The following is a 69050-nucleotide window of genomic DNA, read 5'->3' as shown; positions in this document are numbered from 1 at the left end:
AAATCATGCTGCCTTTTCTGCCGAAACGTGAACCCAACTTCTCACTGTGGGGACCTGTGCCCACACGCGGAGCTGAGAGCGTGCCAGGCACTGGGCAAGTGGACGAAGGCACTGGGAATGGGCACTGCCGGGTCTGGTCCGGCTGTCAGGCACTTTCCCATGGCCCTTAGAAACAGCAAACATCACTTTTTGGTAATGCCGACAAAGCCTTGCGCTCAAAGGGCGCCGGAGCCCATCGCTGCTGCAGAGGCCGAGGCTGCGCGACCGTCACGGCGGGTCACATGCGCCACTGACGCGCTGCCACTGCTGTGCGTGAATCAGCTCTGTTCGTTGTCGCTGACTCTGGGGGCCGCACCCAGTCCCTCTGCTTCATCTTCTTGCTTATCATGTGGCTCTGGCTGCGGATTCGGGCCGCCTGCCTGTCCCCTCGCAGCGACTCCCTCCCTGCCGGCCTGGGTCCCAGCGGACTGGAGCTCTCCGGGCTGCGGGGCTGGGCGCGGTCCCCACCGCTGCGACTGTGTCGCGGCCAGGAGAGAGTCCCGTGGCCAGATCATTGCCCAGCAGGCTGAGAGCGGCGCGCAGGAGCCGGGACGGGCGAGCAGCCTTCCCCGAGGCTCAGCGACGGCAACGACACAGGTGACAACACGGGGCGCTCAGACGAGGGCTGCGTTGCACCTGGAGTTTGTCCCGGCCAGGAAGGCGACATGGCCGCAATGCATTTTATAATCACAACGCAGTCACCTGGCCCGGCCTTGGGGTGCACTGGTCTATGGATTTTAACCCATGTTTACATTGGTGTGGGCACCGCCACAGCCATCAGACGGGACAGTCTAGGCACCCTGAGATCACCTTTTCTCCTGTGGCTTTGCCGTCACCTTCTCCCCTTCTCCATAGCTCCCAGCACCCCGTGGTGTGTCCCGCGGTACCATGCGATAACCGTGTGCTTTCCAGAGTGCCATAAAGATGGAATTCTTGGCTTCCTACACTCTGCACAGTGTCCCTGAGATTCAACCCAGGGGTTCCATGAGCCACTGGCTCCTTCTTCTGACTGGGTCATGTCCCGTTGTGCCAACACCCCGATTTGTTTGTCCCTGCATGCACGGAGGGGCATTCGGGAGGTTTGGTTTTTTGTTTGTTTTTGGCATGGGCAGGCTCTAAGCATCAAACCCGGCTTTTCCTGCACAGTAGGTGAGAATTCTGCCATTGAACCATTAGTGCACTGCCCCGGTTTAGTTTTTTATGATTCTGCGAACAGTCACATGCAGGTTGTGGTGTGAACATAAGTTGTCATCTCTCTGGGGCATGCTTTCTCGGCGTTGCACTGTTGACATTTTGTACCAGATTTTTTTTGTAGGGTGGCGACTCTCCTTCCAGCTGTGGGATGCGGATCCAGCTTCAAGCCGCTGGATGCCAGTGGGACATCCCCAAGCTATGACCATCAGAAATGTCTCCAGGTTGTCCCTGGGTGACAAAATCCATCCTCTGGCTGGGGTAAGCACCCAGGTCAAGTGGTGGCCATAGGGTTCACGTCTCGAGGACCTCAAGAGAGGCAGTGTCTGGCACCCTTGGTAAGCCTTGATGGTGTCGGTATTTATTATTTTTGCTGTTCCAGTTGTTATGTCAGGATTTCTTACGGTAATGCTAATTCAGCTTCCCTCGTGGCAACCAATGTTGAACATCTTCCCGTGTGTTTATTTGCCATCTGCATATCCTCTTCAGAGAAGTGTCTGCTGAAATATTTTGCCCAATTTTTAATTGGAGAGTTGTTTCCTTGATCTTGACTTTTAAGAATACTTTATAAATTCTGCAAATAAGTTATGTCTTGGATAAGTGATTTGGAAGTAGTTTTCCTAGTCTGTAGCAAGATTTTTCATTCAAGAACTTGCTAAGCATACCATTAGTTCTGAAGGTTTTTTCTTTTTTGTAGATTCTTATGGTTTTATATGTAAATCTTCGTGTTGTCTGAAATAAGGATGCTTTTATGTTTTCCTTTCCGATTTGCAGGCCTTTATTTTCTTTTTTCTGGCCTCACTGCACTGGCTAGGACTTCCAGTATGATGTTGAATAAGAGTGCCTTGTTTCCAATCTTAGATGGAAAATATTCCGTCAGCTCTAAGTACAGTATTAGCTGTGGGGCTTGTTTGTTGTTGTCAAGTTAAGAAAGTTTCTTTCTAATCCCAGTTCCCTAAGAGGTTTTTTTTCATAACTGGACATTGAGTATTATCAAATGCTTTTTCTGCTTCAGTTGATATGATTGTGATTTTTCTTTTTTAAGTTGTTACTATGGTGAATGACATGATTGACTTTTTAAATATTGAACCAACCTTGCATTCCAAAGATAAAGCCCACTTGAGCATGTTTTATGTATTGGTCTATAGTTGTCGCTTTTCATACTGTCTTTGTCTAGTTTTGGCATCAGGATAATTCTGGCCTCATAAAATGAATTAGGAAAATATTCCCTCCTCTTCTATTTTTTGGAGGATATTATGCAGAATTAGTGTTACTTCTTTAGATACTGGGTAGAATTTGCCAGTGAAACTATTTAAACCTGGAGATTTCCTTTTCTCAAGGTTTTTAATTATGAATTCAATTTGTTTAGTAATTATAGGACTATTCAGGTTACGTGTTTCATCTCGTGTGATTCTTGGTAGCTTCTAGTAACCAGGACCTGCTTCATTTCATCTGAATTGTCAGATTGCTGTGTGTAAAGTTGTCCATAGTGTTCCCTCATCATCCTGGAGTTTCTGTGGTGTCTATAGTGTTAGTCCTACCTTTGTTCCTGATTTTGGTCATTTGTGTCTTTCTATTTTTGTCTTTATAATTCTTTCTGGAACTTTTGTCAATTTTATGGATCTTTTTGAAGAACCAGCTTTGTTTTCCACTGATTTTTTTCTCTGTTATATTTTATTTTCTCTGTTATGCTCTTTATTGTATCCCCCTCCTGCTTTGGGTTTTGCTCTCCTTTGTCAATTTTTTTAAGGTAAAAGCTTAAATTATTGATTTTAGACTTTCCTTCTTTGCCGATTTTTTTTTTTTGGTAGATTCCTTGGGATTTTCTACACAGACATGGTGTCATCTCTAAATAAGGACAGTTTTATCTTTTCCTTTCTGTTCAGAATGCCCATCATTTCCACACCTTCCCTTAGTCCTGTGCTGAGAGAGCAGTGACACACCATCACCTGGAACCTGTCATTAGGGGAAGAGCATTCAGTCTTTCTCCGCTAAGTATGATGTTGGCTACAGGATTTTGTAAATGCATGCTGTCAACTAGAGGAAGTTCCTCTTTCTTCCTACATGTCTGAGAGCTGTTGTAATGGGTGTTGAATTTTGTTAAATGCTTTTTTTTTTTTTGCATCATTTGATATGAGCACATAGGTTTTTTTTCTCTTTGTCTTGTTAATATGGTGGGTTAAGTTGGTTGATTTTTGAAAATTGAACCAGCCTTGTATCCTTGGAGTAAACCACATTTGATGCATCATTATTTTTATATATCAATAGATTCTATTTTCTAACATTTTGTTAAATTTATTTTTGTATACTGTATGGTGGGGGTCTCATTTCATTCTTTTTCCGTGTGATTATCCCATTATCACGGCACCATTTGTTGAATTTTTTTGGGGGGTGGTTAGTGCACAGGCTGGAAAGCGAACCTGGGCTCCCACATGGCAGGCGAGAATTCTACCACTGACCCACTCATGCACCTCGTTAAATATTTTTGTGTCTACAATCATATGTGATCTTGTTCTGTATTTTTTCTTTTTGTTCTTTGTCTGATTTTGGCATCCAGTCATATTTACTTCATAAAATGAAGCAGGAAGTATTCCCTCCTCTTCTATTTTCTGGAAAGATTGTGTTGAATTTTGTTGATTTTTTTCTAAACATTTAGTAGAATTCTCCAGTGAAAGCACCTGGGTCTGGAGATTTCTTCTCTGATTTTTAAAAAATTCTGCATTCAATTTCCTTAAAAGTTACAAGAATATTCAATTAGATAATTATCTATTTCATAATGAATAAGTTGTGGTGGTTTGTGATTTTGAGAAATTAGTCCATTTCATCTAATTTATATGTTTAGGAATTTTCTTAGTATTCTTTTGATGTCTGCAAGGTCTACAGTGATACTTCTCATTTTATTCTTGATATTGGTAATCTGTAGCTTCTCTTTGTTAGTCTTTCTAGAGGTTTATCAATTTATTGATCTTTTCAGATATTCAGTTCCTAGCTTTACTGATTTTCTCTTTTTTCCCCTTTTTTTCAACTTCAATGATTTCTGCTTTTTCTTACCTTTATTAGTTTCTTTCTTCTTTCAGCACATGAAAATTTTTGCATCATTTCATTGAGGAATTCATGGTTTCCGATGAGAAATACACAGTCATTCAAATCCTTGGTTTCCTATAGTAATGCATTTTTTTCCCTGATTGCTTTCAAAAATTTTTTTTTGTCTTTGAAAGTTTTCAGAAGTATGATGATGTGTCTTGGCATGGACTTATTTGCATTTATCCTTTTGGAGATTCACCAGGCTCCTGAAATCTAAACCTTTGGGTGTTGTGTTGTTGTTATCAGATTTGGGGAGATTTCAGCCACTATTTTTTCTAGCGCTTTTCCAGCATTGCCTTTCTTGTCCTTTCAGAAACGTGCAGGTTAGAGGTCTTGTGATAGCCTCACAGGTACTTGAAAAACCTGTTCTTTCTTTTTTTCAGATTATTTTATTTTTGTTGTTCAGATAGGGTAAGTTCTACTATTCTATCCTCTAGTTCGCAGGTTCTTTCTTCTGTCTTTTCTGTCCTGCTCTCAAGACCACTTGTTTTGTTTATTGTATTTTTCATTTCCAAAATTTCCATTTGATTCTCTCTTATATCTTCTATTTCTTTGCTGAAAGTTACTATTCTACCATCTGTTGCAAGAGAATTTGGGATTGCTTTTTGGAGAAATTTTATAAAAGCTGATTTAAGATTTTTGTCAGATAATTCCAACACCTGCCTCATTTCACTGCTGGAATCTGTTGATTGTTTTTTCCTATGCAAGTCACATTTCCCTGATTCTCCTTATGCTGGACATTCTGGGCTTACTGAGCATTGTTACGAGTCTCTGGGCATTGCTTAAATCCGTGGAGGGTGTGGATGTTTCTCATTTTATTCTTGATATTGGTAATCTGTAGCTTCTCTTTGTTAGTCTTTCTACAGGTTTATCAATTTATTGATCTTTTCAGATATTCAGTGCCTAGCTTTACTGATTTACAGTGCCTAGTTTTAGCAGGCAGTCTACTTGGTTATATTTACACTGCGAGTTCCAGCTCTCCTTCTGCTTACTGAGATTTTGCCAAACCTTTGCAGTGCTGTTGGATCTGTCCCTGGTGTGAACCATTCAGTGGCCAGGCTGGCCCCTGAGTTGTCATGCGTCTGCTAGCTCAGTTCTCAAAGCCTTTTCTATGCTGAATCGGGCCAGATCCATGCATGCACCCCTGGAGCTGACCCCAGAAGCATATCATCTCGCCTACGGGTTTCCCTCCCCATGCCCTTCCCTCTCTACGACCTACCTGGTACCTTCTGGTTCCCGGAGCTCTATTTTCCACCCCTCAGCCAGAACTCTGGGGTTTAGTTGCCCGGCTCTGTTCACATGCCGCCAGGGAGAAGCAGCATGAGTAGGAGAGGGAAAATGATGGACTCACAATGAATTATGGTGGGCTTCCCCATCCACTCGCCACTGTTTGTTTTTCACGGTCCCAGTGTAGCCGTCCCATGGAGTCGGTGCAGGTGTCACGGCTGCACTCAGTGGCACAGTCACGGAGAAGCTGTTTGTTCATCTTATTTAGACCCATGAAACATAGCCTGTATTTGTAGAGTACAGAAAATATAGAAAAGTGTGGACGGGGCTACAAAATTAAATATTAGATACCGTGGAGATGTAATTCCAACCCTGTTTGTATAATTAGACTTTCTTGAGGTCAGTTTCTCCACGTGTAGGTGGGCATGTGAGGGCCCCACAGGACCGCATTCGAGTTCGTTTATTCCCTAGAAGGACTCCCGGGATGCAGGGAAGCTGTTACACTCATAGTTAAGCTTATTACGGAAAAGGACACGTATTAGAATCAGCAAAAGGAAAAGGGGATGAGAAGGAAGTTCAGGAGAACCAGGGACTTCCCTCTGTCCTTTTCCACAGTGGCGACATGTACAGCACCTGTTTCCCCAGCAGCGACGTGTGACAACGTAGGTGACATGTCAACCAGGGAAGCACACCCAGGCCTCAGTGTCCAGGGCTTTGGTTGGGAGCCAGCCTTGCAGTCCTGCCCTGCCTGGGTGACTGACGGCAGCTACTCAAGTCCCAGGTCCCCAGAGGCAAAGCTGAGCCAGCGTGGCCCAAGGCACCAGGGATGTAAAGCAGGTGCTCACCCCTAAATCCTGTCATAGCATAAGTGGCCTCCCATGGCTCAGGGTCTCCAGCATACAAAGACCCTCTGGTCAGGCAGAATCCTCCGAGAGCCTGGACAGGTCCAGGGAGTGGACCGTGGGCCAGCCCTGAGACCTTGGGGATGTGCAGAGTTTGAGCTGTCAAGACCTGATGGGCAGCCCTTCCCCACACAGAACTGCAACCTACACCCTTGGGGATTATTGTGAGGATTAAACGAAGTGGATGTAAAGTACCTCTCAGCGTCTGGCACACGGCGGATGTCTAATAAATATTGGGTTGTATGATTCTAAGGGCAGAGATTTTAAAGGCAAGTGGCCTCGAGAGTAAGACAAACAGAAAATATCATTCTATGTAGTAGATTTTGGGGGGAGGAGGTGTGATTTGTCCCACGCTTAAAGAACCCAGATGAGAGTACAGGGGACTTCCTGATGGACCCCAGGAACGGACATAGTGACCCATGAGGAGATGGTAGGGAGGGCCTGGTCTGAAGATAAATTTACAAAATGGTACCATTTAATGATGTAGAGATGGCCAAATCCTAGCCCAACATGGGTCTGAACAAAGAATTTGATGAAAATTTGAAAGCACTTTTAGCTACATTCAGACAGGTGCACGGTTTAGTAGACGGCAAAAAGAAAGCAGAGCTACCTCTCTCCTAGGAGACTAAGGAACAAGAACATTCCTTCTCTATCCAGGAGGCTATTCCCTCAGTTGGGAAGGATCTTAGTTAAGAGATTTGAAACCAAGGAGGACAAAAGAAATGTCGGAAAGTTATAAATTAGCCAATGTCAAGATTTTTTTAAAAAGTGAAAAAGTAGACTTGAGAAACTATGGAATTTGACATTCGTGTAAATTCAAGTTAAAATTCTGAGAAAAAATTTTCAAGGTAGTTTCTGAGCAATTAGGAAAGGAAGAAATGGTAGCCAGGAAGAAGCCAACATGAGTTTACAAGGGATAAGCCTTGCTGAACTAATCTTATTTCCTTTCTTAATCCCCATTGTGCTGGTTTGAAAGGATGTATGCTGCCTATGAAAAGCCATGTTTTAATCAAAATCCCATTTCATAAAGGTAGAATAATCCCTATTCAATACTGCATGTTTGAAACTGTAATCAGATCATCTCCCTGGATGATGTGATTTAGTCAAGAGTGGTTGTTCAGCTGGATTAGGTGACGACATGTCTCCACCCATTTGGGTGGGTCTTGATTGGTTTATTGGAGTCCTATGAGAGAGGAATCATTTTGGAGAATGGGAGATTCAGAGAGAGCAGAACGACACAGCCATGAGAAGCAGAGAGTCCACCAACCAGCAACCTTTGCAGATGAAGAAGGAAAATGCCTCCCGGGGAGATTCATGAAACAGGAAGCCAGGAGAAGAAGCTAGCAGATGACGTCGTGTTTGCCATGTGCCCTTCCAGATGAGAGAGAAACCCCGAACTTCATCGGCCTTCTTGAACCAAGGTATCTTTCCCTGGTTGCCTGTGACTGGACATTTCTATAGACTTGTAATTGGGACATTTTCTCAGCCTTAGAACTTTAAACTAGCAACTCATTAAATTCCTCTTTTTAAAAGCCATCCTGTCACTGGTATGTTGCATTCTGGCAGCTAGCAAACTAGAACACCCATGCTAGAAGAGAAAATTTGGGGAGAATCGGAGACACGATATAACTTGATTTTGGCCAACACTTTGCCAGCTTCTCAGGATATTCTTATGGACGAGCTAGTGGAATGCAAGTTAGATGTGCTCCATTAAACAGGTTCTCAGGCGCTTGAATTGAAAGATGCACCATCATAACCTCTCATATCTACGTTATGAAGACCTGGACAAGACTCGACAAGCTTATAAATGACACGAAGGGATAGCAAGCACACTGGGTGGCTGAATCGAGATTTATGGAGGCCTTTTGGGGTTCAGAAATAGGTCAAACCAACGACATTTTTTAAACGAACCAATGTAAAATCATCCGTTTAGAGATGTGTGTGTCCACATCAGGTGGTGAAAACAGGCATAGTTAGGAGTGTCACATCATCACACACGTGTGCCTGATATTCCTTCCCTCTTGTTTTCAACAACTGTCACACGATTGCGCTAGGAAGCAAAGCCCACCTCAGGTTGCAGGCAAAAGCGTGGCGTCTGTGAGTGGCAGGGCGCCGACGCTGCGGGAACCAGCCAGCACTTGGAACCCGGGGGCCCGGAGAAGAGGGTTGGCGTCTGGGATTGGCCACCAGGGCTGGAAACCCGTGTGAGACGACGGCGACAGTCTGCCAAGGTTGGCTGTGCTGGGAAAGGAAGGCTAGGTGGGGATGTGAGAAAGATCTTTGACATTTTTGGAGGACTGTTAACAGTCTGGAAGCTTTTGCAGACTCCTGCTCTGTTCCTTGGGCGGCAGAAGTTGTAAGGTTAATAACGATGTGCTGTAGGAAACTGGGTTTCGGCCAGCCGCTCCCACCTTCAGAGACGAGCAGGACAAGACCACTTTCCTCACAGAGTTAAAAACCCATGAAGTCCTAATCCACGTGGAGAAGTGACTCTGCGTCCAGTGGCTCCTCCAACAACGAAATCTGCTGGAGAGCTGGGAGACTCGGAACACGCAGCTCCCATCTCCAGAGCAACACTTGGTCCTGCTGGAGGAGCTGCGACCGGGCTGGGGGCACAGGGCCGGGCTGGGGGCACAGGGCCAGGCTGGGGGCACAGGATTGGGCTGGGGGCACAGGGCCGGGCTGGGGGCACAGGACTGGGCTGGGGGCACAGGGCCGGGCTGGGGGCACAGGGCCAGCCAGGAGGGCTGCCAGCACGGCCCGGACAGCGACTGAGCAGGAAGCAGCGTCCCCAGCCAAGGCCGCGGGAAGGCTGATGAGGAGCTGGAGAAGAGCGGACGGGGCCAGGAAGCAGGTGTGAGGTGGCTGAAGCCAGTTGTCCAGGGAGAAGCTGGGGGCTGAGGCGGGCAGCCAGGGGCTTGTAGATCAGGAGCTCTGCAGGTCAAGTGGGTGTCGGAAGGAATGGACTAGAGGCGGACAGCTTTCTGCCGGGGCTGTCAGAGACGGGACCTGTGCTGGAAGCTTCCATGTGGTCCTCGTGCGCTCCTGTCCTCAGGAAGCTGACCCCAGGGGCTGCGCCAGTGGACCCTCTTGCCCTCTGGCTCCCCTGCAGTTCAGCTGGAGACTGGGGTGAGGGGGGAAAGAGGTTGGGACAGTCCCACCCCCTGGCCCCGCTGGGGTCATCTTGGGCCTTGTGTGTTCCATATAAGGGGCAGCTTCTCTCCGCAGGGGCTCTGTCTACACAGCTCTCTCTTTCGGGTCCAGTAACCACTCTCTCTCTTCCTCCCACTGAGCCTTGAGGTGGAAATAACTCCAGGGTTGCCTGCCCCAGGCACTGCGCTGTCTCTCGTGGTTCCCCTGTGGCTTGCTTGCACCTAAAAAGAGAAATCTTTTTTGAAGCCCCTTGAATTGCCCTGACTTGAACGTGTCCTCGGTTTCTCAGCTGGGCCCTGGCTGGAGTGAGAAGAGTTGCTGGACGATTTCTTGGACGGCCTCCGCTCCCCCACCCAGGCTTTGTTATCACTGGCCCACGCTTTGTGTGCCCGGGAGGGAGGAAGAGAACTCTGCACCCAGGAGTCCACGGCGAATATTTCCTTAGTAAAGATGAAGTTCCCCTCAGGCCTTGTGACTCAGCTTAGCCACACAATCTGCATAATTTATTATTTTTAGATGACCTTTATGCTTTCAGGATGTATTTTTCAGTTACTCTCGCCACGCCTGTGAACTCGGCGACCGTTTTACCTCCATGCACGAAAGAGGTAACTCGTGCTGGCCAGGCAACTTCTGCCCCAAGCCTTGGCGGGCTCATAGACAAGCCGTAATCCATCCTCTCACGGACAATCTACTGGGACCCGCTGACCCTTCCTGGGAAGGCTGGGCAGCGGAGCTCTGCAGAATGATGCTATTTCAGGAGGGAGACTCGGGATCCTGCAGTGCCTGCCCAAGGGTGGCCACCTGAGTTCTGAGTCTAAAATCCACAGGAGACAGGTCGCCTTCGAGCGCAGCGATGAGAGGGTTTGTTGTCGCTGGGCTTGGCTTTGTGTCTGTCTCCTTTCCACAGAGTCGTTGCCTCCCGGCGACACGCAGTGACGAGCTTCTGAACGAAACGAGGTGACTGGTTTCTAATAATGTGGGGGGTGGAGGAGAGATGAAACAGGCTCCGCCTTGGGGTGGGGACCGTTGGGTCTGGGAGATGCAGATGTGGACGAAAATCGTACTATTCTCTCTCCTTTTGTATAATTTTGGATTTTTTCCTATTAAAAGTTAAACAAATAAATAATCAAATAAAAAACGAGTTCTTGACACAGAAAAAGTCCTTTATCTTTGCTCTGATGTAACTGATGTCCTCGGGGAGCCCTGTGTGTAGTTTCAGAAACTTAGCAGGGAAAATGTATTGAAATGAAATGTGAGGCAGAATGTGATGTTTTAGAGAGTTGAGTGAAGCCATGCTCAGTGGAAAACACAGAGGTGGCAATATGCTGATTGTGCGTTTAGAACATTATTTTCATGACTTGAGGGGCACAGAAAGTACTAGATTTAGGTTCAAAATGTGATGATGTGTGGAATCTGCTTTGAACTGAGGGGCACGGACGAGTCAAGATTGGCCGTGAAGGAACATTTGTTGAATTGGGGGAAATGGACACATGGGAGTTTGTTATGCTTTTCTTCCTACTTTTATACGTTCTTAACATTTTCCATGGAAGGATTTAAAAAAATAAGGCATACTGCATGCTTGAACCATGACCGTTCACGTTACAAAGTGTTGACTTCTGGGATGCTATGAAATGCAGTCCGTTCCTGTCACCTCTCTGCTCCCTCATCTGCTCTCTCTGTCCCTCCTTGTCCACCCCTAGTTTTGTCTGCTGTACGGGATGCAGCTGGTGTTCCAGGAGCGAGCATGGTATTTACAGCATCGGGACCTCAGCCCCCCGCCACGCACAGGTCCGCAGCCAGGGGAGGCCCCCAGGGGACCCCCCTGGGCACAGCTCTCGCCCTCTGCTGTCTTAGGAAGCAGCCCCGCCCACCTGTCATCACTTCCCACCCCAGCCCACGACGCCGCTAGGACGGCACGCGCGTGCTGTTCATTGCCTACCGGTCATGTCACACCTGAGAGTGCAAGTGGCAAGGAGATGAGTGCCACGCGTGCGAGTTCTGGCACAGATCTTTCTCCAAAAAGGGAGGGGAGGATCAAAGACATTTTCATTGTGTTGGCAGAAGAAAAAAATTTGTTATTATTTTTTCTGGTTGCCAAAGCCTATGAACTCATTCTTCATATTAAAAAATAAGGGGGTGGTTGTGATGGTGGCTCAGCGGCAGAGTTCTCACCTGCCATGCCAGAGACTTGGGTTTGAATCCCGCATCCTGCCATGCAAAAGAAAGAAGAGAAAAAAAAGGCACGTGGCATTTTTGCGTCAGTGGCAGCGGTGGGAATTCAGTGTGATAGCTACAGGACACCTGAGGAGAAGAGGGGCCAGTGAATTGTCACTAAAGTGCTACTCTAAAGAAGAAAGAGAGAAAAATCATCGATAAAATGCATCTTGTGAATACCTCTTCTCCACCATCAGGTGTATGACTCTGTCCACAGTCAAGGGAGCTCATTATATTTAAGGACACAAAACTAGCTTTTAAAACAGCAATAACCCAAGGGATAGGAGGTTTTCCAGTGAACACACCAGTGGGAATAAGTTCAGAGTTCACAGGTCAGATGTCATTTAGGGGTGAGTAAGGCCATTATTATGCTAGGTCTTGAAGAAAATTAAGGCAATGTGGAGGCAGTGGCTCAGCTGGGGAGCAGGGGCAGGCAACTGAGCTTTGAGACAAGGTTGATGGAGTGAGAAAATCCTATAAATGAAGGTCCTAGGACAGACATGCTAAGAAACAGTGGCAAGACAAGTTTAGAAGTTGCAGGTGGTGAAAAAAAAAAAAAGAAGAAAGTCTGGAGAGGTCAGGAGAAATGGACTATGGTGCACCCTGGAGAACTCTGAAGAATCTTTTTCCTTTTCAGTAGAACAGAGATTAAGGAGAGCTGTGTATGTAGGGATGTTTCCGTTATCTCTTGCTATATAACAAATGGCCCCAAAACTTTGGGGTTTGAAACAGTAGCCATGCAGTATTTCTCCTATGGGCAGTGCAGGCAGGGCCCGGCCAGCCGTTCTCGCCGCGTGGCATCTGCTGGGGCTGAGCGTCCAGCGGAGAGTCCCTGCTATGGCAGCTCAGCTTGGGCTTCCTCTCAGCATGGCGGTCTCGGGGTGGCCAGATGCTTTACGGGTGGCCTGGCTTGCACAGGGCAGCCTGGCAGATGCGTCTTCTTGACGGCTAGTCCCAGAACTAACAGAGTACCATTTCTGCTGAATTCTGGTGGCCAAAGGACGTGACAAGGCCAGCAGAGATTCAGGACCAGGCACACTTGACCTCTCCAGGTGAGGAGCAGTATGTGCTTATAAGGAAGGAAGGAATCGAAGGCAGCCGTCTTTGGAGACCAGCTTCCACAGAGAGGGTGCCCACTTCAGGGGAGATATAGAAAAGAAAGGAAAAGGAAAAAGCTACATAAGAGAAGATTTTAAATCCATGTGGTGAGGTATTTCAATGGTAGAAAGTTGGATAAATAATGCATCGGTGAAATGTTGAGGAAAAGAAACCAACTTTCCTGGAGCACATTGAAGTGCTTTTGTATTCTTACAGTGCAACACGCTTCCTACCTCTCCCTGTACTGGAAACTTGAGGCAGAGAGCAGGCAGCCCCCTGGGAAAGGCATGGCAGTGGGGCCAGCTCTCGGTCACTCGGGACTCTACGGCACCCCAAGGCCTTCTTGGACAGCTGTCTGAGCTGGCGCCATGGGCACTCTCGGCTCTGCTGGGGTTGCCAGAGAAGCTTGTGGATCTCAAGGCTTCGGAGAAACTCTGAGCAGCTTTTCTTCACTCAACTGTCAGGGACCCTTGGTCAGTTGGGTGCTAAATGGGAGAGGGACTGGAAATCGGAATTACTGGAATAGACCTGGCCTTGGTACATTCACGTTGTATCTCTTCAAGTTTACTAATTCTGTCTTTAGGTGTATCTACTGTGCTGGTGAACCCAACACAATGAATTTTTAATTCCACTTATTGGCACTTTAATTTTTATTTTTCTTGTTTTCATTTTTTTAATCACCCCCTATCATTTTTAAGTTTCTGGTTCCCCACAGATCTATGCAAATTTGTCTTTTACTTCTTTGGGTATAGAAGCATTATTGTTTTATAGTCTGTAGCTAATAGTTCCAATGTCTTAGGTCTTTACAAGTCTGTCTCTTTTAATCTGTTCCTTCTGCTATGTGTCTAGTTATCTTTTATTGAGTGTTGGCCATTGTTGAAAATGATTCATAAGATTTATGCAAAGTCTAAATTGAAGGTTCCTTCTCCCTGCCAGACACCTGAAGTTACTCTCAGTTTGAGACCAACCTTAGACCAAGCTCAAAGCTTAAAGTTTGCTGGAAAACCCAGACAATTCAGAGAAAGTCAGTAATTGCTTTCCCCACCCCCTGAGGGTACAGTCCTTTGACATCTTCCCAAGGGGAGGGTCTCCTGTTAGACTCTGCCTCGTGCTGGCCCTGGTCTCGGTCATTCTAACCCTCCAACACACCCTAACCCTAACCTCAATGAAAGTTCAGACTTGTAATTGCAAAAAGCCTTCAGGGAAAAGATAATTTCCTTACTATTTTATTTCTCTACGTCCCCCTTTTCCCTTAAGCTTTGGGTTTATTGTTTTGTCAGATCATTGATGCTATGAACTCTTCCTCATATTTTCTCCGAATATTTTAGCTATTTTCAGCAGAACGGCTGGTCCAAAAAAAATTCTAGCCCCCTGTTACTGGAAATGGAAAGTCCCTTAATGCTATCCCACTTGCCCCGTAACAACCCTGTGAATTGCTTTCGTTCTCCTGCACGCAGGTGAGGAGACTGAGGTCCCAGGTGGCACAGGAACGCAATGTGTATAGACCATATGTCTTTGACTCAGAACATTTTCATTTATTCTATGTGGGTGAAAAGCATCATCAGGTAGTAAAAACAAGCACACCCAGTGTCAATTCTCGGCTTCTGATACCCTTTTCCAATTCAAGGAACTGGGGTCCTGGGAGAAGGGGCTGATTCCAGGGTTGAGACAGAGCATGTGGTGGTGCCAGAAAGTGAGAAAGGCTGAAAGCAACCACACCCCAGTGGTGGGATGTGCTAGAGGGCTATGTGCCGGCTGAAGCTCTCCCAGCAGCCACAAAATAAATAACACAAGGGTGGATTATAGCCCAAAGTATAAAGTAAACAAACATGAATCCACACTTCCAAATAAATGATTTGGAAATCATTTTAACAAATAGCTGATTAAACAAACAAATAAATGGGAGGAAAGAGACAAGCTTTCCTTATGGGAGAGTTCCAAACAGTATAGGAAAAACGCCTGCCAGAATATCCCAACAGTTAACAGCTGCGTATCTCAATTAAAACCAACTTTATTTTGCTTTAAATAAAAAGCCAGCATCTTAAAGTAGTGTATCTGCATGCACACGAATACTTGACTTTGAACGTCCCTTTTTAGCTCACCAAGCCCTCCGGGCGGTACAGGCTGTGCGTGGCGTGGCCTCTGCTGTCCCGTGGGAGGCCCCCGACTTGCAGACCACCACCTGGCCCTGTCCTCCGCCGCCTGGATCAGTGGCTCCCGCTGACCTGGGAGAGGAAGCGAGTCCAGGAGGGGGACTCCCCTGCGTGGGAGAGGTTCAGCCGCCTGTGGGTGTCCAGACCACTGCCACCCCAGGTCACAGAAGGAGACTTCTCAGTGCCGAAAATAATACTGAGCAATAGGTTGAGTTAGGTTCCATTTCTGCCTTGAACCCAAGTCACGGAGCTGGGTGAGCATGCAGGGGAGAGGGAGAAGGGAGGGAGAGTGGAGGGGGAGGGGGAGGGGGAAAGGGGGGAGCATGGGGGGAGGGGGGAGGGATAGGTGAGCATGGAGGGGAGAGGGAGGAGGGGGAGCATGGAAGGGAGGGGGGAAGGAGGTGTGAGCATGGAGGGGAGGGGGAAGGGGAAAAGGGAGAGCATGGGGGAGGGGGAGGGATGGATGAGCATGGAGGGTGAGCATGGAGGGGAGGGGAGGGGGAGGGAGGAAGGAGCATGGGGGAGGGGGAAGGGAGGGGTGAGCATGGAGGGGAGGGGGAAGGAAGGGGAGGGAAGGGGAGGGAGTGGGGAGCACAGAGGTGGAGGGGGTGCTGAGCTTGCAGGCTGTGGGATGCCTGGGGGGCGTGGAGCCTCCCAGAGGCTCTGGAAAATTGCCTGACCCAGCATTGCTTTTAAAAGCCCAAAACTTGCTCAGAAAGTGAGGAAATAAGCACTGATGAGGACCGTGTCCAGCAATCTTGGACGTCCTCCATGTGTGACCTCATTGCACCCACGGCCGTTACCCCTGCACCCAGACTGCCCTCCCTGGTGCACCTCTCCTGCTGAGCTGCACAGACGGTGCTTGAGCCGCCCGCCCACCTGGGCCCACCAGTGTGCTGGGGCGGGGGTTGCCCCATCCTGCTGTGCACTCTTTGCGCCCCGGGCCCAGCGCCCAGCAGCTCAGCCCGCCACACCGAGAGGGCCCCTCTCCCAGAAGTGCTCAGAGGAGCCCGCGGGGGCCAGAGGGAGTGGGGCCAGCCTGCCCTCTGCTCAGCCCCACGCCATGCCTGGATTTCCTCAGCGGGAGCAGGCGGCAGGTGGGCGCCGGGCCCAGGGCAGCTGGCCGCCACTTTGGATTCAGGGACGGGACAGCCCTGACCCCCACCGCCAGTGTGAGGCCAGTGTGGGCCGCGGACGCGGTGCTCGCCCAGGGGCGGATGTGCCTGGGCCGGGGCTCATGGCCCTGCTCGCACCACCGCTGCTGGGGCACCCGCGACTGGCCCCCTGCACTCCCCACGCCGCGCCGAGTCGCCGGTCCTCCGAATGGACGCTGGGCAGTCCCTGTCCCCAAACCGCCCAGACGGAGGCAGCTCGTGGTGCTCGAGCTCCCAGAGTCGAAGGCAGCGTCCGCTCCCGGGTGGGGAGGTGGGCTCTTGGTGCCGAGGTGCCACTGCCAACCACAGATTCTTCTCTTCCCGGGGACTGAGAAAATCTCCCTGTTTCCCCGCCCAGCCCGCTCTCCCTGCGGGGCCCTGTGACAGCTGCACGCACGTGGAACCCCTGCTGTGCCACCCAGGGACCCCAGGCGGGGGGCGGGGAGGAGCAGCGCTGATGGCACTGCTCTGTCCCCTCCCCCCCCAACTTCGTCCCCGCCTGGCCCCAGCCTGCTCTTCAATCACATAAAATAAACGCGGGCCATGCAGCTGAGGTTAAGAAAATACACGTGAGGTTTGCTTTCTTTAGTTTGGCCAGTAAAAGGGACCCGAGGTCATCTTCCAGTCATGTGTCCACGTGGCAGCCACCTGGTCTGCCCTCGTGCTTCACCCAACAGAACAGTTTTGTGCATCTGCGGACGAGGCGTTGTCACGCTGTGTCTCTGCTTCCTTCCTGCAGACGTGACTTGTAGCTGCGGGAGAAGCGGTCTCGGCCCCCGAGCTGTGGCCGCTGCTTTCTGCAGGGACTTTTGGGAGATGCTTGAAGTTCTGGGCACTTGGGGTACTGCTGCCCACAGGCGTCCTGGGCTCATCCTCCTGCTGCAGGATGCACAGGCAGAAGTTCCCGCGAAGAACAGCTGCATTCCTGATGCAAAAAAAACCTTTCCGGAGGTGGAATTCAGCTGCGTCCTATCAATGGAGCACAGCCAGCACAGGGAGGGACGGGGAGGTTTTACTAGGATCCCAGAGAACAGAAATGAATTCCTACACTTGAAGCAGAAATTACCACTAGTATTTATCCATCTTGGAAGAATTAGTGCTCTAGCTAGAAATTAATGACTTTACAAAATAAAGTGTGCTTTAGTTGCTTTTCATTTTTCTGATAGTAAATGACACTTTTCTTCTGATTTTAGTGACTGAACACTGCTGCGACCTGCTCCCCTCCCCTCCTCTGAGTGACACAGAATACCGCGTGCGGGGTGGCCCATTTGAAGGCACAGGGGCGGGCAGGACTCACTTCTGAGATGGAGACCTCCCTGCCCTGCCTCTGGACATCTGGTAATCCCTATCACATGTGGCCTCCAGCCACAGGGCAGCATGTGCCAGTGCAACTAGCCTCTGCGGGGCGGTGTGAGGGAAGTTGTCCCGCTCATGCGTGTGGGGGAAGAGCCCTGCGTCTCAGCTCGGGGTGGGGGAGGGTTGGCACCCAGCAAGATGCCAGTCATGTCTCATTTGTGTATTTCTCTGCTTCGACTCAAAAGCATAGGAAGAAAAACAAAATAAAATCTTCTGGTACTTATGTAAAACCTCAGCCTTTTGTTAAAATCTAACCTGAAATTTATTGTTTGATTTTTTATTAAACTTTATAGAGATTGTAAGAAATAATACAGAAAAATGCAAGATGCCCTCCATTAGTTTCCCCAAGGATGTTGTTCTAGTTTGCTAGCTGCCAGAATGCAATACACCAGAAACAGAACAGTTTTTAAAAAGGGGAATTTAATAAGTTGCTAGTTTACAGTTCTAAGGCCGAGAAAATGTCCCAATTACAGTCTATAGAGATGTCCAATCAAAGGCATCCAGGGAAAGATACCTTAGTTCAAGAAGGCCGATGAGGTTCAGGGCTTCTCTCTCAAGTGGAAGGGCACATGGCGAACATGTCATCTGCTAGTTTCCTCTCCTGGCTTCCTGTTTCATGAAGCTCCCCGGGAGGCGTTTTCCTTCTTCATCTCCAAAGTGCTGGCTGGTGGACTCTGCTTCTCATGGCTATGTCATTCTGCTCTGCTCTCTCAGAATCTCCAGCTTTCTCCGAAATGTTTCCTCTTTTACAGGATTTCAGAAACTAATCAAGACCTACCCAAATCGGTGGAGACATGCTTCCACTTAATCCAGCTTAACAACCACTCTTGATTAAATCACATCTCCAGGGAGATGATCTAATTACAGTTTCAAACATACAGTACTGAATAGGGATTAGAAGAAATGGCTGCCTTTACAAATGGGATTAGGATTGAAACATGGCTTTTCTAGGGCACATACATCCTTGCAAACTGGCACTGGTGTTATCTGCAAACGTGTAGAGCGATGTCCCATGCAGGCGGTTGGCACTGAAGAGTGAGCTCACAGGGCATTGTTGGCACCATGGAGAGCCCTCACTTCACGTCCCAGCTCCTTGCCTCCACCCCTCTATAATCCCTGGCAGCCAACTAATCTGTTTTCCATTTCGTATTTTTGTCACTTCCAAATTGTAAAGGGAATCAAACAGGCAGGTGATCCTTTGGCCCTGGGCTTTTCTCTGGACTCATCCAGGTCCCTGCTGCATCGGCTCTGTCCTGCTTGGTGCTGGGAGCAGGGGGGTGGCCGCGGAGGGTGGCCGCTGCTCGCTCACCCTGCTCCCCTCGGAGGGCGCCTATGCTGCTTCCGGGTTTGGCTGTCGGGGACTGCACTGCCATAAACATTCGCGTACAGGGTTTTGTGTCTCGGGATAAGGGCTTGGGTCGAGTGGGACGGCTGAGGTGCTTGCGGAAGGGGCTGTCACGTTTCCCCACGCTGGCACCCAGGAGGCACCCATCTCTGCAACCTCGTGGCATTTGCTGTTGTCTCTATTTTCTGTTACAGCCATTCGGGCAGTTGAGTGGTGAGATCTTATTGTGGTTTAATTTGCATTTTCCCAGTCGCCAATGATGTTGAACATCTTTTCATGCGCTTGTTTACGCCTGTATTTCCTCTTTGGTGAAATGTCTGTTCAAGTCTTTTGCCCAGTTTCTCATTGGGTTGTTTGCTTTTAACTGTTAAATGAGTACCTGGCATGTCTAGATACTTGTCCTTTGTCAAATGTGTGCCATTTCCCTCAATTTCTAGCTTCTCTTTTCATTCTCTTCACAGGGTTGTTAAAGAAGCAAAAATTTCTAATTTTGGTAAAGTCCAGTTTGTCAACCTTCCTTTTATGGATCATGCTTTTGGTCTTAAACTCTTCATCGTGCTCTAGATACCGAAGATTTTGTCCTGTGTGTCTTTCCTATAAGTTTTTGAGTTTTACATTTTGGATAAGTCCTGATGCATTTTGAGTTAAATTTTTGTATAAATTGTGAGACTTAGGACAAGGTTCATTTCTTGCCTAACAATGTCTACTCACTGCAGCACTGTTTGCTGAAAAGTCCGTCATTCCCTGTCAATGTGCTCTCACAGTTTTCTTGGTAATCAGCTGGACACATTTTTGCAGGTCTCATCTCTGCCAACGCCGCACAGCCTGGCCACGAATCCTGAATCCAGGTGGAACAGCTCCTCTCCTTCCCCTTTTTCCAAAATTGATTTAGCTCATTATATGAATTTTAGAATAGTATCTATCTCTCTCTATATAAATCATGCTGGGATTCAGATAGGCATTGTATTAAACCTGTTTATCAATTTAGGGAGAATTGGCATCTTTTCGCTGCTAAATCTTCCAGTCTATGAAGTGTGCGTCTCTCCGTTCACTCATACCTTTTTTTGTTTCTTTTCAAACAATGTGTAGTTTTCAGTATGAAAGTTGCATTCACATTTTGTTCCATTTTTCCCTAAGTATTTTTCTCTGGAATCACTTCATCAAAGCTTTCCAGAATGCACGGTCCTTCAACAGCCCCGTGAAAATGTGATTTTTATTTTGTCAGGTTCTTGTAGTTGTTACCAGGGCAGCCCACTTCTTCTGCACCTTTCTGCACCCCACCCAGCAACGGAACTCCCCCCAAAAGGCTTTCAAAGCTGTTGGGGTCCATGAAATTCAAAGCTCTAGGACCCACTGTGCTGGTTTGAAAGGATGTGTGTCCCCTAGAAAAGCCATCTTCTAATCCTAATCCCACTTTGTAAAGGCAGCCGTTTCTTCTAATCCCTATTCAGTACTGTATGTCTGAATCTGTAATGAGATCATCTCCCTGGAGATGTGATTCAGTCAAAAGTGGCTGTTAAACTGGATTAGGTGGAGACGTGTCTTCAGGTGGGTCTTGATTAGTTCACTGGAATCCTAAAAAAGAGGAAACATTTTGGAGAAAGGTGGAGATTTGGAGAGCAGAGAACACCACAGCACCACAAAGCAGCGAATCCATCAGCCAGTGACGTTTGGAGATGAAGAAGGAAAATGCCTCCTGGGGAACTGGAGAGGAAGCCAGCAGATGACACTGTGTTCGTCACGTGCCCTTCCAGATGAGAGAGAAGCCCTGACTGTGTTCACCATGTGCCCTTCCACTTGAGAGAAAAACCCTGAACTTCATCAGCCTTCTTGAACCAAGGTATCTTTCCCTGGATGCCTTAGATTGGACATTTCTACAGAATTGTTTCAATCGTTTTAACCCTTTCTCGGCCTTAGAACTGTAAACGAGCAACCTATTAAATTCCCCATTTTAAAAGCCATTCCGTCTCTGGTCTATTGCGTTCCAGCAGCTGGCAAACTAGAACACAGAACTTCTCCTTACTAGCTTTGCACTCTTCACTGTATACTCGGGCCTTGCAGTCTGGGGGATTCTGCTTCTTGAAGAAGGGTTTTGGCTGAAGGCGTCTCCCTCGTGGGCTCGTTTGCATTCCTTTGGCTCTGTGGTTATAAGGCTCCATTATCGGTTTATTAAAATGCCATAGGCCTTTCTATCAAAAGGAATGGAGCAAATATTGAAGCTTTATTATAACCACCTCATTTTATATTCTTTCTTGCTTCGTGAAAATGTCTTTGTCTTTAGGAAATGCTACCAAGATAGGCGTTGTGGTTACTTTAATTCCACTGCCAATACTTTCATATGGTTTCCTGTATTCTCGAGGGAAAGCACTGGGTACTTGTCTTCTCTTTAAACTTTTTCTCTTATGAATCAGTACCAGTATGAATATAAGTCAGAAGTTCTTATTAAGTGGTTAAAGCTGACACCTACTTCTCAAGATTTCTGTTTTTGGTATTGATGATTAAGCAGACATTATCATGGAAATGGCCAAAGAGTTTTTTAAAATAAACTAAGTACTAAGTTGAGAGCACATGCTAATGTTTTGTTTCTATTATAGATGTTTATTCTGTACTAAACTCACTTATCCATGAGAAGAGATAAGGAATGCCTCACAATGTAGAAGTTGCAGTGTCGGGCTCAAAGCAGAGAGTCGGGCTTCGGGGCGCCGCTGCCTCACGCCAGGGGAATGGGGGTTGTAAAGTCAGTGAAAAGTGTGTACACAGAAGGGACCCCAAGAAGTGTGTACGCAGTAGTGGCCCCGAAAAGTGTGTGCAGAAGTGGCCTGCTCCTTTACTGAAACTGGCATTTTCAATAGCACTTATCAAACCGCAGAACTGTGTATTCTTTAAGTCAAAAAAAAATTGCAATAGGCTGAACGTTTTGGAGGTAAATCTGTCCCTCCGAGATGAACTCTAGTTAAGCTAAAAGAAAATATTGTCGCTGTTTGGGAAGGAAGGCAATTTCCCCACGCTAACATTTCAGATGACATTAAGTCTCTTTCTCAGCTGAAGAACTAAAGAGAAACTCTCAACATAAATATGGTCTAAATTGATTCTGAGAAAATGTGAAGCCAGATTGAATCATGGTACTTCGTTTGATGCTATGAAACTTGACTGTCGAGGAAGCCACAAGCGTGTCCTGGGACCTGAGGCCCCTGCCGGGGAGCTGGCCGGTGGGCGGTGAGACGGGCCAGGCTCCCCACGCCCCCGAGCGTGCGCTTTGGCCTCGTGTGAGCGACTCTGGGCTGTGTTCCTTCCACAGGGGTGGGGGCACAGGGCAAGCGGGCTGTCACGGAGCCGCCACAGCAGCCCTTTAGACACTGCGGGAAAGCAGGAGGGATGCGGAAGGAGAGAGAGAGCTTTTGTCAGACAAGGCCAAGCGCTCTGCGCAATTGGTGTGTGGAGGACTCGGAGGGAGTGGCAACTGTCCCTACAAAGTGACCGGACGTGAGGATTCTTAGTGCTCCCTGCCGGGCGGGCGTGCGGGCGTGCTGCGCTTGGCAGGGATGTGCAGCGCGTGTGTGGTCTCCGCCCGGGAGGAGGGAGGGGAGCGCGGACGGTGCGGAGGAGCCCAGCCCGCTCAGGGCATGCACCTGCTTCCCCAGGAAACGTGCCGCGGCCTGTGCGCTCCCCTCGCGTCCCAGCCTCCTCGCCCAGGCCCCTTCCTGGGCCGTGGCACGTGTCCTTCTGCAGGAAGGCGACCAGACCAGCGGGCCGGCCCACCTGCCTCCTGGCGGCTGGTTCCGAAGCCTGTGGCCTCGGCAGCCTCCTCCGGGGCCCCAGCCCTGCTCTTTTTCAATCGACTTGGTTAATAGGTTTGCTAGATATTGAGTCAGAAATTTTAAAAGAAGGGGAGCCTTCAAAAGAGCAATTGACAAATAGTTTTTAATCTAAACATTTTGCTAAGCAGGGAAGACTGAAACTGTTGGTAAAACGAGGTCTCCGCATTGCTCCCCTTTGCTGCCAGGAGAGGGGCCCACCTCTGCCCGCCTCTCCCCGCCCCCATGGGAGAATGCTTGTGGGGTCCGACCCCAGCCCAGGTGAGCATTTGCCAAGGCCCTGTCTCTTCCCCCTAACACCACTGCCTTCCCCCGACCTGGCGGAATGGAAGTGTAGCCGGGTCCATGGGGGCAGCAGCTCGGCTCCCCAGACCCTGCAGCCACGGGCAGCCACGGGCAGCCACGGGCAAACAGCCAGGCCCACGGGGCCCCCGCCCTGCTCAGCCCTCCTGGGGGAAGTCTCCATGCCGTGCACCCACAGAACGGCTGTTCTGACTTGGGCAGGCCATCAGGGCCATTTGCTCTGGGCAGGGAGGCATTTCCTCCACCCAGGGCCCCTGGAGCTCAGCCGGGAAACCTGGCTGTGCCAGGGCCCCGCGGCCTGGCTGTTTGCCCGTGGCTGCCCGTGGTTGCCCATGGCTGCAGGGTCTGGGGAGCCGAGCTGCTGCCCCCATGGACCTGGCTACGCTTTCATTCTGCCAGGTCGGGGGAAGGCAGTGGCGTTAGGGGGAAGAGACAGGGCCTTGGCAAATGCTCACCTGGGCTGGGGTCGGACCCCACAAGCATTCTCCCATGGGGGCGGGGAGAGGCGGGCAGAGGTGGGCCCCTCTCCTGGCAGCAAAGGGGAGCAATGCGGAGACCTCGTTTTACCAACAGTTTCAGTCTTCCCTGCTTAGCAAAATGTTTAGATTAAAAACTATTTGTCAATTGCTCTTTTGAAGGCTCCCCTTCTTTTAAAATTTCTGACTCAATATCTAGCAAACCTATTAACCAAGTCAACTGAAAAAGAACAGGTGGGAAATTGCTTTCTAGCCACCCCTTAGAAAGCAGCGCGTGGCTGCACAGATTCCTCTTAAATGATGTGTAGCTGAGCCCGCTCCACCGTGCCTGTGGCTGTGTCCTGCCTGGCAGAACTAGGCGTGCCGTTTCCGTGCATTAACCACGAGAGGGCACGCTTGCCGAGCACCCTTGGGGCTCTTTCCCCTCATGAGGTCATCACACACGCGCGCACACACACTCACAGACGCACACGCACACCGGCTCCTCCCAGCACGCCGTGCTGTGCTGAGACCTCTCCACAAGCAGGGCAGCCCTGATTTTCCTGGCAGCTGTGGGTCAGATTCCACCCAAACTCTGCCCTCTGCCACCCCCGCGAACCCTTTTGTGCCTGCCCGTCTCTCTCACTGGAGGGCTGAGGCCCTTGAGGGCAGGTGCTATTCTTTTCTTCTACCCAACAAGAGCTCTCGAAAAACGCAGAGCAAAATGCCACCCGTTCGCATCAGGGTTTTCCCGACGGGTCTAAGCACTTTTTTAAAGGCAGGTTAGACACAGGAAGCCGTTCTTAGATGACGGGTGCAGGGGTGGACTGCCTCTGCCCCTCCAGCCAGCCCAGGCCAAAAGGGGCCTCAGAGAGCCGGGCGACCCCATCGCTGTCCCCAGAAGGGGACACAGGGCTGAACGGGGCTGCCTCTCGAGGGCAGGCATGTGCTCCTGTAGTCTGACCTAAGAGCAAGCTTCAGAGAGGGTTTTAAAGCACCGAGAGGATGTTTTCTCTTACTCTCTGACATTAGGGGGTGTAAGAGCGGCCAGCTAAAACAATTTAAATCAGATCCAGAGTCTCGTAATACTCAAAATGTCTATGGTTCAACTGAAAATCACTTCTCATATCAAGAACCAGGAAGACCTCAAACTGAATGAAAAATGACAATCAACAGATGCCAGCATTGAGATGTCAGGGACTTTGGAATTAGCTAACAAACATTTAAAGCAGCCATCACAAAAACGCTTCAACAAGCAATTATGAACACACTTGAAACAAATGAAAAAACCCAGAAAATCTCAGCCAAGAAACGGAGGCTATAAAGACGAATCACATGGAAATTTTAGAGGTGAAAAGTACAACAAAAATAAATGAATAAATAATAATGATAATAAAAATCCTCAGTGGATGTGCTCAAAAGCAAAATGGAGGAAACAAAGGAAAGAATCAGGGAAATGGAAGGTAGAATACTAGAAAGTATGTATTCTGAACAGCAGAGAGAAAATGGAAAAAAAGAAACACAGGCTCGAGGACCCATGTGATCTGAAGGCCTGGCATCCCTGTCGTGGAGTTCCTGGAGGAGAGCAGAAAGTGGGGGGTGCTGAAAAAATTATTGAAGAAATAGTGGTTGAAATGTTCCTAAGGTTGGCAAAACTCACAAACTTACATAGTAAGTCAAGCACTCAATCTCGAGGCTTGCTCTCATGAAAAGTTTATTTACATAACGAGAACGCTAAGCTAAGCCTACCTATAGTTGTGCCTAAGAGTCACTCCCAGAGAACCTCTTTTGTTGCTCAGATGTGACCTCCCTTCCCCCAAAAGGGGAAGCCTTCCTGACCAAAAAGGGGAAAAGAAATGTAACAAAATGAGGCTTCAGGGGCTAGGAGATTTCAAATAGATTTGAGACTATTTCAAATAGGCTGGAGACTACTCTTACGCAAGCTTCAGCTAGAAAATGCACATTGCCTCAGGATGCCAAATCCCAGCCAACGGTATTCCTGAAAACCCTAAAGAAAACACAGGGTGCTGTCTGAGGTTTTATAAAAGTTTCATTCACCAAGTTGAAGTTCAGAAACTTATGACCTCCAGATGGTTCCTAGGCTAGATAAGGCCTGAAGTCCAGAGGCACCATTCTCTCCGTGACTGTCAACTGGCTGCACTCCCCTACCCCATAATGCTGACACCCCTTTTCAACATTGCCCAAATAGCCCTGAAGATCGGGAGAGATATCAAATCAGAGGGAGGAGTTGTAACAGAGAAGACAGAATCTAACAAATGATTGTGGATACTGAATCACAAATACCAAGAAATACTGATGTTTCTTGTTAGTCTCTAGCATATTAGAACAGCTAGAAGGAAATTCCTGAATCTGTGGAACTGTAACTCATACCACACTTTGTATTGCTCTATAACTTCTTGTTAAACTGTACTGCGAAATTTATCACTCTTCTGCATATGTTTTATTGCACAATACAAAGTGTAAAAAGAAAAAAATCACAAACTTACAGATTCAAGAAACTGAGCAAGCCAAACAGGATAAAACAAAAGAAATCCACACCAAGACAGATCTTAGTCAAACTTCTGAAATTTAAAGACAAAGAAAAGAATTTTTTAAATCAGTGAGAGAGAAACAACACCTCTCATGCAAGGAGAAACCACATAGGTGACAGCAGATTTCTCTTCCAAACCGTGGAGTCCAGAAGAAAGGGCACATATTTCAAATCCTGAAAGGAAAGACCTCCCACCCAGAATCCTGTATCCAGTGGGAACGTCCTTCAGATAGGAAGGGGAAATCATGACATGCTCAAATGAAGGAAAACTCACAGAAGTTGTCACTGGCAGACCTGGTCTAAAAGAATGGCCAAAGGAAGTTCCCTAAACATTCCCTAAAGAAACGAAAACAAGGAGGAAATTGGAATATTAAGAAGGAAGAGATGCCACAGTAAGCAAAAGTACTGGCCAATAGGCTGGGCCCTCCTTCTCCTCCTCAGCTGTGTACATGAGGTTTCGTTGTTGAAGCAAATACTATCACACTGTCTGATGCCCTCCCTGCACCTCAAGGAAATATTTAAGACAGTTATGTTGCAAATGGGGGAGGATACAGGGACTCGAAGTGGGGTAAGTCCTCTACGCCTCTCTGGAACTTTTGTTGGCAGGTTGGCTGCCAGAAGTGATGGATACACTGCAATCCCTGGACCAAATGCTAAAAAAGGTATACAAAAAGATGCATTCGAAAACACTGTAGGCAAAGGCCTACACAGATTATATTTTTAAAACATATTTTACATGCTACTAAGAAAGAAGTGCTGGAAGATGTATCTAATTTTAGAGTTATTAAAATGTGAAAAAAGTCACATTTCAGAATTGAGTGAGTAGAGTTTTATTTCTGTGGTCGTCACTGAGAGCAAGTCCAATTGGATAGAGGTCATTGGACGGGTAGGAGAGCGGGGCGGTGCTGATACAGGCAAGCACTGGACATTCACAGATGGTTTGTGCAGCCAGCGTTAGATCCTGATGACGTTAGAAAGTTCACAGATGAGAATTTCCCAGGATGGGGATTACTGTAGGCAGATAATCCCAAAACAGGACTATGCTCATGATCCCTGTTAGAGGGTATGCAGTTTGAAAGGATTTATATACCCTAGAAGAGCCATAGGCTAATCCTAATCCCACTTTGTGGAGGCAACCTTTCGTTTAACCCCCATTCAGGTTGGAGACTTGATTAGATTATCTCCAGGGAGACGTGACGCGCCCAATTGTGGGTATTAATTAGATGGAAATGTGACTCTGCCCATTTCCCGTGGGTCTTGATTAGTTTACTGGAATCCTTTCAAAGAGGGAGCATTGTGGAGAGAAGTTTAGAATGACAAGGACGGTGAGGAGGGACCCTACAGCCAGAGAGCTTCGGAAATGCAGAGGGAAAACGCCCCTGGGGGAGCCTCATGAAACAGGTCGCCTGGAGAGGAAGCTAGCAGGCGTCACCGTGTTCACCATGAGCCTTTCCAGTTGAGAGAGAAACCCCGAACTTCATCGGCCTTTCTTGAGTGAGGGTAACTTCCTGTTGGTGCCTTAATTTGGACATTATTATAGACTTGCTTTAATTGGGACATTTTCATGGCCTTATTAAATTCCTCTTTTTAAAAGCCATCCCACTTCTGGGACATCACTTCTGGCAGCCAGCAAACTAGACAGGGGGAGAGTGCAAGGACAGCACGCCCAGAATGGAGCACGTTGGGGAGGCCAGTTGGCCCAGGAACCAGGGCTGGGCCCCGTGGCTTGGGACGGGCACCCCGGCGACAAAATGAGAACTATGCCAAGTTTTGAAACTACAGAGGGAGGAGAAAGCAGAGTCCTTATCTCTTATAACTTACAACCTACAGGGGCCAGGACTAGCGAATACCAGGCTCTGCTGTATCCATACACAGACAGGAACGAGGGACATTAAAGAAAATAAAAGATGACAGGAAAGAAAATGAAGAGAATTAACATCTAGCTACTGTGTGACAGGTTCAGTGGTGCTAGGGTATTATTATTATTTTAAAATATAAATACATTTTACCTACTTACTATTTCATCATTCCTTATAAAACCCTAGGAGAGAGGCAATATCCCTTTTCTCAGTGAGGAAACTGAGGCTCAGCTGAACAAAAGGCCGGGCCGTGTTCTCTCAGCCACACACTGTTGGAATCACTTGAAGAAAACTTTCCTAAGGTAGGGAATCTGCAGCCAAGGGCAGGAAGCAGGAGAGGGCTACTTAAACCCCACAAGGAGGGAGAAGGGACGTGTGTGGTCCTAGAGGAGATGATGAAAGGTGGCAAGGGGCAGGCAAAGTGAATGTCCTAGGCTCCGTGTGGAGGCCGGGAGTCAGGGGACAAAGGCCGGTGCGTCCATTCCGCCCTCCTGAGGCTCTGGGGGGGGGGGGGGGCAGCCCCAGGGGGCCTGGCCCGGCCTGCAGCGTGGCCTGACACCCCCCCTCGCATCTCTTCCACACGGGGCAGCAGAGCCTCGGCATTCCCACGAGCAGGGACCCCTGGCTGTCCATATTTCCTCCTCTCTCTCCATCCTTGATGCTCTGATTTTGCTGAGGTCTTTCTGGGGGCCAAAGGCCCCATAGAGATGAAGGTGGGAGGGTGGTGACAAGGGACATCCACGGGTGAGTGCCGGCCGCAGTGTCCCGGCCCACTGTCCCATCTCTCCCCCGACACATGCTGTATTAACGTCTCTACAGCCACATGCCTTGGGTCCTGCAAGAATCTGTCACTTGTTGATGCTGTCCTGTTATTAAAGCTGATGACTTTTCTTCGTAAAGACATGGGTAGGGTCGGGGTGCCTTGTCCAGCAGAAGTGGGCCACAAACCGGCATGGCCAGGGGCCCTTACAGCACATGCCACACTTACGTCTGTCGTGTGGAAGTGCGTGTCTGGGAACCAAGGTCAGCATGAACACCCTTCTGCTTAGCCCTCATGGGCTCCAGGGTGACAGATGTGCTGGGACGGTGTGGCCACCACTGCTTCTTTGGCTGCCCAAATTGGCTTTGCATTAAGGAGGCCCTAATTTTAGGGCCACCCCTGCCGCGTCCAGATGGGGAGAGATGGTCGGTTTTCTCATCCGAGAGGCAGGAGCAGCAGCGGGTGGGCGGCTGTGGCCGGGAGCCATGCCCACCCATCAGCCCGGAGTCCAGGCCCTGCGAGGTTCCCACTGCAGCCTGTGAAAAAGAGAAAGGGGGTGGACTTTAGGGAGCCCCAGAAGTTTAGACACGGCCAGATTCTGAGCAGTCAGTGTCTTCTTCCAGCCGCCTCTGGATACAAAAGGGTGAGGCCCCTTCACCTCTCCCTGGCCTCACTCTCCATCCCTGCTCCTTCCTCTCACCCTGGACCGAAACCTGCCCAGTGAGGCCTGCCCCAGGGGCTCTGTCCTGTGTTCAGCCTCAGACAGACCAAACCCACGCTCGTCCACACGGCATACATCCACGTCATTGAATTTCCCCCATTGCTGAATGCACGCCAGAAATTGCTTGAGTTTCACAATGCAAACCTAAAGGGGAAAATCATCTCAAGTAAAATCACAGTATTTGGGCTTGCACCCCACCCCATGGCTTTGAACTGTGGTTAGAGATAGCGAGGGCTGACAGATGAGTCGAGATTTGTCAAGAGCATTAATTACTAACTTTGAAATCTTGGTCAGTGAAAGTTCGCCTTCATGCATCTTGCAAATATGATCAAAGTCTTTTCGGTACTGATTTGATGGTGCTTAACCACAGTGTGTGAAGAACGAAGCTTTTCAGTACAAACTTGCAGTCCTGGGAGGCTTTGGAGGGGGGCACTGTTGGACTATGAGGACGCATGCTTTCCCCCACCTCTCCCCCACCCCAGTGTCTGGACCCCCTTCTGCCTGTGAACACCACAAGCGCACTTGGAGCTGCTGCAGAGAGATCTGACAACAGCGCAGCTCAGGGCTGAGGGTAAAGGTGGGGTGGGGTGGGGGGAGGGGCTGTAATTTGGGGAATGAAAGAAATTTACTGCTGACTGAGAACTTGAAAAATCAGAGTGAAGTGTACATGCTGATTATAGGGCTGGAAAGCAGGGCCTCTGCCCTGCTCTAATTTAGTTTTAGAAAAACAATCTATTATTTGTGGTGGCTCCCACCCCCACCTCCAAGAATTAAAAAAAAAAAACACGAAAAAACCACTGGCACCTAAATTATGGGAAATGAAATAAAAATGCACACAGTGCAGCCCTGCAATCCCTGATCTGCCTCTCCTCTCCCTCAGTGAGTGTCCAGGACTTCCCAGGGCTGTCAGAAAACAACAGGAGGGCCAGGGGCTGCGGGGGGGGGGGGGGGCTGTGTGCTGGCGTTGGGTGCACCTGCAGTGCCAGCAGCAGCCGGGTGGCCGCAGCCAGACGGTGCCAAGGGCCTTGGCCTGTCCCCTTCCCACCGGGCCAGCTGTTCAGAAGCCGCGGGCAGCCGGCTAAGGGGTCAGGGTGCTGGTCTGGGGAGGGCTGGGGAGGGGCGTGGGTTCACCTTCTCCACTGCTCACCTGCTCCGCCGCCGCCTGTTCAGTTGCCTCAGCGGCCAGAGGGTGGCGCCCCAGGCCTCAGGCGGGAGGCGCTGGAGAGGAGGCAGGGCGGGGGACAGAGGAACCCATCAGTCCCCGACCTTCGCTTGGACCCGACCTCGGCTCCCGGGGAAGGAGGGCAGACCCCACGCCCACCCTCCCTAAGAAGAGCTCGGGCTTGCGTCAGACCAGAGGCACCGAGGTTGGAATTGCGGAGCAGGAGCGCTGCTTGTCTCCTGCTCCTGGGAATCTGAGGGGCGCCTCGAGTTCGCGGCATGGGTCTGCAGGCGCTCCGGGTGGGAGCCTGGGGCAGGGTCGCGGGCAGGGCCAACGTCTCATTTGTCCCCTTGTGTCGTCCTCTGCAGCTGCCGGACTTGTGCGACGCGGTGAAGGACGAGGCCCTGAGGGTGCGGCCGCCTGCAACATTACGCATGTCTCGGTCCACGCACCGATCGCCGGGGTCCCCCACGCGTGGGCCGCCCAGGTCTTCCACCCGGAGCCCCTGAAAGCCCTGGTCAGGGAAGGGGAGTGCCGCCGGCAGCCCCAGCGGGGAGCCAAGTTATAGCGCGCGTGGGGGAGGTTCCGCGGCCCGCCCCACCGCAGCCACGACGCCCGCTTCCCCCGCGCCCGGGGTCGGCAGGGGCGGGAGGGGGCAGATACCCCGCCGGCCAGGAGAAGCGCACTCGGGGCTGCTGGGTGGGGGCTGGGCCGCCAGAGCATTCGGCGCGCTCCCCTCTGCCCTCTCCCCTCCCCTCGCCCCGCCCCGGAGCCCGACCCCTCACCCCACCCACCAGAGGGTCAGAGAGGGGAGCCCCCGAGGGTGCGGCCCGGGGCGGGTTGCCCGGGGGCTCCCGCAGAAGCCGCCAAATAGCTTTGCCGTCAGCGGTGACTCAGATTCCGAGTGATTTCGGAAAACTGTGGTGCTGGGTGAAAAAAGGAAATCAAAACATAAAAAGTAAACCCGCTCTGGCGAAGGCTCCCTCGGTTCTGCTCGCAAAAGCCGGGTGCCTCGGTCCCGGGCGGGGGCGGGCCAACCCGGAGCAACGCTCCCGGCAAAGCCACAGGCGGCTGCGGGACACACGGACGGCGCGCGGAGAGCGGCCGCTGCCCCCGGGAACTGGGCTCCGGCGCGGATCCCGCCGGGGGCCCTGGACGCTGGCCACCGTCCTTTGGAAGATCCTGGGTGTAGGGAAAGCTTAGTAAGGGGCCCGCGGGAAAGGCGCTCCCGCTGCTAGCGGGGCACCGGGAGGCAGGCCAGGGCGGCTGGCTCCTGCAGAGTTGGTTTGGGGCAGCGGGGGGAGCGCGCAGGCAACGCCTGGGCGAGGACTTTACTAAGCGGACCCCGGTTGCCCCCTGCATTCTTGCACCTTTCTTGCAGTGCAAGGCCGCCTCCCTCCTCACCCCAGCCTCTCCGCACGTCGTGGCCGTGGCGGACGGGCCTGAGTGAGGATGGGGCGACCAGCGCGCCTTCCCTTGCCGGGTCCGGGGAGCCCTCCCACGCAGCCTCGGGCCGGCTCCCTGGGCCCGTGGCTCTTCCCGGCCGGGGGCGGCGGGGCTGCCCCGGAATCGACCTCCAGCAGCGAGGCCTGCTTCCGCGTGGCGCCCTCTGGCCCCCTGATCGCGTTGCCCAGCCCCGCGGCGAGGGCGGGAAACCCGGGCAAGGGGCTCCCCGAGGGTGCGACAGGGTGCGGCCCCTTTCCCGGGTGCTGCGCGGAGCCAGGAAGACCGAGAGGCCGTCCGAGGCCGCCGCCGCCGCTGCGGGCAGGGACGCCGGGGAGCTGTCGGGAGAGGTCTCCACCTACGAGGCCACGGGGCCATGCCCACCCCCGGGCCCTCCACGGCGACACTGTCGGATGGGGCCGTGCTCCAGGCCCGCGGTTAATCCGTGGCCTCCCGCACCCCGCTCAGGACTCGCTGGCGGATGCGCTGGGCCTTGACCCGGGGGCTGCGCTGATGTCACGCTGACTGAACGGCCTGCTGACGTGACAACGAAAACTGACCAAGGTGGCCCCGTGCGCCCAGAGGCGCCCCCTCCCCTCTTCCACCTGTTTCCTCAATCTGCCCGGCCTGGCCTTTCCCTGGGGGCACATCTCTCCGCCGCCCCCGCCTTACCGCCGCCACGACTAGTGGTCGCCAAGGCCCAGGAGGAGGGAACAGAGGCGCGCAGGGGGAAGGTCGGAGGGGGGAGGGCGTGGGCACCTGGAAGGAGGGCAGCCGGTGTAGCCGGGAGCTCGAGCTGCGGACCCCGAGGAGGAAATGGGAGCGCCCCGGGAGGAGGCTCGCGGGCTCTGGGCCCCGGTGGGTCCGTCTCCACACGCGTCCTGAATACCTGCGACCACTTCCCTGGCCTCTGCCGGCCGAGGGACGGTCCTTGGAGAGCCCGGCAACCCTCGAGGGCCCGAACCGAGTGGGATCGTCCTCTCCCTCAGCTGGAGTCAGCCCCTCTTCTCGGTCCTTTCACCTTTTTCTCAAAAGGATTTTTTCTTCCGAGTCTTTTCATTTCCCTCTTTCACCTGGTCTCGCCACGCACTGCATCCCACCCCGCGCCCGGGGCAGCTGGCTCCCGACGCCCTGCTCGGTTCCCCCGGGGGCCGTCTCCTCCCCGAGTGTCGGTGAGAGAGGGGCACGGGGGACGCCCGCGGGCGCCGGGAGGAGCGCTAGGGGGGCCCGCGGGCGGCGGGGAAGAGCGCCTGCGACTTCCACGGCAGGTGCGGGCTAGGAGGGCCAGAGTCGGCGCATCCGGGTCTACCTCGCTCCCCAAGCCCTCCGGGAAGGCGGAGCCCCGAGGCCGGGTCACCGCCGCGCACTCGCGCCATCGCCGCAGCCTAGCAGAAGCACCTCGGGCGGGCAGCAGCGAACCCTGTTTTCCTCGGGGGGCCGCGGCCCGGCCGAGCTCGGAGCGGGCCAGGAGCGCCCCCTTAGTTCCGCGCGCACAGCGGTCTCGGGAGCGCCGAGGGGTGCCGGGGGGCGGGCGGCGGGCGCGGCCTCGCGGGAGAGATCCCGGCCGCGACCGCGCGACGCGGATGCGCGGGCCGAGGTGGGGCGGGGGAGGACCCTGCGGGCACGACCCCCGCCTTCACCTGGCCGCGCCCGCGCGCGCGCCGCCGGGGGCGGAGACGGCCGGTCCGCGCGCCCGGGGCGGGGCCTGACGGGGGCGTGGCCCGCGGTGATTGGACACGGGCGTGGGGCGGTGCGCAGGAGTCGGGCTGCAGGCCCGCGCCGGTTTCACTTCGCTCCGCGCCGCCGCCGCGAGTCGATCTCGTCTGGCTCTTGCGTCTCGGGTGCCGCCGCCGAGTTCCCGCCGCCGTCTCGCGCGCTCTGCCCGGTGCAGTCGGCTCCGCCGCGGGCTGCTCGCTGCGCCCCGCTCCCGCCGCCGCCGCCTCGGCGCCCTTCCCTTGGCCCTCGGCCCCCCAATGTCTGACTCTGACTCTCGGACCGAAAAACGCAAGGTAAAGGCCTCCCGGGGGCCGCTCGCCGCCACCGCCGGCCGCTCCCCGCGCACGTGCGGGCGGGGTCCCCCGGCCTTGTCCTGGTGGTTGCCGGCCCGGCCGCGGACTGTCCGCGGGCGCGCCCACCTTGGGGAGGGGTCGTCCGCGCCGCAGGGCTCGGGTAGGGATGCGGCGCGCGGGGGGCGTGTGCGGGGCGAGGGGGCGGGAGGCCGAGGCGGGGTCGGGGTCGGGGCCCGCTCTGAGGCGCGCCCGCGCGGGCCGAGCGAGTGCGGCCCCTGGGCTGTGGCTCGCGGCGCGGGAAGGTCGGGAGGGTGGGCGCCGCCGCGCGGAGGACTGGGCTGACGTGCCCCGCTCGAGCCGGGTAGTCCGGCCGCGGCCGCGCTGACCTTCTCGGACGTGCGAGGGGCCTGCGGCCGCCGCTGGGGCACACGGAGGGCGGGCTGCAGGCCGCAGACCCAGCCCGGGGCTCGGGCGCGCGGGAGCCGGGCCGGGCCATGGTCCGGGGAGCTCCGGGCTCTGCCTGCCCGTGGCCGTGCCGGCTGCTGGGACTCGGCGCGCGGCCGCGGCGCCCGGAGAGGAAGGGCGGGAGGGAGGCCGCGGAGCCCGCTGGCCTGCTCCGCGGCGGCCTTTGCCTACCGGGCCCCGGCGGGCCGCGCTAAGGGGCGGCGGGGGGCGCGGGCGGGCGGCCGGAGGCGCCGCTGGCCGGGGCCGTTCGGGGCGGCGAGTTTGTCAACAATCCCGGGCTTGGGCGGCCGGGCCCGCCGGCGCCGCCCCCGCCTAGCCGCCCATTGGCCGCGACCGCGCGACCGCCCGCCCGGGGCCAATGGGGAAGCGGGCGGCGCGGACGGCGGAGGATGGGCCCGGCGGTGGCGGCGGCGGCGGCGGCGGCGGGAGGGACGGCGGGGGCCCGGCGGGGCCGCGGGCGCTCCGAGCCGGAGTCCGCGCTTGGTCTCCTGCGCTGCCGCGGGGGGGGTCGGCGGAGGGGCCGGGTGGCCGCACCTTGGCGGGCGGTGGCCTCGGAGGTGAGGGACGGTGGGGGTCGCGGCGGGGACCCGGGGCGCCCTCGCCTGGGGCTGCGCCGGGCCGTCCGGGGGCCTCCTGGAGAGGGGCCGCCCCGCGGCGCTGCGCGCTGCCCCCGGGGCGGGACCGCGGCGCCGGAGCCGGGCCGAGCGCGCGCCGAACTCCCAGCTCTATTGTGACGCACTTACTCCGGCCCCGGGCCGCTGCCAAGCCGCCCAGACTGCTGCCCTCAGCACTTTCGGCAGAACAATGGGGCCGGAGCGGGGAGGGCGCCAGCCGCCGCAGGCGCTGCCCTTGCACTGGGCGCGGGCCCGGGGGCGGGGAGCCCGAGCCTGCCGGGAGTCCCCGGGCCGCCCCTCTCGGCCTGCGCCGCAGGCTTCGGGGCCGCGCGGCCGCGGGGACGGGGGAGAGGCGGCCCAAGCCGCTGAAATCGTTCCTGGGTTTGGTGTGCGGGAGGAAGCCCGGGCCTGCCCCTCCCCCAGGCCGCCCCGTACCCGGTGGCTTTAGGTGTGCGCCTGCTTGGGAGGCTAAACCGAGGGATGAGGACTTACTGTTAGGGTGTTTGGAATAAACACTTGGAGTATTCAGGAACTAGAGAAAAGTTATTCAACTTACTTACCCGGGATTTTCCCTCTTGCAGAAAAAACGACCAAATGGCAAAGCAGCCTTCTGATGTAAGCTCTGAGTGTGCGGGAGAAGGCGGGCGGTTGCAGCGCTCGGCGCCACCGCCGCAGCTCAGGCCCGGGGCCCCTCCCGCGCTCCAGGCGGAGCCCCAAGAAGGTAATCCTGAAGGCAGAGGGGACCGCTGCCCCCAGGGCCCACCGCCGGCCAGCCCCGGCCCTTTTGCCACCAGATCCCCGCTGTTCATCTTTGTGAGAAGATCCTCTTTGCTGTCTCGCTCCTCCAGCGGCTATTTCTCTTTTGACACAGACAGGAGCCCGGCACCCATGAGCTGTGACAAGTCAACACAAACCCCCAGCCCCCCCTGCCAGGCCTTCAACCATTATCTGAGCGCAATGGGTAAGCACGGGGCGCCGACTCAGGTTATCTGAGGATCTGGGAAGGCTGTGTGGAGTGTTCTAGGCCCCCTTTGAGAATCGTTTTACTGACTTATTCTGTCTTGGTGGGAAGAGAGAACTTGTCCAGTAAGGTAGCAACATTTTTTCAGTGTGACGCTAAATGGTGGCCTTACCTCTTGGGCCATCCACTGCTGCCCCCACTGCCTGCGTGACACCAAAGCAGGTGACCATGGCATGCTTTCTTAGCCGTGAGAAGTTACTTGTTCACAACATGCCCCTTGGAAGGGACCGGTCAGTTAGAGAAAACAGCTTGTAATGTACCCAAAGGGGTGAAGACAGGGAGCCTGTAGACTACTCAGAAACAAGTTTCTCTACCTACAGACCGCCCAGGGCAGGAGGGGACTCTGGGGACAACAGCTTGCTGTTCCCCACCAGCAGAAAGGTTCGTTTGTGTCTCCATCAGCATTTGCCAAATCACCTCTTCCCTGCCTCCAGGTTAGCCCTCCCTGCATAAACAAGATGGAAGTAAATTGTTAGCGTTCACAGGCAGGACTCTTTGGATGTTTAGATGACGTTTGTTATGCCATATGTCAGCTAGAGCAATCACACTCGGGTCCCTTATGCTGGGGCACGAGGGCAGACCTTGCGTTTGTAAGGCTGTAGGGCTCTGTCTTGGTAGCCTTCGTTTGCTGGGGGCACCTGGGCAGGTAGGTCTGTCCTCCTTTTGCAGAGTTGGATGGACTTGGGCACAGCTGGGGAGTGGCAGGCTCTGGACTTCTCAGGTGGCCAGGATGCCAGAGTCTGTTGAGTGGGCTGCACGTCTGCCAAACGATTCGAGGCTCCTGCCGCTGAACTCTTTTGTCTCAGGAGTTCTTGGTGGTTACAAAGGTTTTGTGCCATGAAAATGCTTCGAGCCCGTGAACCCGCCACGTTCTTGGCTGTGGAGTGAGTCCTCAGGGCTGTGTGTGTGTGTATAGAGCTGTGTGTTTGGGGGCCTCCCAGAGCTGTCCCAGCGTTCACGGAGTTCCTGTGCGTCACTCTCTGAAGGTGACAGCTTAATTCTTGGGAACATGCCTCCGTCCCTGTTAATTAGGGACAGTGGGTCAGTTCCTTTTTTAATGTAAGGGCAGGTGTGAATGCTTTTTTTGGTGACAGATACTATTTAGTAAGCAAATTTTAAAGGAAGCACTGTTACGTGAGGTGACAAATGTGGAGCTTTAAAGATCACAATCTAAATTATCAACCTGAGTTCATAGGAATCCCTGAAGTAATGAGTCCAGAGGTATAATTTCATAGTGTAACCAGCATTCCAGTGGACGGATGTAATAACTTGAGGCTTAATGTATAGATTAAGCGATGAAGTATATGGTGTGCAGTGTTCAGTTCTTGGGAAGTTTGTTCTGGGAGGGGCAGGCAGAAATTGCTGGTGGGAGGTGAGGACTTGGGCAGATGTGAGTTTGTTAAATTAAAGAATAAAGTTGATTGATAATCTTTGTTTTTCATAACTAATATCTTTTTTCCTGGCCATTTTCATAATCGCAGCTCCGGGCCTGAAGGTTACTGAGTGCTGAGTTGGGAAATGGATTTCTCTCCATTTTGGCCATATTTAGTGTTCCTTAGCCAGCTGTATCTGCTGCGACTGTCAATGAAGCTTTTGATAATTTATTGCAAAATACATTTTCCACAAAGAAGTCTTTATGATTGGTTTGAACAGTGGAACAAAAATGTGAGGTTACAGAGAGGTTCTCCTTAGCCGGGGGCTCCTTCGCCCGCAGACCGGCTTTGCAGCGGGCACGGTGCCCGCCGTTGACCAGCCCCTCGGTTCTTGGGAGAAGCTGGCAGGCAGGCGTTCGTACCCGTTTTCCTCTGTGCCTCTGCTGTTGCTGAAGACATGTTCAAAGAATGCTACGTTTACCTGTTGGAAGATATACATGGTTTGAGAAACACTTCGTTCAATCCTAGCATCCTTCTTTTGTAAAATGATTAAGGTTTTCTGTTTAAAACGAGAAAAAAAAGACAACTTTTGACAAATGATCTTGTAGTTGTGACTACCTGGTTATTCTAATCAAAGTCACCAACCGAGGTGTGGCTTTAATGAGTGACTTTTGCTGAGTGATGTGTTGCTGTAGGCGTTTTAAATGCAAATAGTGTATTAAGTTCTGCAGATTCTTCCAGACGGCGGCAGTGCAGTTGGAAACGAGTGTTGAGAAAGGGCAGGATGTGGCCTGCGGCAGCCACAGGTTATCCCCCTGTCGTTTGGTGAATGCCTCGCCCTTTGTACTTGGTACATCACGAGGAGTCCCCCCCCTCTTTGGGGTGGGACGCTGCCTGCGGCCAGCCCCAAGGCCTTTGAGATGGTGCCCTGGGGAAGAGCCTGGGAGACTTGGAGAGTCCACTGAACTTGACTCAGGCTGCTGGGAAGGGACAAGACGCCACCTCCCCCAGATGGTTTTAATGATGTGGACCCAGCTGTGAAGGCTTGTCACATAGAGGTGCCTTACCCAGCAAGCAAGCCACGTGTGGGTGCAGAGCCTTTCGAGCGTGGCCTCTCCTGGTGGAGGTGTGCCGGCAGGCGTGCACGTTGGGTTTGGGAGATTCAGGACTTAAAAAAACAACTTTTGTATGTAAGAGATCTCGCTGACTGTCGTACTGATTGCGTGTTGAAATAATTTGAATATATTGGGTTAAATAAAATATTTTAAAAATATTCATCCTATTTGTTTTTTACTTTTAAACGTGGCTACTAGAAAAATGTGAAATCCCTCCGGGGCTGGCCGTCTGGGGTGGACTGCTGGCCCCTCAGGTGGAGGGGCCGAGGCCCCAGGTGCCGCATGGCCAGACCAGACCCCGCACCTGTCAGGCGGTGCAGCGTTTCCGCCGGGCTCGTCCTTTGGTGGTTTTTGTTGATTTGGGAGTGCGAGGACACCTAACCTTGTGAGCGCCTTAAAAGTTGCGCTGGGTTTGTAGATAGCTGTCTTCTCTGTTTATTCTCTTTAAACTCTGTAGCCCACGCAGGTCTGAGAGTTTGGTAGGTGGGGGGTTGGTTCCTTGGAGCCCCGCCATGGTGGTTTCGTTGCTGAGGGCCTGGTTTGAGCCAGGGGTTGCTGGTTCGGACACCGAGAGGAGCAAGTTCACTTCGCAGGTTCTGAGTGGGAGAGGGAGTAGCAAAAGATAAGAGAAGTTTCTTCAGTGGTTTCAAACAAAAAAGGGAAAACTAATGGGTGGTTGCCTGATCGTTTTATGTTTTTATTTTATAGATGCTTTTAGAAAGGTGAAGAAGTTTCTCTTTATTCCCAGATTGCTGAGAGTTTTTACCATGAATAGAGTGGGTATTGGATTTTATCACATTTTTTTCTGAACCAAATGGATGTGATCTTGTAAATTTTCTTCTTTTAGTCCGTTCTGGTGCAGTGTATTGACTTTTCAGTTTTAACCTGCTTTGCATGCCTGGAATGAATCCTACTTAGTCAGGCTGTGTAACTAACTGTTTTTATATATTGCTGCATTGAATTTGCTAATATTTGGCATCAGTTCATTAGCGATAGTCATCTGCTTTTTTTTTTTTAAACTGCTAGGTTTTGGTGTCAAAGTCCTAGCAGTGACTCAGGAAGTCTTTCCTCTGTGTTTATTTTCTGGAAAATATTTCCGTAAAAGCAGTGTTAATTCTTCTTTAAATGTTTAATAGAATTCTATAGCAAAAGCATCTAGGTTGGAGATTTTGGAGGAGAGGGGGTTTAAACTACAGATTCATTTTTTTAAGGATTATAGGATTAAGTAGGTTATCTATTTCATCTTGGATGAGTTTTGGTAGTTAGTGATTTTCAAAGAATTGGTCCATTTGTTCTAAGTTGTTGAATTCATTGTGGGTGTAAAAGTTATATTACTCCCTTAATTATCCTTTTTTTTTTTTTCATGAGCAGGCACCAGGAATCGAACCCTGGTCTCTGGCATGGCAGGCAAGAACTCTGCCTGCTGAGCCACTGTGGCCCGCCCCCTTATTATCTTTTTAAATGGATAATATGATAATCCCATTTCATTTCTGATATTGTTCATTTGTGTCATCTTAATTTTTATGTCAGTCTTTCTAGGATTTTATCAATTTTATTGATTTTTCTCCTGAAATGTTTTCACGTACTTTCTCTATTTTCTGTTACATTACTTTTTATTTCCTTCATTCTGCTTGTTTTGTGTTTAGTTTGCTCTTTTTATTGAAGTAGGAACTTCCTGTTTTGAGACCTGCTCTCTTTTCTAATGTAAGCAGCTAGTGCTATGAATTTCCCTTTTACCACTGCTTTAGCTGTATCATATTTTAATATGTTGTATTTTCATTTTCATGCAGTTCTTTGTTTTTATATTCTTTGAGACTTTTTGACCCATAGATTATTTAAAACTGTGTTGCTTGGTGTGCTGGTTTGAAATGATTTATGTACCCTAGAAAAGCCATGTTTTAATCCTAATTCCATTTTGTAAAGGCAGCCTTTTCTTCTAATCCTTATTCAGTATTGGCTGTTTGAAACTGTAATTAGATCATCTCCCTGGAGATGTGACTCAATCAGAAGTGGTTGTTAAACTAGATTAGGTGGAGATGTGTCTCCACCCATTTGGGTGGGTCTTGAAAGGAAACATTTTGGAGAATGGGAGAGATTCAGAGAGAGCAGAGAAGAACGACACAGCCATGAGAAGCGGAGAACTCTGCTTCAGCCAGCAATGTTTGGAGATGAAGAAGGAAAATGCCTCCTGGAGAGCTTCATGAAACCAGAAGCCAGGAGAGAAAGCTAGCAGGTGACGCTGTGCTCGCCATGTGTCTTTCCAGGTGAGAGAGAAACTCTGACTGTGTTCGCCATGTGCCTTCTCACTTGAGAGAGAAACCCTGAACCTCATCGGCCTTCTTGGACCAAGGTATCCTTCCCTGGATGCCTTAGATTGGACATTTCTATAGACTTGTTTTAATTGGGGCACTTTCTCAGCCTTAGAACTGTAAACTAGCGGCTTATTAAATTCCTCTTTTAGAAAGCCGTTCCATTCCCGGTGTGCTGCATTCTGGCAGCTTTAGCAGACTAGAACACTTGGTTTCCAAGTGTTTGGATATTTTCCTGTTGTCTTTCTATTATTGATATCTAGTTTGTTTCTATATGGTCAGAGAATAGACTCTGTATGATTTCAGTTCTTCTAGATTTGTTGAGGTTTTTTTTATGGCTCAGGATAATGATCTGTATTCATGAATAATCCATGAGTGTTTGAAAAAACATCTTTGTTTTGCTGCGTTGAGTGTTTGTGTGTGTTATATGTGTTATATTAATTATAATGTATATTATATATAATATTATTGATACAATATTAATAATTAGATCCTGTTGGTCAGTGGCACTGTTCAGTTCTCTGTACCCTTTCTGGTTTTCAGTCTGGTTGTTCTGTTGCTGAGAGTGTAGTGTTGAAGGTCCCCCACTGGAATTGTAGATTTGTCTCACCTTTCAGCTCTCAGATTTTGCTTCATATCATTTGAGGCTCTGTTGTTTGGTGTGCACACATTTAGGAGTCTTGTATCTTTCTGCTGAATTGATCCTTATATAATTGCTCTTAAGATGACTTTAACTGATACTAATATAGCCACTTAAGCTTTTTTAAAAAGCTTAATATGTTTTTCTCTTCCTTTTACTTTCATCTTACGTATGTCATATTTGAAGTGGCTTCCTTGTATTCACATATTGTTAAATAATATTTTTATAATCTACTGTGCCAAATCTATTTTGCAATGGTGTGTTTAGGCCATTTGATTTAAGGTAATTATTAATATGTTAGGGCTCAAGTCTCTGCCATTTTACCATTTGCTTTCTGTTGATTCCTGTTTCTTGTTCTTCTGTTTTTAACCAGAATTCGTTTTGATTTACGTGTCGTGTTTTTAAGTAATCGCTGTACGTGGTTTTCTTATTGACAGTGTGGGTTTTACAATAGACGCACATGACTCACTGCAGTAGACCAGTGTCACTGGGCTCAACTTTTTGCAGTTTCACAGTGGGGAAACCTTACTTCAAATGTAATTGAATTAACTTTTCTTCCATGGACATTGAGCACCACATCAGAAGGTGTTACAATTTTTGTTTCAACCTTAAATGTGATTTGGGAATCTTGTGAGATTTAGACTGGTTTATTTTATTTACCACTCTGATGTTCTTTCCTTTTTTTAAGGTCTAAGCCTGTTGTTCAATTCTTTTCTGTTTTAGAGGACTTTAGCAGCTCTTCAGTGGTAGATCTGCTAGCCACATGTTCTCTTAGTTTGCGTTTATCTGGAAATGGCTTTATTTCCTCTTTGTTCTGGTAGGATATTTTCACTGGTTATAGAATTTGTGATGGACAGTTTTCAGTGCTTAAAAAATGTGCCACTTCCTTTTGGCCTCCATGGTTTCCGATGAGAAATCTGCTGTCATCAAGTTACTGTTTCCCTGCTAGTAAGGTGCTGTTGCTCTTGGGCTGCTTCAAGACTCTTTTCTTTGTCCTTTAGTTTTCAGAGTTGATGACGTGCTTGTCATGGATTTCTTTGGGTTTATCCCCTTTGGGGTTCTTTCAGCTTCTTTAATTGGTAGTTTTATGCTTTACACCAAATTTGAGAAGTTCTCAGCCATTATGTCTTTAAGTCTGTTTAGTCCCGTCCTCCCTCTTTCTGAGATTCAGGTGACAAGGAGGCGGGCACTGCGTTAGGGCCGCACAGGTCCCTGAGTCGCTGTGCATGGTTCCCCCCCGCCCCGCAATTCTATCTGATCTCATCTTATCCTCACATTTCCCCTCACTGTTGAGCCCATCCAGTGAGTTATTTCATTTATTGTGTTCTTCAACTCTTAAATGCTCACTGGAGTCCTCTGGGTAAGCTGCAGGTTTGGCTCCCTCCTCCGCCTTGCTGATGCTTTCCCAGCAGAGGCACAGCACTCATCCCGCTGCGTCATTGCCTCTGACCGAGGACGCAGAGCCCCACTCCTCACTGGTCCCAGCTGATACCTGGAAGGGAGGGGGCGGAGGACTGGCCCATGCTGCCTTGTCCCTGTGGCTAGGCGGGCAGGCTCGATTGGACTTCTCTCTGCCATCCTGTTGGAGATTCTGGGTTGAGGCTTCTCCAGCATTCCACCCGGATCCACTCAGGCAGCAGTAAAACCCAGAACTCATGCTGGGCCCTTCACCCCTGCAGCCCACTTTGTCTAGACCTTTCAGAGTCTCCCTGTGCTCGTTCGTTGTGACATGTGCAGGAGTCTTTAGACGTGAGAGGGAAAGTCTCTTATTTTAACTAGAGCTTTATATTGGTATTGATGGGCTCTGACTCAAAGGTATGACTCAGAAGCCACTTCTCTTGTCTTCTTTTTATTCTGTATATGGAATAGTAGACTTGAAGTTGGGAGGAGGTTCAGTGATCATCCAGGGTGCTTTCTCCAGTTGATAACCGTGATCCCTACTTCATAACTCCTCGGGGCCCGCAGGGATCTGCTGCTGCTTTCACACACACCTTCGGGAAGCAGACGGGTCACTCCGGCCTGGTTTTAAATGCTTTAGGGGGGCTTTTTGTTAAAGAAAATGGTAAGTCCCATGGTTCTCTGTGGTTGACTGTGAGTGAAGCAGGAAGAAGGAGATTAATTACCTGTTGTCTGACCTGTTTTGTGTTTTAGGATGTGGTCTGTTAGGTTAGAAGTTTGCATACACTCGTAGTTGGCAGTTGAACGCCCAGCGACTTGCTCCGTGACCAGCTGCAAATGCTGTGGGGGCCGGGCCTCTGCTCTGTGCGGGTGGACCCCCGCCTCTCCTGCCCCCACCTCCTGCACCGAAATTAATTCTCTTCATCTTCTCTCGGTTGGGTCATGTTCCTCATGCGACAAAATGACTGTGCTCCTCTGCCCTCTGGTCATTGGCCCCCCCCGGTGCCCTCTGCGGGGACCTGTGCCAGAGCCTGTGGCCGAGGGTGGCTTTCCTTCTCTGGGGACGCCATGGGATGCTGCGGTCATAGCCAGACCTTCTGGAGAGGCCCCATGCCCCCACTCTGCAGAGAACACAGTGCCCAGAGCTGCCTGTGGCCACCGCATGTCTACACTGGCTGGAGAACTGTCTACACCAGCTGGAGAACTGTTTATACTGGCTGGAGAACCATCAGTGGTCCCCATCAGTGGTCCTCAGGTTCCTGGACTGAGAACCATCTATATTAGCCAGAGAACTGTCTACACTGGCTGGAGAACCATCTACATCAGAGAACCGTCGGCAGACCTCAGGTTCCTGGCCTCCTCAGAAGGAGCTGTCTGCTCAGTGGCATTTGAGAAGAAATGTGGAGACGTGGTCCCGGTGTCATGTCAACTTTAAGAAGGGCCCAGAGTTGCTGATGGCAGCCTTGTGTTGTTGGTGAGAAGTGGATTAACCTAACAAAACGATTTTAGAAGGAAAATGTATCGAAATGTTGATAGTGGGTGTTGTGGGGTTCAGGCTACAAATGTGAGTTCTCTCTTTGTGAAAGTGTAACCAGCATTTGTCATCAGAGCAAGTATAACAGGTGACATTTTTACAATTTCTCCCTTAATTTCACTGTAATGTGTGACATGCCCAGGACACTGTCAGTGTTGTGTACATGCTCCAGGGTTAGCTGCCACATCCTTCACGCACTGGAAAGGTTTCGAGGAAGAGAGCGAGCTTTGTGAGCAGGGCTCTGGTGGGCGCAGCCAGGCCTCTCATTTGCTCCTGGGGCTGCTGTCTTGCCTTAGCCAAGCCAGTGTCTTCCCGTGTGGCCTGTCCCCCCGCAGGACTCGGGGCAGCCTCTGGACACCTGCAGCCCTGTTTGCCCATCACCCTCTGCTCTGTTAAGGTGGCCATGTGCTCGTCCTGGGGCCATGGGGGCTTTGATGCGGACAGGCACACAGCGTGCCCGTGGAGACCCCCGCTTCTCCGTGAGCCGATGGTGTGCTGGTTTGAAATGTCTGTACCTTAGAAAAGCAACGTTTTAATCCTAATCCCATTTGTAAAGGTAGTCGTTTCTTCTAATCCCTATTCAATGCTGCATGCTTGAGACTAATTAGATCATCTCCCTGGAGGTGTGATTTAATCAAGAGTGGTCGTTAAGCTGGATTAGGTGATGACATGTCTCCACCAATTCGGATGGGTCTTGCTTAGTTTCTGGAGTCCTATAGAAGAGGAAACATTTTGGAGAATGAAGGAGATTCGGAGAGAGCAGAGAATGCTGCTGAGAGAGGTACCCTGACCGTGTTCACCATGTGCCTTTCCAGATGAGAGAGAAACTCTGTGTTTGCCATGTGCCCTTCTCACTTGAGAAAGAAACCCTGAACTTCATCAGCCTTCTTGAACCAAGGTATCTTTCCCTGGATGCCTTAGATTGGGCATGTCTATAGACTTGTTTTAATTGGGACATTTTCTCGGCCGTAGAATCGTTAACTAGTAACCTATTAAATTCCCCTTTTTAAAAGCTGTTCTGTTTCTGGTATATTGCATTCTGGCAGCTAGCAAACTAGAACTGATTTTGGTACTGGGAGTGGGGTGCTGCTGCTGCATTTTGCAAATACCAAACATGTTGGAGCTGCTTTTTAAATGGATAAGGGGATGATTCTGGAAGAGTTGTGAAAAGCTTGATAGAGAAGGCCTAGAATGCTTTGAAGAAATCATTGGCAGAAATGTGGACTCTAAAGACATTTCTGATAACAGCCTTAGGCAGAAATGAGGCGTATGTTATTATACACTGGAAGGAAGGTGGGCCTTGTTTGAAAATGGCAGATGATCTGGCAAAATTGACTAGTGGCTTTGTCTGGAAGGCTGATTTCAAAGCCATGAACTTGGATATTTAGCAGAAGAGATCTCCAAATTAAATCTTGAGGGTGTGGCCTGTTTTCTCCTCGCAGCTTATAGTGAAATGCGACAGGAAAGAGATAAGCTGAGAACTGAACTCTTGGGTACAAAGAAACTAGAAATTGAAGTTCTGGAAAATTTTGGGCCTCCAGGAAGGGAGACCCCAGAGAATAGTGCTCATGTGAGGTCTTGGCCAAATGTGGAACCACTCAGCCATTTCAGAGAAAGCCAGGACTGGACATGGAGTTATCCAGGAAGGATTTGTGGAAACTCCTTATGTCTGGTGGGCATGATCCAAGGCTACTGCATAGAAAGCCTACGAGAGTGCTGTGGGACCTGTATAAACAGAGCTGCTGCCAGTCTGGACAGAGGGGTTCAGAGAAGGGACACATTGGAGGAAAAATAACTTCAGAGGCAAAACCGTGGAAGCTGAGGTCTGAAGTCAAGATGCCTCGGGCCAGGAGAGCGGACCCACCCAAGCCTGTGGAAAGGGTGAGTTTGCCCCGAAGGCAGAGGGTGGGCCTTCCACCTCGTTGCAGTGGAAGAGTCATGCCGCCTCAGACCTTGGAGAGGGTGAAGCACATTCCTTGGGGTTTGGGGAGAGCCTGGCTGCCAACACATGGTGGGGTTGAGCATGTGCCCCAGAGATGGCAGAGAGCCTGGGTGCAGCCCCAATGCTTGGAGAGGGTGAAGCACATTCCTTGGGGTTTGGGGAGAGCCTGGCTGCCACCACATGGAGGGGTTGAGCATGTGCCCCGGAGATGGCAGAGCCCAGGTGCAGCCCCGATGCTTGGAGAGGGTGGAGCCGAGAGAAAGGTGGTCTCCCCAATATCCCCCAAGGGTGCATTTGGAGAGAGGCAGGCCTCTGTGTAGGCCCTTGGAAAGGGTGGGACTGCTGCTTTCAGAAGCGCCGAGGATAAATGATTCTCAGACTTTGAAATTTAATGGACTTTGCCCTGCGGGTTTTCAAAACTGTACGGGTCCGGTGACCCCTGTGTTCCTTCCTCCCTGTGGAAATGGGTATATATGTCCTATGAATGCTCCTCCTTTGTATGTTGGCAGCAAATAACTTGTTTTGGGTTTTTATAGGTCCAGAGCCAGAGGAGAACCTTGCCTTAAAACAGACCATGCTAACTTTGATAGGAGTTTGTATGTTTCTAAGTTTGTAGTTCATTTGTGTTGCTACTGAAATGGTTTAAGTATTTCTGATATTGTTGTGAGATTAATGTATTTTGCATATGGAGAAAACTTGTCTTTTTTAGGGTGGAATGTGCTGGTTTGAAATGATGTGTGTCCCCTAGAAAACCCATGTTTTAGTCCTAATCCCATTTTGTAAAGGCAGCCATTTCTTCTAATCCCTATTCAGTATTGAATGTTTGAAACTGTAATTAGATCATCTCCCTGGATGATGTGATTTAGTCGAGTGGTTGTTAAACTGGATTAGGTGACGACATGTCTCTACCCATTTGGGTGGGTCTTGATTAGTTTCTGGAGTCCTATAAAAGAGGAAACATTTTGGAGAATGAAGGAGGTTCAGAGAGAGCTGAGAATGCTGCTGAGAGAGGAACCCTGACTGTGTTTGCCATGTGCCCTTCCACTTGAGAGAGAAACCCTGAACTTCATCGGCCTTCTTGAACCAAGGTATCTTTCCCTGGATGCCTTAGATTGGACATTTCTATAGACTTGTTTTCACTGTGACATTTTCTCAGCCTTGGAACTGTAGACTGTCAACTTATTAAATTCCCGTTTTTAAAAGCCATTCCGTTACTGGTATATCTCATTTCCACAGCTAGCAAACTAGAACACACAGCCACCGTGGAGGGGTGATAAAACGTTCCTGCCACTTTCCCCAGGAAGAAGTGGCTGCAGGAGACAGGGAAGCGAGGTTGTCTGGAAATGCTGCTGTGATCCCAGCCCCCTGGGTCCCAGAGTGCACGGGCGCGGGGAGAGGAAGCCCTCTCCAGACAGAGCCGGAGCCTGCGTTGTGCTCGGCCCCTGGACGTCAGGACCCCGCAAGCCGCGGTGCCTGGAGCTGGCTGCTTGCTCAGGAGAGCAAAAGGCCTTGAGACAGAACGGGCCGGGCTTTTTCCTGGTTTGAAACGCTCGTGACGTCTGCTCCTTGGACGTTAGAAATGCCCATGGCCTGGGAAGCATAGAGGACTCACCCCACCTTTGTCCTGAGGAAGTTGAACTCCTTTGGTGAGAAGGTCACGTGGACATAGCGGTCATTGTGTCATTTGGGTTTTCACTTCTCAGGACGGCTTGCGCTCCTCCCTGTGGACGCTGACTCCTCGCAGCAGTGTGTGCCGGCTGCGCTTGGGGCCGGCGGGCGGGTGGGGGATCTGTGTGCGGGCACCGACGCCCGGGGGCTCGGCGTTTGCTGGAAGGGGTCGGCCCCCTGGTGCCGTGCAGGAAGCCCGGACTCACTGCGATGTGATCTCTGCCTTCTCTGCCCGAGCGGACCCCGGGTCCCGAGCCCTGGGCTGTGGCATGGCAGCGGCCTTGGTGGACGGAAGCCCCCGCAGGGCTGCAGCCAGGTGGTCCCGTGGTGGGGTGGGTGGAGGGTCTCACCTGCCCCAGCATCCCGGGCTTCGCCCCTTGGGACTGGCGTTGGCTTGAGTCCAGGTGTTGGCAGGGCGCCGGCTGCGGCCCACGGGCACTGGTTCGGTTCGGGCTGTGCTGCCCTTTCCTTTGAGGGAAGGTGGTTTTGCAGCCCCGATTTTTAAATAAAACCACCATTTCGGGTGGAAGGTGCCTATGTGTGAGCACTGAACTGAAACGGGTTTGGAAGCACTGTAGAGGAGACGTGAGTAGTGTGAGATTTTCTCCGGAAGGAGCGTGCTTCCCTCTCCCGCTCGCGCGGGTAGGGGAATGGGCGGCCGGGGCTGCGGGCGCCGTGTGGAGGGGTCACTGCTTCGTCTGCTTTGTCTTCCAGCCCCTGAATTAGTCCTTAGTGGTGCAGAGTGTTCTGGAGGTGGGGTCTGTGCTCATACAGTGCTACTCTCCATGGGGATCGACGTCTCAGTTTTACTTCTGTGCATAAATTCTCCTTAACTTGTCAGAACCACTCAAAGACAGCTGCCCAGCAGGAGAGTAGATGGATGTTGGTTGATCTGAGGTTGAGCGAGCAGTGCGGCGCGCATCCCTGGCCGTCCGTTCTGTTCCTCACCCTGGGCCTGACCTGTGGCTCAGGAACTGTTTTTCTCCCTGTGAGGAGAGCCTGGTGGGTGCCGTGCCCGCCCCTGCTTTCCCCGCCCCCCTTGCCTGCAGTGTGCTGTGAATGCTGGCGTGCAAAGGGCGAGCCGGCTGCTCCCACAGCCCCGTGCAGGGCGTCCTCCCGGCCGCTGCCCAGGTGTGGCGGCTGAGCTCGCAGGGGCTGGCGTGGTGCCACCCCGTTGGGGCTGCGCCGCTGGGCCGTGGGTTTCGAGGTCAGGGACAGCCGGCCCGCGTCGCCGTTTTCCCGGCTTACCACAGCAGCGCGGGGCCTGGGGGTCTCGGCGGGAGGAGGGCTGTGAGCCTGCGTGGAGAGAGGCCTTCAGGACCCCCACCTCCTCCAGCTGGGGCCTGGGGGTCTCGGGTGGTTTTGGCTTCCGCTTTTCCTTCCTCACCAGGGAAGATGCTGTGCGGGGCGCGTCCGCTCAGGAAACGTGGCCTTGGGGCCCACTCACGGCGCCGGATGGGCTGCGAACGGCCGAGGGGTCCTGACCCCTTCCCCAGCCGCCCCCCACTGCCTCCTCCTGGGTGCCGATGTGCTGCCGGTTTCCCTGGCGTTCCTGTCCCGTTGCCCATGCCCGCCGCTGCAGATCTTTGTGGTTCTAGAACGTGGTGTTTGGGGCCAAGGAGGCAGCACCCCTGTCCCTGCCCCTGTCTCTGTCCCTGTCCCTGCCCCTGTCCCTGTCCCTGCCCCTGTCTCTGCATCTGCCCCTGCGTCTGCGTCTGCCCCTGCGCCTGTCCCTGCCCCTGCGCCTGTCCCTGCCCCTGCCCCTGTCCCTGCATCTGCCCCTGCGCCTGTCCCTGCCCCTGCCCCTGTCCCTGCATCTGCCCCTGCGCCTGTCCCTGCCCCTGCCCCTGTCCCTGCATCTGCCCCTGCGCCTGTCCCTGCCCCTGCCCCTGTCCCTGCGTCTGCCCCTGTGCCTGTCCCTGCATCTGCCCCTGCGCCTGTCCCTGCCCCTGCCCCTGTCCCTGCGCCTGTCCCTGTCCCTGTCCCTGCCCCTGCCCCTGCCCCTGTCCCTGCATCTGCCCCTGCGCCTGTCCCTGCCCCTGCCCCTGTCCCTGCGCCTGTCCCTGTCCCTGTCCCTGCCCCTGCCCCTCTCCCTGCATCTGCCCCTGCGTCTGCGTCTGCCCCTGCGCCTGTCCCTGTCCCTGTCCCTGTCCCTGCCCCTGTCCCTGCATCTGCCCCTGCGCCTCTCCCTGCATCTGCCCCTGTCCCTGCATCTGCCCCTGCGCCTGTCCCTGCCCCTGTCCCTGCCCCTGCCGCATGCTGGGTGGTCCGCGTCCACGCCCCTCCTTGTGGCGTGAGGCTGGGGGAGGCTGCATCAGCGCTGCAGGTCAGTGCTTCCTTCGTGTGTCGCCTTGTGAATTGTAACTGCACAGGTAAAATTGGTAGGCTGCTTGTTTGAATTTAGAAGCCGTTAGTCTGGTGTTCTAGAAGTCTGGTTTGCCCTTGTGGACCCGTCACTTCGTGTTCACTCTCACTGGGGTGAAGCAGGGTCATGCTGGAGGCCTTTGGGCGAGTTTAGGAGAAAAGACACTTGTGGCCCCTTTGCTGCTGCCCGAGGTGAATTTCCCAGGGCGCTGACTCCGCAGTCAGAAGTTTTTATGTTTTGCCTTAATTCTCCTCCTCTTAAGATCTGATGTTTGTCCAGGAGCAACTTTGAAAGCCCGTATCTTAACATCTTCTGTTATCTCTAAGGAGCAGCCAGGTGAACTGATGTACGGCCTTGTGCATTTGGTTTTGAAAGATCTCCCAAATGGTTTTAAAAAATAATTTTTTTTTAAATTTAGTTTTGATGGAATAAAAAGACAATTATCGGCAAGATAATTGTCTGGGTAGGCAGCTGCCTCCACGCCAGGAGAAGGTGTCTGTCTCTGTCTTAAAGCAAGTCCAGGTGTCATCACTGGGCTGAGTGTAGTTTGGGGAATGTTTGTATGTTTTCTTCAGAATCCCTGTTCGGTCCTTGAGTGGCCTCTGGATGGCCTTGGGGCTGCCCAGCAGGCAGGTGGGACCGCAGGGGGTTCACGGCAGGTGCCGCCCCTACCTGCACGACCAGCACAGTGGGGCCGGGGCCAAGGCTGCTCCCAGGGGCAGGGGCAGGACATGGGGCCGGACCCACCGGCTGGGGACTGGGTCCAGGTGGCCACAGGCTGCATGGTGACCAGCGAGTGTGGCCCAAGGCGCGGGGTTTTGTTCGCTACCTCACACCGCTGGCGTCTGGTAAACCGGTCAGTGTGTGTCAGGGTCAGCTTGGGTGACTGCAGCCAGGTTGACTCATGGTGCCTTGGTAAGTAACAGGGGAAAGGGAAAACTCTCACGGACGCCAAGTTTCCAGGAGTCTGTCCAGCTCCCGTGGCCTGGTGTGTTGGCCGTTGCCATCGTTCTGTCTGGATGTGGTGAAACCACTGACCTCTCAGCCCGCAGCCACAGGGGAGGGCAGCACATCCCCGTCGGATGTCACTGCAGTGGCCTTTCACCCCAGCAGCTACTTTTAGACTGGCCTTGACTTCCCGCGGCTGGCAGGGCTTGTCACAAATGTGTCGCGGAGAAAAGTAGGCTTAGGGAAATTAAGAGTCCCTCTTACAGTAATAATTTACATTTTCCTCCAGTGGTTCAAGCAGACTTGGTGGAGGATTTATCAAAAAATAAATTGATGTAGGTGAGAAATAGATGCGGTTTTGTGTCTGTGAAGTTGGTTTCTGGCTCACCGTTTCACTTCTGAGAACCATCAGAGATGGGGATTCTCCAGCAGGAGGAAACATAAACCCCAGCTGGGGGAAAACTGGGCGCTGCTGTGGTGGCTTTCCTTCCCTCGTGGCGGGTGGAAACGCGAGAGGGCGGCCAGGGGCTTTTTTCCTCCTGTAAGCAGCGGAGAACCCGAACTCATCAGTTAAGCACGGAGACTGTTGAGTTCAGTGACCGTCCCAGAACTTGTGCTTCTCCAGGGAATGCTGAGCTTCCCAGTGGCTGCTTCAGGAGCTGAGTTTCCTCCAAGCACTTTTTGACGGTTTTGGGGATTGGATTTAGTGGCCTGCAAGGAGGCAGTGCCTTTCCTGGTCCCTCCTGGCTCTCGGTGGGTGGAGGGCACTGTACCCTGGGGGAGTCCTGGCGTCCACCCTCAGCCGGGACCCGGGCCCTTTCCAGACATCTGCTTGTCTTGGCCACGTGGGTCCTGCTCGGAGTCGGCATCCTTTCCCCCGAGTCATGCGTTGCCCGAATCTCCAGGAACCGGGAAATCCTCTCAGCTCGGCGCTGAATAGTGCTGATTCAGAACTTAATGCTGATGGCGTTAAAATCTAATCTTGATTCTACTCATTGTTTGTAGATTACTGAACATCTAAAAATAGTCCAGAGTGAAGCGTTTCTGTGAATTTTAACGTGGTTTCTGGTGCCACTTGAAACTCCAGTGATGAATTGGTGGGAGGGAGGGCAGGAGAGCCGTGGAGCTTGCGTGCAGGACCTCTCCCCAGGCACAGGACCCCTCCCCAGCCCTGCCCGGCTCCCCCCAGGCACGGACCCCACCCCAGGAGGGTTCAGGGTTGAGGAGCTGCTCTGCCTGTCTGGGCTGGTTGCTGGTGTCCATGGGTGAGGCTGCCAGGAGAGGTGGGGACACTGCGCCGCCCACCCGGGGCTGTGCCTTGTCTCCCTCCCGGCGGTGCTGCTCTAGAAAGTCCTTTCTGAAAGCCCCACCTGATTTCACTATCAGCCACTTAACCACGGTGTTTATGTTCTCAGTTGCTTTGCTGTTAGAATCTGAGATGAGCTTATGGGTTGGGAAATATTTTTGTAGCAGAATCAAAACATACATTCAGTTAATTAAACGTGCATCTTTTAGAAACTCAGAGTTCTTTTGGCATTGAAGAACAACACACGCCTCGTGCGGGTAGAAAAATGTGTTAATTGTACCTTGTGGCATTTATCCCCGTGACGTAATAGTACCAGTGATGTTCTGAATTTCACAAATATTTCTAGGAGTTTTGGTGAGCACTGAGCTCTCTCACACTTGGTAAGCGTGCCGTGTCTGACACAGCCGCGTTACGGAAGTTTTGATTGGCGGTTTCCTTTCTGGGGAAGGTGGAACTGGAGGGTCTGGGTCTGGGCCTGGGTGGACCCGGCCCCGCTGCCCCACTCCGGCCCCGCTGCCCCCCACCGCTGTGGGCGGCTTTCCCCTCAGAGCACTTCTTCAAGTTTTACCACAAGATTTTGATGCGTTCTTAAATGAAGAAGTGACGTTTTCTGTGGGTGAAATGTATCTCATCATTTGAAGAATTCCCCCACGTTTTCTGTTGATATAAAATTGCCTTTTAAGTTACAGTGCTGATCTTGCTACTTTGTAGTAAGAGATTTTAAGTTTCAAAAACTCATGTATGTGTAGGAGACCGGGGTCTGATTCCCAGTGCCTGCCCATGGGATAAACAAACAAACAAACTCAGTTGTGTTACAGACTCCAGCATTTATGGTTGTTAGGTACAGCGCCGAGCGAAGTCAGACGTCTGTGCTTGAAGCTGGAAAGTTAGCCCTAAGTGACCCTTTGGTCGTCTGGCCAAGTGGGCAGATGGGATCCGGGTGGCGAGCTTGGAGCGGGTGTGTTCCCCTCCCGCCCCCCGAGCCCCTCCGGCGACTGCTGCGCCTTCGGGAGACCTCGGCCTGGGTCTGCCCTCCTGTGGCCGGTGCTCTGTCCATCCCCACTGCCCACTTGGCGCCGGAGATAGCCTGGGAGGGCAGTGCTTGGCCCAGTGACGAGAACTGGTGATAAAGGAGCACAAACCTTCACCCTGGCTCTGTCCTTCCCAGTCTGGGGCCGACCAGGCTGGTCCCCAAACCCCATCCCGCCCGTGAGAACAAGTATGACAGCCACTGAGAGTTAAGGAAAGGCCCCCACCCCAGAAGAAGGTATTTTCTCGTTTGAAAAGTAACCTTTGGAGTTTATGTTGAAAGATTAAATTTAGCCTCTATTTTAAAATGTAGGGATTGGATGCTTTTTCAAATATTCATAGTAGAATTTTTGTTTTCCAGTCTTTACGACCGCGTGCTCTGTGTAAGTGTCTGCTAAGTCTTTATACAGAAGGGATGCTGACATTAATCTTAGGCCTACAGATTCAAGGATCGAGAGCTGTATTTAACGCTCAGGAAACTGAAATTGTTCTTTAGGGAAAACGGATGTTGGTGGTTGCTCTGTTAGGGCCTGGGCCGAGCCGTCTGCTGTGCAGAGATGACTTGTACTTCGCGTCTTGTTCCATCGCAGCTTCTAGAAGGACCCCCAGGTTCAGCAGCTGATTCACCCACTGCTCTCCTGCTGCTGCCAGTAGCGGCGTACCGGACGTCGGTTCAAACAGCTCTCCTTTCCCCACATGTCCTCTGAAGGCGCATCTCCTGTGGGTTCCTTTCCCCACGTGTCCTCTGAAGGCGCATCTCCTGTGTGGTTCCTTTCCCCACGTGTCCGCTGAAGGCGCATCTCCTGTGTGGTTCCTTTCCCCACGTGTCCGCTGAAGGCGCATCTCCTGTGTGGTTCCTTTCCCCACGTGTCCTCTGAAGGCGCATCTCCTGTGTGGTTCCTTGCCTTCTGCGAGTGTTCCTCAGGCATGGTCTGCAGGCTGTCCACGCTGGAATCGGTTAGGGAGCGCACGGTCCCGCCTCCTGGGCCTCCTCCAGGCTCTCGCTGCACTCATTTAAGCGAACAGCAACCAAACGTCTCTTTCTGTAGAACCAGCAGGCCGAGATCTTCTTAGGCTCTCTGTCTCCTTCCCACCAAGGAACACATTGGACACCCTGCATTCGGCCTCCCAGGCTCCATATTTCCTTCTTACGAAGGTTCTGGCGAGGTTGACACGTTTGTTGGATGCTCAGCTTGATAAACCGATGTGTGACACACAATGCTCCTTTCATGGTGCTTCTGGCTGCCGCCCGTGCCGTGGCAGTGCCGCCCGTCCCGTGGCAGCGCCGCCCCAGTGCCGTGGCAGTGCCGCCTGTCCTGTGGCAGCGCCACCCCAGTGCCGTGGCAGCGCCGCCCCAGCGCCGTGCAGACAGGAGGCCGAGCCCGCTGCGGTGGCTGCGTCTGTGTGGGCGTGACCAGGTCGAGTTCTGCCTTGTGTCCTAAGATGTGAAGGTGTGCTTGTGAGTGTCCAGAAGAAACGTAGCATTTCGTTGAAACCAGACATTTAGTGCACAGGAGTTGGAACCCGTGCGAGAACAGGCCTGGGTCTGTTTGGGATCGGATTGGGCGCCCCACAGAAAGCAGGCACAGATTCCCGCAGGCCACTGTGAGCCCATTTGTAAACTGTTTGCAGATGTGTTAGTTGAGGTCCCAGACGAGAGGACAGCTGAAGTCCTTTTCAGCTAAGGAAACTGGGCACAGAAGAAGCCACAGGGAGCAGCTAGAAGTCAGCGGAGCCCAGAAGGGAACGGAGAAGATGCTGCTATGTGCACAGCTGCAGAAAAAACCCACAGCTTGCTGGCTTCTAAGAGATGCCATCAGGAGGAAGCCTTTCGTCCAGCTGCTGAAACCAGCAGCCAGCTGATTGGGTTGGCATTGTTTTAGCCTCCGGGAAGCTGAGTGTCTTTTGTTGCTGTTTCCACACGCAGAGAACAGTAGCTGACCTGTGGGCATTCATATTTGTTGGGTGAATTAGCAGTTACCTTGATGCATTCAACATCTGCTCAGCTGGCATGCAGTTTTCACCTGACTCCATCTTTGAAAGACCCCAAACCTATGTTTTACAACTTTCTTTTGATGATTAGCTTTTTCCTTCATTCTGACTCAGATTGTGAGCAGCTTATCTGCTCAGGAAGGCCAGGTGCAGTGAGGACAGCAGGCAGTGGAGGCTCCCACACAGCCGTGACACCATGCTGGCTGCTTGTGCACCTGTGCAAGGACGGGTGTGTCTCCTTGAGGGCCTGAGGGCCAGTGCAAGGGCTTTGGAGGTGATACATGCAGTGGACAGGCATGCAGCAGGCTCTGGGGGGTGAGACAGAGGAAGCGGTGTGTGCTGGGAGGTGGGACACGTGAAGGACATGGCGTGTTCTGGGAGGTGAGACACATGGGGCATGCGGCGTGTTCTAGAACACGTGGCGTGTTCTGGAGGTGAGACACGTAGAGCGCACGGCAGCCTCACCCACGCAGGCACTCTGAGGGAAGATGCTTCTTCCCTGGTGGTGAGTTAACGTTTTAGACAGCCTCTAACCTGGGGGAAAGGTGTGCGATTGTGGTAGCATAAACCAACTGCAGTGATCTGACACGTGTGACACGGTAAACCCTAAAAGGGCCGTAAAGCGCAAGAATGGAAGTGAAGATGACGTCGTCAGCTGGCATCGTGTCTGCCCCCGAGGCTTATTTCCTGACTAGTCATGTAACGTGTAACTGGGATAGGCTTGTACAGGTTGACGCTGGACATGTCCGCGTGGTGAGGGACAACCACAGTAGCGGCTTCCCGGTTGGATGTGTTTTTGGGGTGCACGGCCGACTCTGCCCAAGAGGTCCCCGTCATCAGCCTTTGTGGTCTCTGTAGCAGGTGTTCCCTCTGGTTTGTTCATAGCCTGCAGATCCTTGTCTGGGTTTGGGGGGGGTTGTGTGTGCTTCCTTGCTGACGCCCCCCACCAGGGTGTGACCCCTCCCCTTGCAGCCACAGGTCTGTGGGGTCCTTGTTGGAGTCACTGAGAACGGGGCTGGGGATAGAGACGACGGTTGGAGAGTTTTGAGAAGAATTGACAAAATCTGTTCAAATCCTTCACTTTTCAAAGTGTTTTCATAGAGCTGTGAACCAACATCAGTTTTGTTGACCTTTTTCAAAAAACAGGAAACTTGCTGAGGTTGCACAGCCTGCGGGCAGGTGCCCGTCATGTGCCGAGCGGCCGTGGGCAGCGGGTCAGTGCCCACCCACGCGCCGTGGGGGGCATCCCATAGTGGGGGGCCCCGGGCCACTCGGGGTTCGGGCTTTTGGTGGCTTCACAAGCAGGTGCACGTGCTGCCTGTCGTGTCTGCGTCAACTTGAGGAAGGGCGCGCCCCCTCTCTCCCTTTCAGAAACGCCCGGTGCTCCCACTGGAACCTTCCCTGCCATGGGTGTGTGGACGCGCGTCCACCTCTGCCGGCTCCGCTGTGGGGAGACACACCTGCGGAGTTCTTTTCCTGAGCCGCGCGTGGCGCCACGAGGCCAGCTATGCCCTCCCCTCCCGGGGCCTGTCCCCGCTCTCGGTCTTCATTTTTTGCGTGGACTAGGACAGCCATTTCTTCTGATACTCCTGTGTGGTTTGAGATTCTCCTAGGAATTTCGCCTGGTGTGAAGACCGAACTGGTTAATTCACTGACAGCCTGTATTTATATTTCTAATCTGTTTCATGTGTATTTGTTTGCTAATGTTTAGCGTACTAATTTTATGGGTGTCCATTTGTCTTCTTGAAATGACAATGTGTTATTAATTGGTTGGGATATTTTTCAAGTTTGCAGTTCCTAATCTCCAGTTTTTCAGGGCAGACTCGCTCGTGTCCCTTGTCCTCTCCGCAGTTAGGCAGCCTGCCCCCGTGCCGCTGGGTCTTGAGTCAGGCGAGCAGTCAGGAAGTCGGGGGCGAGCAGAGGGGGCTTCTGGAGCTTAGCTGCGGAACACTGTAAATGCTCCATGGAAACAATGTGACTTCTCTTCTGTTTTGCTGCAGCTTCCCGGAGGCAGTCTCGGGCTGTACCTGCAGATATGCGCCCGGAGATATGGATTGCACAGGAGTTGCGGCGTATTGGGGACGAGTTTAATGCTTGTTACCCACGGAGGGTAATGTGTTTTCTTTGCCCCTTTTCTCCCCACCCTCCCTCCCCACCCACCTTAGCAGTGGGAGCAGATGGCGGGTGGGGGGCGGTGACGCAGGCCTATTTGGAAGTGAGAGGCGGCACCTACGGGCGACCCTCCCCCTCCTCCTTTCCCACGTTCCTGGTGTTTTATGGTGGAATTTAAATGGTTGTAACTAAATGAAATACCACATGAGATGGCAGAGGAATTTTGGAGAGGGTCAGACCTTAAAACGTCAGTCTTAAAAAGGGATTGTTACGTGCGTGGAAATGTTCCCACAGATATCAGCATCGTTTTCACTCCATATGTGTTTCTGCGCTGCCGTTAGGCAGTCTCGGTCTAAGTTCAATTTTAAAATTTCCCTCCTTAGTGGGAGGGGACGGCACCTGCACACAGGGGAAGGTCTGTGAGTCGGGGGGCGGCTGCCAGCTGAGACCCGTGACTCGGGGTGCAGGCAGCCGGCCACCAGCTCGCTTTCAACATGTGTTCTCGATTATTTGGCCCTGTGGCCCTCAGCCTGTCCTGCACGCGGAGTCTGGCCGTGTGTGTCTCCCGGCCGGCAGTGAGTGCTCGGGCCCGTTTGCACCGGGGCCTCGTAAGCTCTTTAGGCGCCTCTGGGTTTAGGGCCTGTGTGGCCCCCTGCAGATGGGCGAGGGTCATCTGTTTGGCTTGTTAGCATTTTTTCAAACAACTTTGTGTAATTTATCCAAAGGAAGACACGACGTCTAATTTTAATTGTTGGTATCGTCCCTTTTTTGTGGCTTCTCTGGCTCTCTCTCTGATGTTCTCATTTCAGGGCGTACCTCTTTCATACTTTTCTAAATCCTTTTTTTCTGGATGAACGTTGTGCTCATGACACCCCGGTTTCTGTGTGTCCTTTTGCGTGTTGGTTTCTTTTTTCACCGTTGCTTAGTGAATGGGTCTCGCCGGTTACCTGCTTTGAACCATGTCCCTGGGCTGCGCCTCGGTGCCCAGGGCAGTTTTCCTCTAGGGGGTCTTTCCTTTCCCTTTGCCAGGCTGCAGCTGTCTCTGTACGGGAGGCGGGACCGTGGGGGCTCTCGGGGTCCTCGCCAGGCCCTGGGTGAGTGGACGCGATGGGTGTGTGCTGCTCGGACGAGCCAGCCCTTCCCCGAGATGCATGGCGCTTGGCGGGGGCTTCGCTGTCTTTAACTGGCAGCACACCTGGCGTCCTGGCGCCGGCTTGGTGGGGTGCGGAACTGAAGTTGGGGCTGAGGTGGGCTGGTGCTGTGACCCCCCCATCCCTCCGCCCGGGCGAGGCTCTCCCCAAGTCGCGGAGGAGGCCCAGGCTCACGGGCAGTAGAGGTGGGGCTCTGCCTCAGTGGGGTGAAAGGTACCCAGGTTCCAGCACGACGGCCATTCCTGACCGGCACAGAGTGAACGGCGCCACGCAGGACCTGCTCTCTCCCCCTTGGAGGGGCTGTCCGAGACGAGGCGGAGGTGCCCGCCTGCAGGGACCACCTGTGTCCAAAGTCCAGGCCTGAGATGGGCCCACCCAGCCCTCCTCAGGGGCTGGACCGAGCCTGAGGCTGCAGGGCTGGAGGCGCAAGCGGTGTGGCCCAGGTACACGGGTGGACGCAGCTCTGGGTGCCAGACACGGCCCAGGCCTGGGTGCGGACAAGTGCTACCAGTGTATACGGCTGTGCCATGGATGCACACCCACCCCCGGTGTGGACGGCCGCCCCGTGGATGCACACCTGCTCCTGGTGTGGATGGCCATGCACTTCCCTCCCCTGGTGTGGACAATGACGTGCTCCCCTCTCCTGGTGTAGACGGTGACATGCTGACACGCTTCCCTCCCCTGGCGGGGACAGCCAAGTGCACACGCACACACAGCGCGGCCGTCCCTGCACCTCTCCGCTGAGGCTGGAGCCCTGGCCTTTCTGCCCCTCCCGTCGTGACGTACCGCTGTGTTAAGCTGCACGCTGAGGAGGGGCGTTTGTGGTTCTTTTCCAAAGAGACGTGGTATCACGTTGACTTGGGTAGAATGAATTTAAGGTCGACTCGCTCCAGTATTTGTAACCGTGCGCCTCGTTTTGCGTCTCTCAAACATTGAGCCCCTGCGGAGATGTGGTCACTGATGGTGGAAGGTCCACGGGCCCCTGGGCAGCTGGGACGGGGGAGGTGTGGGGAGAGCCGGCCCTTCCCCCGGTGATTCTGAAACTGCGGCCCGTGTCCTGTATAGGCCTCACCCCGCCCCAGCCAGGCCACGTGGTGACAGCGGCCCGCACAGCCGCGCCGCCGCGTGCAGGCGTCGTAGAGCTGACCGCCGCCCTGGAGGGCAGGGCAGAGATCTGCGGGCACGGGGGCAGTGTGGGCGACGTTGGGGCCCGACCTGCTGCCCCCACCCCGGGGCCTGCGCTTCGGGAGGAGCATGTGTCCGAGCGGCCTTACTGCAGAGCCAGTGTAGGAAGGTCAGTCTGTCTGCTCACCGTCTGCAGTGTCCACGCGTGGTTGCCCGGAGCCCTGCGGAGGCCAACCATCTTTCCAGTTAGGGAAGTCAAAGAGGTGTCGTGTGGCTGCAACGTGTTGAGTCTGCTTGAGGGCGCTGGGGAAGTGCCAGGCGGAGCGGCGGTGACCGGGCCCCTGGCGGGGAGGTAGGTGCGAGGCCCGGGGACGTTCCCTTTGCCCTTGGACTCCAGTGGCTGCCCTGGGACCCTCAGGCAGCGGGAGACCCGCGAACCCAGGCCCGCGTGTGCTGTGCAGCTTCACACTGGAAACGGTTTCAGGTTCTGGAAGAGCGGCAGACCTGGCAGAAGTCTCCGTCTGTCAGCCAGGCCCCATGTCAGCGTTTTGCCCCATTTCTCTGGCTGCTCTGTGCCTGTGCAGTTTAGGTTCTGGGCTGTTTGAGAGCGAGTCGCAGACCTGGTCCCCCTTTGCCCTTCAGTGCTCGAGGCTGGGAGGGTTTTCCCAGGACGCCCCAGGGCGGGGTCAGAGTTGGGGAGCTGCTGGTTAATGTTGCCACCTCGTCCATGGGCCATGTCGGATTGCACCAGTGCTCTGTTAACGTCCTTTTTAGCCCAAACCCCACGTTTTCCCTGTGGTCTGGTGTCGCATCCAGACTGGCCCTCTTCTCTCTGTGGGCCTGGCCTCCATGTGGTCTGTCCTGGACATCTCTGAAAAGCTGCAGCAGTCCTTGGTGCCCCCGGGGCTGGTGCTGCTGTGCTGGACATGGCATTTTGCCACCACCCCCGCCCTCCGCTGTGGGCAGGGGGCTGCGGAGGGCCCTGGGTCCTGGCCGCCTCGTCACGGGCACCCACCGAGGATTATTCCCAGGAGTAAGTGTGGAGCTTGGAAGGAAGGGCTGTGGCCCCCTGCCCCGCGTCTACTTCATCGGCCTGGATTCACGGGGCCTGCTCTGTCCGCGGGGGGTGGGGGTGGGGGCTGTGTCCCTTGATTTTAGCCCCTCCGGAATGTTTTTCTCCCGAACCTGTCCGATGTGCCCGGAACCACATCCTGGGCCTGTGACAGCGCCCCGGTCCTGCCTTCCTGTGGGACACACCCAGACCCGAGGAGGGAGGGTCCCTGAAGGGTGGGCGGCCACGGCGTTAGCGGGAACGGTGCGTTCTGTCCACGAAGAGCGCAGCCTGGGGTCTCCGTTGTCCCCAGGAGGCCGTGTTGGGCAGCGGCCTGACCCTGGGGGAGGGGTCTGCTTGCACCACGAGCTGGGCTGCGCTGTGCTGGGTGGGGGGAGGGGAGCTCACGCGTGTGGGTGATTGGATGCGTCCTGTCGCCTGCGGGGCTTTTTTGAATGTCCTGGCTGCAAAGTGGGGGACACTCTGGGAGGGACAAGAAGTGAAGGAGCCTGTTATTTGCACACCTTTTGTTGTGCCGCTTGCTGCCTCGTCCTGCCCAGCGCGTGTGCCGGGCGGAGCTGGTTGAGCTGCACGGTGACCAGTGTGTGCACTGACCCCGCCCAGCCGTGGGGAGGCACCAGCGGCTTGCAGATCAGTCTGGGTGGGCAAGCCTCTGGCCAAGCATCAGTGCATCAGCATTATCGGGTACTGCGTGTGCCCTGAAGTCTCCAGGTGTGCTTCTTCCAGATAAATGACCTCCCGGGGCTGTATGGCTCGTTTTAATGAGTCACAGCCGTTCTCCTCCAAGGCAGAGGTCACTGGAGCTGGTTTTGTATGTTGTAAACCAAATGCAAACCTGGAGATGTGTTCTCAGACAAGCACTGTTCTGAGACCTTTATTGTTAAGTGTTGGAGTTTAATCAGCTGCTGTCTCTTTCTATGAAAAGAATAATGAGGTTTTGGAGACTAAACATTCAGTTATAACCAGACCCAGCTCATGAAGTAACGCGCTGCCCCACGCTATGTATTCTACTCTGCGTTTGTGGACCGACAGCTTTCATAACACAAGCAGTTATTAGTCACTTATGTCAACTGGTGTGTTTACCTCCGGCACGGTTCTGTTTTAGCAGACGCTGTTCTCGAGCTGGAGGAGGCAGTTTGTGTTTTGGTTTGAGATGCTCCCACTCCTGCCTCGGGCCACCCAGCTCCCACACTGCAAGGCGTGCAGGCACCCGTCGTGGGGAGGGGCAAGGCGTCATGTGGTTCCAAGCAGCGCGGTGGCCGTAGGCTGTGGCTTTCCGTGACTCGCCGAGGCCAGCGCTGTGGTCTCCGGGGAGCGCAGGGTACGGGGACGAGGGCCCAGCTGGGCGTGCACTCGCTCCACCAGCAAACCCATAGGCATCCCGTTGCTTTGTTGTCCCGTGAGGGCACGCTAAGACTAAGCCCACAGCTTCTCTAATAAGAATTAGCTAATTAAAAGGGGAACATGAGCCTTAGACGAGGCAGATGTCACCACCCTGTGGTCTGTCCTGCCCACTGTCTCGGTGGTTGAAATGTCCCCCGTTGGTCCTTGGAGCATTGAGGGGTCATGCTGGTGCCTCTGTCCCCACTGACCGAGCAGCGGGTGAGTCCCGGCTCCTGGGCGCTGGCCTGGCTGTGGGGCAGGGGCCGTTGCAGCAGACCTGGTCCCCCAGAGGGGCCTGCATGGCACCTGCGGGGCTGGACTGGGGCTGAGTCTCTGGAGGAGGACGCGCACAGGTCCAAGAGGCCGGGCTCAGCTGCCTCCCGCTGGACAGAGTGGCTGGTCTCGGCCAAGCTCCGTCGCAGCCGCATTTCCCCAGGTTCCTGCTCTGGACCTGAGTCTCACTTGGGGTCCATGTGGGGCATTAACCTGGAGATGACCGCTGGCCTCTGGCCTGGTAGAGGGCAGGCCCTCCATGGCGGCCGGTGCAGGGCCCTGGGGCTGGGGTCTCCAGAGACCCCCTGCGTACAGCCATGTGACGTTATCCCTGAGAAGCAGTCCCAGTGGACGTTCGATCGAGCCGACAGTCTTTCCCTCCAGAAGCCTTCCCGGAGGCGAGGTCTTCATGCACAGCGGTGGGCAGAGGCTGAGCCGCTGAGGAAGTTGGTGGGACCCGTGTGCTGGTCGTAGGCAGTCGTGGTGCGCTGTGGGTGTGGGGGCTGCTCAGCCTCAGACCGCAGTGCACCCACCCACCTTGGAGGAGAGAGCACCTGCCCTTGGGGCAGGGTTCCCACAGCCCCGGGAGGTGGTGGGTGTGGATCTGAGCTGGAGCCAAGCTGCTGTGGACAGCGGCTCTCAGACTCAAGGTGGATGGAGACCGCGTCTCCCTGGGGTCTCCCCCTGTGCCCCTCCACCTGCTGGCCCCTCCCTTTGACGTCTCACTCTGTTGACACTCTGTGGACCATTTGGGTCAGTGGGCTGCAGGCAGGTGGGCAGCGGTGGTCCTGACCCTCCCCACCACCCTGTACCCCTGGATTACGGCCGCCCCAGCTCTCAGGACGCGCCCCACTCCCATCCCCTGAGCCCAGGGCTCAGCCCCTTAGGACACGCACTGGGCTCAGGTACACCCCTCACCTCAGGGCTGAAGGTCCCTCACAGGGCGCATTGCCGTCCACTCAGCTCACGAGGTGGTGCCCCCTTCAAAAGTGCAGCTGAGCGGGGGGCCGTCCTCCCTGCCCTCCCTGCCTCTCCCGCCTGGCTCCTGGCACCTCGGCCTTTACCCAGGTGTGCTGGGAGGGAGGTAGCCAGTGACCACCTCCACTCTGTCCAGCACTCTCACCTGGGCTGTGTCCCACCCCCACCTGCCCCCACCTCTACCTCTACCTCCACCTCCAGTGTCCACCTGTCCCTCCCCCCACCTCTCCCCATCCCTCCCCTCACCCTCCTGTCCTCCTGTGCCTGGATGTCTGTGTGTCTGACAGACGCCGGGTGCTGGTGTGTGTGGCCTGGCCGGCTTGTGCCCCACCTCCAGGCTGCTGCATGCCCTGCTCCAGTCCCAGCTCCCAGGTCTCAGTGATGGTGGAGTGTGGGGTGGCTGCAGGCTGCTCTCGACCTGCACCCGCGCAGGAGCTGTGCCCTCCGCCGTGGCTCCTGCTTCTTAGCTTGCAGGCTCAGTGTGGCAGGGGGCGTGCACGGCCTCTCACAGGGCACATGGGCCTATCTGCATCTCAGAGGAGCTGGGGTGCAGGTGAGAGCAGCCCAGCCCCTGGGGTGCTGGGAAGCAGGTAGCACATACCTGGGGATCAGCTTCCCGGAGTCGGGTGCCACTGTACAGGCATCTGGGCAACTGGGGACCAAGCCCACTTGATCTCACGCCTGCTTCCCTGGGTAGAGCCAGAGGACATGTGGTGCTTGGGCTCCTTTGGCCTTAGAGTATGGTTTTTGCCTTCCCAACGCCTGTCTGGTCACCAACCATCCCTGCAACTGCTTGCCATCCCGGACAGTGGAGTGGGCTGTGCCCCTGGGTCCCGCCTCCCTGCCCTGCGCTTTGCTTGCTTGCTGCCCTTGCTTCCACCTGCAGGACTCCTCGGGGAGTGCTGGCCTGCTGTGCGGTGTGGGTGGACGGCTGGGAGTTGGGTCCTGGAGGAGGCCATGGCCCAGTGTCCAGGCACGGGAGAGCTGGGTTACCCCGCAGGACGGGCTTGGTCTTGGGGGACCGTGAGCGCGAGCAAAGGGAACCCTTGGTGCATCATGTTGGGGGCCGGCCCCCAGGGACAGCATGCACTGTGGGGCCCCTCCGGGTAGTCACTGTGTGACCCCCCATAGCCGGGAGGTGGCCAGCTTCAGGCCTGGTGGGGTGCCGCCCTGGACCATGCTCTAGCCAGGACCCACCTGTGTCTTTTTCCTTAGACCTTGCGCACGCGTACCCCCTTGGCGAACTCCGCCGTGTTGCTTTGAGGTTCCCAGGTGAAGGGCGCTGCGTTGCAGAGGTGAGCGCCTCCAGCTCCTTAGCCCACCCAGGAACGGAGCCCTGATTTGGAGCTGAGTCGTGGCTGCCGCTCCATGTCTGGATGCAGCCAGGGGGCTGCCCCTTTGGTTGGAGGCTTGAGCCAGCTGCCCACTGGGCAGTGGGCTTTCCCCGGCCACCCACCCCGCTGCTGCCCCGTAGGTTGCGCCCATGTGCCCAGCCGCAGGGGTCAGGACGGTGTCTGCAGCGGCAGCTGTTCCCCGGCCCAGGCCGCTGGGCCAGCCGTGCCCAGGCCGTCCATGCAGACCACTGTCCACATGTGCAGGTGCCTGCAGCTGTCTTCTGGTCACAGCCCAGGTCCCTGTGCCAAGGACTGGTCACCCTTTAGTGCCCCAATCTCGTTGTGCATTTTATCTTTTAAAAGGGAACTAGGGAATCAGGGTGCCCCTGCCTCTGAGTACCCACTGTGCTCTTTGCGTGATGTGAGCACAGGACTGTGCCACCCGGGAAGCTCATCCTTGCAGATGCTGCCGTGGTGATGGCACAGCTGCCACCCAGAGCTGTGGGTGCCGTTGTGAGTGGTCAGGGCCTGCCCAGGGGATGCTGGGCTCCTTGAGGTCCTGTGGACATACGATTTCTGGCTGTGAGGGGTGGGGGGTGCAATGGCATTGACCTGAGAAGCCCGCCGTGAAACCCCCATGTCACGGCACACTACGTCTTCAGGACTGGGTCGAGGTCTTCCTCTGACCCACCCCTCCCGACCTGCCAGCTTTCATCCAGAGCAGACGCCGCCTCCCCCGCGCTGTCCTCACGTCGCTGGAGCACAGTAGTTGGGAGTTAAGTCCGAGCACAGCGAGCCAGCGCTTAAGATGTGTCGCAGGTGGTGTCCAGAGAGAGCCGCTGCAGGCTGGTGTCCCCCACGCCCTGTCGTGGGAGGAAAGGGGACTGCCCAGCCTCACCACACCCCTCGTGTTCATGCGTGTCAAGAGCCCGTGTAATGGTTAGGGGAGCGCCAGCTGTGCTGTGTCCACTGCCCTGGTTTGGAGGGGACGGTCCCACCGCCAAATGGCAGCTGCAGGTTGAGAAAGAGGACAGACAGGCAGGCAGCAGGTGGGAGCGGTCAGTGCTGATTTCAGACTCGGACAGGAAACCGGGTGAGGCTTGTTACGTGGGGTGTGTGTCCCGCTGCTGTCCCCCCGCCGTCCCCCTGGCTGTCCCCGCTGCCCCTGCTGCCCTCAGTGCACAACTGGCACTGGCCCCTGCCAGGGGACCCAGGGCCTTGGAATGTGTTTTCCCAGGTTGCTCAGCCTGATAGGTGCACTTAGGGAAAGAGGGTGCGGTGGCAGGGGGCAGCCTGTTTTTAATTGTCCCCTGGAGGTCTCTCTCATCCTGGCCGTAGGTGGTGGACGCCCACGTGGGCACAGGTGTCTGGGGGAGGTCCCACGAGCCCCTGGTGTCTGTACCTCACCGTGTCTGGACTGCCATGGGCATCTGAGGCCTCCCAGTGTCCGGACACCTGGGGAGGCTTGGGGGGGGGCGGGTGTTCCTGGAGAGCTGATGCGTTTCGGCACAAGGTGATCCGGCAGGGCCCCTGAGGACAGAGCGTGGCTCTCAGGGAAACTGAGACCAGGCTTTCCAAGCCTTCTTTCGATTGCTCTTTTTTCCTAAGAAGGAGGTTCAATCCCGCGGGTCCCCACTGCCTTTTGTGATCTCTCTGCCTTGCGGAGGAAGTGACCGGCAGAGGGTTGGGGCTTGGGATGCAGTGGCCGCGCAGGCGGCGCCTTCGTGCTTCTGTTGTGGGACTGGCTCCTCCGTCTTAGCGCTCCGGACTAAGGCTCTCCCCTTGTCGTTTCAGGTGTTCTGGAATCATCACCACGCAGCCCAAGACCAGCCCCGCGCGGCCCTGCTGCGGCTGCTGCGCTACGTGCTGCGCCTGCTGCGGAGGGCGCGGTGAGGGCCGGCGGCCGGGCAGGTCCGCGCTCCCAGGGCTCCCCTGCCGCGCGCACGGGCCTCCGCGCGCCCAGGGCCTCCCTCCGCGCTCCCAGGGCTCCCCTGCCGCGCGCACGGGGCCTCCACGGCGCCCAGGGCTCCCCTGCCGCGCGCGCACTGGCCGGGCCTCGGCGGGCGGGGCTGTGAGTGTCGGGGGACTCCCGTCGGCGCATGCCGTGACTCCCAGCAGCAGGGTTTTATGCAAGAACGTTGTTTACACGCGGTATGCTTTTCTCACCTTCCTTGATAAGAACAGGTTTTTCAGAAAGTAAATGGAAACTTTTTGACAAACTCGTGAATGATTTTTGTACTAAAATTTTAAGAACCTATGCCTTCCTTTGCAGTGGAAACTGGGTGTGCTGGTTTCTAAAGCTGCCTTGGTTTATTTTTGAAGATTACTGTACAGTAATGGGCTGGGCGGGGCGTGTTCCCGCACCCCTGCCATGGCCTCTTTTTGTGTCCTTGTTCTTTTTGTATTATTGATGCCAAAAGGGTTATTCTGAAATGGAACTGATTAAAGGGCAGCCCCTCAATAGGCCGCTTCTGTTTTGTAAATACCTCCTCAAATTCATTTTCACCTGTGGCAAAGTTTCAGACTATTTTTGAGTGTTTTCCCCCACCTCCTTTTGTGACCTTCCCCCAGTCTGCCCCACCCACTGCACGAGATTTGGTCCTGCATGTTTTCAGGATAAAAGGCAGTCGGTCCAGACACAAGTCCATCGCTGCCCGTAGCGTCTGCCACTCTGTCCCTGCCTTGGGGGTGTCGGGGGGTGGGTGCGGCGGTTAAGGAAGGCAGGTCCCCCGCACGACATGCTTTCCTGCAGCAACAAGATGGACGCGCCCCCAGCCCTTTCCAGTGCGTCCTGGCTGCCGTCCAGCTTGGCATTGGCCTGGCTCTGGTGCTGTCCAGCGTGGACCGTGCTGGCCTCTCGGCCCCCACCTCGGCGTCCACTCTGCACCACAGGCCCGGGTCGGGTTCACCAGCACCCAGCAAACACTCATTTGGGCCTGAGTCTGAAACGAGCCCTCGGCCTCCTGAAGGGAATGTGTTGACTTTTCCCGAGTCTCATCTCAGCCGGGCTTTTCCAGGCTTCTCAGTGCTCCCTAGGAGCGGGGCTCGGGGAGCCAGCCTTGTTGGTCACCTCAGGGGCGTGCAGACGGCGGGGAGACCCAGACGCAGGCTCGGGAGCAGGGCACGGGGCACACGCGGCCCTGATCCTACTGTTTTTGAAAACTCAAATCTGGAAAAAAAAAAAAGCTTTCTGGAAGAAATATGTGACTTGTCAAATGAGTCAGCAGTGCCAACGTTACTCTATTTGTTTTTGCCCCGGAGAGGACCAGAGTTTTCATATCGTTAAATTAAGTGGGAAAAGCCCATTCCTTTGTATCTTCGTATTTATATGTATGTATATATATATTGCATATCTATTTTGTTTCTTAGGTATCGTCTCCTTTACAGATCATCTGATTCTGAACATTGTTTTTTCCCCTTCACCCCAGAAATCTCCCAGGGGTTGTGAGTAACGCTTTAAGCTGGGCTGGACTCCGCTTGTGTCCTTGGCATCTCGAGCCCCTCTTGAGGGTCCCCAGGTCCTCAGATGCACGCTGGTGATGGCTGTGCACCGGCTGGACACACGACCAAAGACCGCTTTGGCTCTGGGCCCCTCCGGGAGCCCTTTACGTTTCCCGGGCTCTGTAGTCCCCGAGGCCCAAGGCCAGGCTGCAGCCTCCGGGGCTCCTGCCATCCGGACGCTGTCCAGCACTGAGGAGGGGCCCGGGGAGGGGCCTGGGGTCCCCGCAGGTACCCCCGAGACATCGCCTCAGGGCGCCCATCCACCCCAGCTCTGCTTTCTTCCCGGTGGTTTGTAGGTTTTTGGCTTTTTGTAGAAAAAGTAGTTAGATCCCTTTTTTTAAAACTTAATGCGGGTTTTGTGCCTTGACAACCTCTGCCCACGTGAGGTTTTTGTGGAAAGTGTCCTGT

General features: G+C 53.5%; 1 protein-coding gene and 1 long non-coding RNA gene across 9 annotated transcripts; one reads left to right on the top strand and one right to left on the bottom strand.

Moving 5' to 3' along the window:
- Positions 1 to 26090: 26090 nt before the first annotated feature.
- Positions 26091 to 31995, bottom strand: LOC143660575 (uncharacterized). 4 transcript variants are annotated; one of them, XR_013164130.1, is made up of 7 exons: positions 31947 to 31995; positions 31337 to 31468; positions 30528 to 30962; positions 29658 to 29797; positions 29360 to 29524; positions 28058 to 29195; positions 26091 to 27051 (listed from the first exon to the last, which is right to left on the bottom strand). It is a non-coding gene; the product is annotated as an uncharacterized LOC143660575 (long non-coding RNA). The 4 variants fall into 4 exon arrangements; XR_013164131.1 differs by having other exon boundaries at positions 26091 to 27001; XR_013164129.1 differs by lacking the exon at positions 26091 to 27051 and having other exon boundaries at positions 27985 to 29195; positions 30528 to 30598; positions 30702 to 30962.
- Positions 31996 to 33775: 1780 nt separating this feature from the next.
- BCL2L11 (BCL2 like 11) lies at positions 33776 to 67034 on the top strand. Of its 5 annotated transcripts, none has more exons than XM_077133720.1 (4): positions 33776 to 33994; positions 35655 to 36034; positions 57714 to 57823; positions 66936 to 67034. In XM_077133720.1, exons 2-4 carry the CDS (start codon positions 35668 to 35670, stop codon positions 67032 to 67034), a joined length of 576 nt encoding a protein of 191 aa, XP_076989835.1. In that variant the 5' UTR covers positions 33776 to 33994; positions 35655 to 35667. The 5 variants fall into 5 exon arrangements, with proteins under 5 accessions (XP_076989835.1, XP_076989836.1, XP_076989837.1 ...); XM_077133721.1 differs by lacking the exon at positions 33776 to 33994 and adding an exon at positions 34913 to 35016; XM_077133722.1 differs by lacking the exons at positions 33776 to 33994; positions 57714 to 57823; positions 66936 to 67034 and adding exons at positions 35182 to 35521; positions 36415 to 37566 and having other exon boundaries at positions 35655 to 35794; positions 35945 to 36034.
- The last annotated feature ends 2016 nt before the right edge of the window (positions 67035 to 69050 follow it).

This window comes from Tamandua tetradactyla, chromosome 17, assembly GCF_023851605.1.
Source record: "Tamandua tetradactyla isolate mTamTet1 chromosome 17, mTamTet1.pri, whole genome shotgun sequence".
NCBI classification, from domain to species: Eukaryota; Metazoa; Chordata; class Mammalia; order Pilosa; family Myrmecophagidae; genus Tamandua; species Tamandua tetradactyla.
Note: the sequence above shows the minus strand (reverse complement) of the source record. Positions and strands in the feature narration are given on the sequence as shown.

Bases quoted from the DNA above. Each gene is read 5' to 3' on its own strand.
- BCL2L11 (XM_077133720.1), top strand. From the start codon at position 35,668: ATGGCAAAGCAGCCTTCTGATGTAAGCTCTGAGTGTGCGGGAGAAGGC. The intron at 36,035-57,713 runs GTAAGCACGGGG...GTTTTGCTGCAG, and splicing joins CCATTATCTGAGCGCAATGG to CTTCCCGGAGGCAGTCTCGG. The intron at 57,824-66,935 runs GTAATGTGTTTT...TTGTCGTTTCAG, and splicing joins ATGCTTGTTACCCACGGAGG to GTGTTCTGGAATCATCACCA.